This window comes from Salmo salar, chromosome 15, assembly GCF_965601325.2.
Source record: "Salmo salar chromosome 15, fSalSal1, whole genome shotgun sequence".
Taxonomy (NCBI): Eukaryota; Metazoa; Chordata; class Actinopteri; order Salmoniformes; family Salmonidae; genus Salmo; species Salmo salar.
This window is the reverse complement of record NC_138305.1, coordinates 106,778,262-106,850,350: the sequence shown is the minus strand read 5'-3', so window position 1 is coordinate 106,850,350 and position 72,089 is coordinate 106,778,262. Positions and strand designations below refer to the sequence as shown.

The 72,089-nt window shown below is 44.1% G+C and overlaps 1 protein-coding gene across 2 annotated transcripts; it reads left to right on the top strand.

Moving 5' to 3' along the window:
* Positions 1–58,586: 58,586 nt before the first annotated feature.
* LOC106572846 (homeobox protein aristaless-like 3) lies at positions 58,587–66,242 on the top strand. Of its 2 annotated transcripts, none has more exons than XM_014147381.3 (4): positions 58,587–59,127; positions 64,362–64,639; positions 64,890–64,952; positions 65,589–66,242. In XM_014147381.3, the coding sequence occupies exons 1-4, from the start codon at positions 58,770–58,772 to the stop codon at positions 65,943–65,945; spliced, it is 1,056 nt and encodes a 351-aa protein (XP_014002856.1). In that variant the 5' UTR covers positions 58,587–58,769; the 3' UTR covers positions 65,946–66,242. The 2 variants fall into 2 exon arrangements, with proteins under 2 accessions (XP_014002856.1, XP_014002855.1); XM_014147380.3 differs by having other exon boundaries at positions 58,590–59,127; positions 64,890–64,997; positions 65,589–66,240.
* The last annotated feature ends 5,847 nt before the right edge of the window (positions 66,243–72,089 follow it).

Sequence of the window (72,089 nt, the reverse complement as noted above, 5' to 3'; positions counted from 1 at the left end):
TCTGGCAAGCGATACTAACAGAGTCTGGCAAACGATTCTAAAAGAGTCTGGCAAGCGATACTAACAGAGTCTGGCAAGCGATACTAACAGAGTCTGGCAAACGATACTACAGAGTCTGGCAAACGATACAACAGAGTCTGGCAAGCGATACTAACAGAGTCTGGCAAGCGATGCTAAGAGTCTGGCAAGCGATACTAACAGAGTCTGGCAAGAGATACTAACAGAGTCTGACAAGCGATACTAACAGAGTCTGGCAAATGATACTACAGAGTCTGGCAAACGATACTAACAGAGTCTGGCAAGCGATACTAACAGAGTCTGGCAAGCGATACTAACAGAGTCTGGCAATCGATTCTAAAAGAGTCTGGCAAGCGATACTAACAGAGTCTGGCAAGCAATACTAACAGAGTCTGGCAAACGATACTACAGAGTCTGGCAAACGATACAACAGAGTCTGGCAAGCGATACTAACAGAGTCTGGCAAGCGATGCTAAGAGTCTGGCAAGTGATACTAACAGAGTCTGGCAAGAGATACTAACAGAGTCTGACAAGCGATACTAACAGAGTCTGGCAAATGATACTACAGAGTCTGGCAAACGATACTAACAGAGTCTGGCTAGCGATACTAACAGAGTCTGGCAAGCGATACTAACAGAGTCTGGCAAGCGATTCTAAAAGTGTCTGGCAAGCGATACTAACAGAGTCTGGCAAGCGATACTAACAGAGTCTGGCAAACGATACTACAGAGTCTGGCAAATGATACTACAGAGTCTGGCAAGCGATACCAACAGAGTCTGGCAAGAGATACTAACAGAGTCTGGCAAGAGATACTAACAGAGTCTGGCAAGAGACACTAACAGAGTCTGGCAAGCGATACTAACAGAGTCTGGCAAGCGACAATAACAGAGTCTGGCAAACGATACTACAGAGTCTTGCAAACGATACAACAGAGTCTGGCAAGCGATACTAACAGAGTCTGGCAAGCGATACTACAGAGTCTGGCAAGCGATACTAACAGAGTCTGGCAAGCGATACCAACAGAGTCTGGCAAGAGATACTAACAGAGTCTGGCACGCAATACTAACAGAGTCTGGCAAGTGATACTACAGAGTCTGGCAAACGATACTAACAGAGTCTGGCAAGCGATACTAACAGAGTCTGGCAAGCGATACTAACAGAGTCTGGCAAGCGATTCTAACAGAGTCTGGCAAGCGATACTAACAGAGTCTGGCAAGCGATTCTAACAGAGTCTGGCAAGCGATACTAACAGAGTCTGGCAAGACTACAGAGTCTGGCAAGGATACTAACAGAGTCTGGCAAGCGATACTAACAGAGTCTGGCAAGCGATACTAACAGAGTCTGGCAAGCGATACTAACAGAGTCTGGCAAGCGATACTAACAGAGTCTGGCAAGCGATACTAACAGAGTCTGGCAAGCGATACTAACAGAGTCTGGCAAGCGATACTAACAGAGTCTGGCAAGCGATACTAACAGAGTCTGGCAAGCGATACTAACAGAGTCTGGCAAGAGATACTAACAGAGTCTGGCAAGAGATACTAACAGAGTCTGGCAAGCGATACTAACAGAGTCTGGCAAGCGATACTAACAGAGTCTGGCAAGCGATACTAACAGAGTCTGGCAAGCGATACTAACAGAGTCTGGCAAGCGATACTAACAGAGTCTGGCAAGCGATACTAACAGAGTCTGGCAAGAGATACTAACAGAGTCTGGCAAGCGATACTAACAGAGTCTGGCAAGCGATACTAACAGAGTCTGGCAAGCGATACTAACAGAGTCTGGCAAGCGATACTAACAGAGTCTGGCAAGCGATACTAACAGAGTCTGGCAAGCGATACTAACAGAGTCTGGCAAGAGATACTAACAGAGTCTGGCAAGAGATACTAACAGAGTCTGGCAAGAGATACTAACAGAGTCTGGCAAGAGATACTAACAGAGTCTGGCAAGAGATACTAACAGAGTCTGGCAAGCGACACTAACAGAGTCTGGCAAACGATACTACAGAGTCTGGCAAACAATACAACAGAGTCTGGCAAGCGATACTAACAGAGTCTGGCAAGAGATGCTAAGAGTCTGGCAAGCGATACTAACAGAGTCTGGCAAGAGATACTAACAGAGTCTGGCAAGCGATACTAACAGAGTCTGGCAAATGATACTACAGAGTCTGGCAAACGATACTAACAGAGTCTGGCAAGCGATACTAACAGAGTCTGGCAAGCGATAATAACAGAGTCTGGCAAGCGATTCTAAAAGAGTCTGGCAAGCGATACTAACAGAGTCTGGCAAGCGATACTAACAGGGTCTGGCAAGCGATTCTAACAGAGTCTGGCAAGCGATACTAACAGAGTCTGGCAAGCGATACTAACATAGTCTGGGCAAACGATACTACAGAGTCTGGCAAGCGATACTAAAAGAGTCTGGCAAGCGATACTAACAGAGTCTGGCAAGCAATACTAACGGAGTCTGGCAAAGGATACTACAGAGTCTGGCAAGCGATACTAACAGAGTCTGGCAAGCGATACTAACAGAGTCTGGCAAGAGATACTAACAGAGTCTGGCAAACGAAACTAAAGAGTCTGGCAAGCAATATTAACAGAGTCTGGCAAGCGATACTACAGAGTCTGGCAAGAAATACTAACAGAATCTGGCAAGCGATACTAAAAGAGTCTGGCAAGCGATACTAACAGAGTCTGGCAAGCAATACTAACGGAGTCTGGCAAAGGATACTACAGAGTCTGGCAAGCGATATTAACAGAGTCTGGCAAGCAATACTAACAGAGTCTGGCAAGCGATACTAACAGAGTCTGGCAAGAGATACTAACAGAGTCTGGCAAGCGATACTAACAGAGTCTGGCAAGCGATACTAACAGAGTCTGGCAAACGATTCTAAAAGAGTCTGGCAAGCGATACTAACAGAGTCTGGCAAGCGATACTAACAGAGTCTGGCAAACGATACTACAGAGTCTGGCAAACGATACAACAGAGTCTGGCAAGCGATACTAACAGAGTCTGGCAAGCGATGCTAAGAGTCTGGCAAGCGATACTAACAGAGTCTGGCAAGAGATACTAACAGAGTCTGACAAGCGATACTAACAGAGTCTGGCAAATGATACTACAGAGTCTGGCAAACGATACTAACAGAGTCTGGCAAGCGATACTAACAGAGTCTGGCAAGCGATACTAACAGAGTCTGGCAAGCGATTCTAAAAGAGTCTGGCAAGCGATACTAACAGAGTCTGGCAAGCGATACTAACAGAGTCTGGCAAACGATACTACAGAGTCTGGCAAACGATACAACAGAGTCTGGCAAGCGATACTAACAGAGTCTGGCAAGCGATGCTAAGAGTCTGGCAAGTGATACTAACAGAGTCTGGCAAGAGATACTAACAGAGTCTGACAGGCGATACTAACAGAGTCTGGCAAATGATACTACAGAGTCTGGCAAACGATACTAACAGAGTCTGGCTAGCGATACTAACAGAGTCTGGCAAGCGATACTAACAGAGTCTGGCAAGCGATTCTAAAAGTGTCTGGCAAGCGATACTAACAGAGTCTGGCAAGCGATACTAACAGAGTCTGGCAAACGATACTACAGAGTCTGGCAAATGATACTACAGAGTCTGGCAAGCGATACCAACAGAGTCTGGCAAGAGATACTAACAGAGTCTGGCAAGAGATACTAACAGAGTAACTGGCAAGCGATACTAACAGAGTCTGGCAAGCGACAATAACAGAGTCTGGCAAACGATACTACAGAGTCTGGCAAACGATACAACAGAGTCTGGCAAGCGATACTAACAGAGTCTGGCAAGCGATACTAACAGAGTCTGGCAAGCGATACTAACAGAGTCTGGCAAGCGATACTAACAGAGTCTGGCAAGCGATACTAACAGAGTCTGGCAAGCGATACTAACAGAGTCTGGCAAGCGATACTAACAGAGTCTGGCAAGCGATACTAACAGAGTCTGGCAAGCGATACTAACAGAGTCTGGCAAGCGATACTAACAGAGTCTGGCAAGCGATACTAACAGAGTCTGGCAAACGATACTACAGAGTCTGGCAAACGATACAACAGAGTCTGGCAAGCGATACTAACAGAGTCTGGCAAGCGATGCTAAGAGTCTGGCAAGCGATACTAACAGAGTCTGGCAAGAGATACTAACAGAGTCTGGCAAGCGATACTAACAGAGTCTGGCAAATGATACTACAGAGTCTGGCAAACGATACTAACAGAGTCTGGCAAGCGATACTAACAGAGTCTGGCAAGCGATACTAACAGAGTCTGGCAAGCGATTCTAAAAGAGTCTGGCAAGCGATACTAACAGAGTCTGGCAAGCGATACTAACAGAGTCTGGCAAACGATACTACAGAGTCTGGCAAATGATACTACAGAGTCTGGCAAGCGATACCAACAGAGTCTGGCAAGAGATACTAACAGAGTCTGGCAAGAGATACTAACAGAGTCTGGCAAGAGACACTAACAGAGTCTGGCAAGCGATACTAACAGAGTCTGGCAAGCGACAATAACAGAGTCTGGCAAACGATACTACAGAGTCTTGCAAACGATACAACAGAGTCTGGCAAGCGATACTAACAGAGTCTGGCAAGCGATACTACAGAGTCTGGCAAATGATACTACAGAGTCTGGCAAGCGATACCAACAGAGTCTGGCAAGAGATACTAACAGAGTCTGGCACGCGATACTAACAGAGTCTGGCAAGTGATACTACAGAGTCTGGCAAACGATACTAACAGAGTCTGGCAAGCGATACTAACAGAGTCTGGCAAGCGATACTAACAGAGTCTGGCAAGCGATTCTAAAAGAGTCTGGCAAGCGATACTAACAGAGTCTGGCAAGCGATTCTAACAGAGTCTGGCAAGCGATAATAACAGAGTCTGGCAAGCGATACTACAGAGTCTGGCAAGCGATTCTAACAGAGTCTGGCAAGGGATACTAACAGAGTCTGGCAAGCGATACTAACAGAGTCTGGCAAGAGATACTAACAGAGTCTGGCAAGAGATACTAACAGAGTCTGGCAAGCGATACTAACAGAGTCTGGCAAGCGATACTAACAGAGTCTGGCAAACGATACTACAGAGTCTGGCAAACGATACAACAGAGTCTGGCAAGAGATACTAACAGAGTCTGGCAAGCGATACTAACAGAGTCTGGCAAGAGATACTAACAGAGTCTGGCAAGAGATACTAACAGAGTCTGGCAAGCGATACTAACAGAGTCTGGCAAACGATACTACAGAGTCTGGCAAGCAATATTAACAGAGTCTGGCAAGCGATACTAACAGAGTCTGGCAAGCGATACTAACAGAGTCTGGCAAGAGATACTAACAGAGTCTGGCAAGAGATACTAACAGAGTCTGGCAAGAGATACTAACAGAGTCTGGCAAGAGATACTAACAGAGTCTGGCAAGAGATACTAACAGAGTCTGGCAAGCGACACTAACAGAGTCTGGCAAACGATACTACAGAGTCTGGCAAACAATACAACAGAGTCTGGCAAGCGATACTAACAGAGTCTGGCAAGAGATGCTAAGAGTCTGGCAAGCGATACTAACAGAGTCTGGCAAGAGATACTAACAGAGTCTGGCAAGCGATACTAACAGAGTCTGGCAAATGATACTACAGAGTCTGGCAAACGATACTAACAGAGTCTGGCAAGCGATACTAACAGAGTCTGGCAAGCGATAATAACAGAGTCTGGCAAGCGATTCTAAAAGAGTCTGGCAAGCGATACTAACAGAGTCTGGCAAGCGATACTAACAGGGTCTGGCAAGCGATTCTAACAGAGTCTGGCAAGCGATACTAACAGAGTCTGGCAAGCGATACTAACATAGTCTGGGCAAACGATACTACAGAGTCTGGCAAGCGATACTAAAAGAGTCTGGCAAGCGATACTAACAGAGTCTGGCAAGCAATACTAACGGAGTCTGGCAAAGGATACTACAGAGTCTGGCAAGCGATACTAACAGAGTCTGGCAAGCGATACTAACAGAGTCTGGCAAGAAATACTAACAGAATCTGGCAAGCGATACTAAAAGAGTCTGGCAAGCGATACTAACAGAGTCTGGCAAGCAATACTAACGGAGTCTGGCAAAGGATACTACAGAGTCTGGCAAGCGATATTAACAGAGTCTGGCAAGCAATACTAACAGAGTCTGGCAAGCGATACTAACAGAGTCTGGCAAGAGATACTAACAGAGTCTGGCAAGCGATACTAACAGAGTCTGGCAAGCGATACTAACAGAGTCTGGCAAGCGATTCTAAAAGAGTCTGGCAAGCGATACTAACAGAGTCTGGCAAGCGATACTAACAGAGTCTGGCAAACGATACTACAGAGTCTGGCAAACGATACAACAGAGTCTGGCAAGCGATACTAACAGAGTCTGGCAAGCGATGCTAAGAGTCTGGCAAGCGATACTAACAGAGTCTGGCAAGAGATACTAACAGAGTCTGGCAAGCGATACTAACAGAGTCTGGCAAATGATACTACAGAGTCTGGCAAACGATACTAACAGAGTCTGGCAAGCGATACTAACAGAGTCTGGCAAGCGATACTAACAGAGTCTGGCAAGCGATTCTAAAAGAGTCTGGCAAGCGATACTAACAGAGTCTGGCAAGCGATACTAACAGAGTCTGGCAAGCGATACTAACAGAGTCTGGCAAGCGATACTAACAGAGTCTGGCAAGCGATACTAACAGAGTCTGGCAAGAGATACTAACAGAGTCTGGCAAGAGATACTAACAGAGTCTGGCAAGCGATACTAACAGAGTCTGGCAAGCGATACTAACAGAGTCTGGCAAACGATACTACAGAGTCTGGCAAACGATACAACAGAGTCTGGCAAGCGATACTAACAGAGTCTGGCAAGCGATACTAACAGAGTCTGGCAAGCGATACTAACAGAGTCTGGCAAGAGATACTAACAGAGTCTGGCAAGCGATACTAACAGAGTCTGGCAAGCGATACTAACAGAGTCTGGCAAGCGATACTAACAGAGTCTGGCAAGCGATACTAACAGAGTCTGGCAAGCGATACTAACAGAGTCTGGCAAGCGATACTAACAGAGTCTGGCAAGCGATACTAACAGAGTCTGGCAAGCGATACTAACAGAGTCTGGCAAGCGATACTACAGAGTCTGGCAAGCGATTCTAACAGAGTCTGGCAAGGGATACTAACAGAGTCTGGCAAGCGATACTAACAGAGTCTGGCAAGAGATACTAACAGAGTCTGGCAAGAGATACTAACAGAGTCTGGCAAGCGATACTAACAGAGTCTGGCAAGCGATACTAACAGAGTCTGGCAAACGATACTACAGAGTCTGGCAAGATACAACAGAGTCTGGCAAGGATACTAACAGAGTCTGGCAAGCGATACTAACAGAGTCTGGCAAGCGATACTAACAGAGTCTGGCAAGCGATACTAACAGAGTCTGGCAAGCGATACTAACAGAGTCTGGCAAGCGATACTAACAGAGTCTGGCAAACGATACTACAGAGTCTGGCAAGCAATATTAACAGAGTCTGGCAAGCGATACTAACAGAGTCTGGCAAGCGATACTAACAGAGTCTGGCAAGAGATACTAACAGAGTCTGGCAAGAGATACTAACAGAGTCTGGCAAGAGATACTAACAGAGTCTGGCAAGAGATACTAACAGAGTCTGGCAAGAGATACTAACAGAGTCTGGCAAGCGACACTAACAGAGTCTGGCAAACGATACTACAGAGTCTGGCAAACAATACAACAGAGTCTGGCAAGCGATACTAACAGAGTCTGGCAAGAGATGCTAAGAGTCTGGCAAGCGATACTAACAGAGTCTGGCAAGAGATACTAACAGAGTCTGGCAAGCGATACTAACAGAGTCTGGCAAATGATACTACAGAGTCTGGCAAACGATACTAACAGAGTCTGGCAAGCGATACTAACAGAGTCTGGCAAGCGATAATAACAGAGTCTGGCAAGCGATTCTAAAAGAGTCTGGCAAGCGATACTAACAGAGTCTGGCAAGCGATACTAACAGGGTCTGGCAAGCGATTCTAACAGAGTCTGGCAAGCGATACTAACAGAGTCTGGCAAGCGATACTAACATAGTCTGGGCAAACGATACTACAGAGTCTGGCAAGCGATACTAAAAGAGTCTGGCAAGCGATACTAACAGAGTCTGGCAAGCAATACTAACGGAGTCTGGCAAAGGATACTACAGAGTCTGGCAAGCGATACTAACAGAGTCTGGCAAGCGATACTAACAGAGTCTGGCAAGAGATACTAACAGAGTCTGGCAAGCGATACTAACAGAGTCTGGCAAGCAATATTAACAGAGTCTGGCAAGCGATACTACAGAGTCTGGCAAGAAATACTAACAGAATCTGGCAAGCGATACTAAAAGAGTCTGGCAAGCGATACTAACAGAGTCTGGCAAGCAATACTAACGGAGTCTGGCAAAGGATACTACAGAGTCTGGCAAGCGATATTAACAGAGTCTGGCAAGCAATACTAACAGAGTCTGGCAAGCGATACTAACAGAGTCTGGCAAGAGATACTAACAGAGTCTGGCAAGCGATACTAACAGAGTCTGGCAAGCGATACTAACAGAGTCTGGCAAGCGATTCTAAAAGAGTCTGGCAAGCGATACTAACAGAGTCTGGCAAGCGATGCTAAGAGTCTGGCAATCGATACTAACAGAGTCTGGCAAGAGATACTAACAGAGTCTGACAAGCGATACTAACAGAGTCTGGCAAATGATACTACAGACTCTGGCAAACGATACTAACAGAGTCTGGCAAGCGATTCTAAAAGAGTCTGGCAAGCGATACTAACAGAGTCTGGCAAGCAATACTAACAGAGTCTGGCAAACGATACTACAGAGTCTGGCAAACGATACAACAGAGTCTGGCAAGCGATACTAACAGAGTCTGGCAAGCGATGCTAAGAGTCTGGCAAGCGATACTAACAGAGTCTGGCAAGAGATACTAACAGAGTCTGGCAAGCGATACTAACAGAGTCTGGCAAATGATACTACAGAGTCTGGCAAACGATACTAACAGAGTCTGGCAAGCGATACTAACAGAGTCTGGCAAGCGATACTAACAGAGTCTGGCAAGCGATTCTAAAAGAGTCTGGCAAGCGATACTAACAGAGTCTGGCAAGCGATACTAACAGAGTCTGGCAAGCGATACTAACAGAGTCTGGCAAGCGATACTAACAGAGTCTGGCAAGCGATACTAACATAGCCTGGGCAAACGATACTACAGAGTCTGGCAAGCGATACTAAAAGTGTCTGGCAAGCGATACTAACAGAGTCTGGCAAGCAATACTAACGGAGTCTGGCAAAGGATACTACAGAGTCTGGCAAGCGATACTAACAGAGTCTGGCAAGCGATACTAACAGAGTCTGGCAAGAGATACTAACAGAGTCTGGCAAGCGATACTAACAGAGTCTGGCAAACGATACTAACAGAGTCTGGCAAGCGATACTAACAGAGTCTGGCAAGCGATACTACAGAGTCTGGCAAGAAATACTAACAGAATCTGGCAAGCGATACTAAAAGAGTCTGGCAAGCGATACTAACAGAGTCTGGCAAGCGATACTAACAGAGTCTGGCAAGCGATACTAACAGAGTCTGGCAAGCGATACTAACAGAGTCTGGCAAACGATACTACAGAGTCTGGCAAACGATACAACAGAGTCTGGCAAGCGATACTAACAGAGTCTGGCAAGCGATACTAACAGAGTCTGGCAAGCGATACTAACAGAGTCTGGCAAGCGATACTAACAGAGTCTGGCAAGCGATACTAACAGAGTCTGGCAAGCGATACTAACAGAGTCTGGCAAGCGATACTAACAGAGTCTGGCAAGCGATACTACAGAGTCTGGCAAGCGATTCTAACAGAGTCTGGCAAGCGATACTAACAGAGTCTGGCAAGCGATACTAACAGAGTCTGGCAAGCGATACTAACAGAGTCTGGCAAGAGATACTAACAGAGTCTGGCAAGCGATACTAACAGAGTCTGGCAAGCGATACTAACAGAGTCTGGCAAACGATACTACAGAGTCTGGCAAGAGATACTAACAGAGTCTGGCAAGCGATACTAACAGAGTCTGGCAAGAGATACTAACAGAGTCTGGCAAGCGATACTAACAGAGTCTGGCAAGAGATACTAACAGAGTCTGGCAAGCGATACTAACAGAGTCTGGCAAGCGATACTAACAGAGTCTGGCAAACGATACTACAGAGTCTGGCAAGCAATATTAACAGAGTCTGGCAAGCGATACTAACAGAGTCTGGCAAGCGATACTAACAGAGTCTGGCAAGAGATACTAACAGAGTCTGGCAAGAGATACTAACAGAGTCTGGCAAGAGATACTAACAGAGTCTGGCAAGAGATACTAACAGAGTCTGGCAAGAGATACTAACAGAGTCTGGCAAGCGACACTAACAGAGTCTGGCAAACGATACTACAGAGTCTGGCAAACAATACAACAGAGTCTGGCAAGCGATACTAACAGAGTCTGGCAAGAGATGCTAAGAGTCTGGCAAGCGATACTAACAGAGTCTGGCAAGAGATACTAACAGAGTCTGGCAAGCGATACTAACAGAGTCTGGCAAATGATACTACAGAGTCTGGCAAACGATACTAACAGAGTCTGGCAAGCGATACTAACAGAGTCTGGCAAGCGATAATAACAGAGTCTGGCAAGCGATTCTAAAAGAGTCTGGCAAGCGATACTAACAGAGTCTGGCAAGCGATACTAACAGGGTCTGGCAAGCGATTCTAACAGAGTCTGGCAAGCGATACTAACAGAGTCTGGCAAGCGATACTAACATAGTCTGGGCAAACGATACTACAGAGTCTGGCAAGCGATACTAAAAGAGTCTGGCAAGCGATACTAACAGAGTCTGGCAAGCAATACTAACGGAGTCTGGCAAAGGATACTACAGAGTCTGGCAAGCGATACTAACAGAGTCTGGCAAGCGATACTAACAGAGTCTGGCAAGAGATACTAACAGAGTCTGGCAAGCGATACTAACAGAGTCTGGCAAACGAAACTAAAGAGTCTGGCAAGCAATATTAACAGAGTCTGGCAAGCGATACTACAGAGTCTGGCAAGAAATACTAACAGAATCTGGCAAGCGATACTAAAAGAGTCTGGCAAGCGATACTAACAGAGTCTGGCAAGCAATACTAACGGAGTCTGGCAAAGGATACTACAGAGTCTGGCAAGCGATATTAACAGAGTCTGGCAAGCAATACTAACAGAGTCTGGCAAGCGATACTAACAGAGTCTGGCAAGAGATACTAACAGAGTCTGGCAAGCGATACTAACAGAGTCTGGCAAGCGATACTAACAGAGTCTGGCAAGCAATTCTAAAAGAGTCTGGCAAGCGATACTAACAGAGTCTGGCAAGCGATGCTAAGAGTCTGGCAAGCGATACTAACAGAGTCTGGCAAGAGATACTAACAGAGTCTGACAAGCGATACTAACAGAGTCTGGCAAATGATACTACAGACTCTGGCAAACGATACTAACAGAGTCTGGCAAGCGATTCTAAAAGAGTCTGGCAAGCGATACTAACAGAGTCTGGCAAGCGATACTAACAGAGTCTGGCAAACGATACTACAGAGTCTGGCAAACAATACAACAGAGTCTGGCAAGCGATACTAACAGAGTCTGGCAAGAGATGCTAAGAGTCTGGCAAGCGATACTAACAGAGTCTGGCAAGAGATACTAACAGAGTCTGGCAAGCGATACTAACAGAGTCTGGCAAATGATACTACAGAGTCTGGCAAACGATACTAACAGAGTCTGGCAAGCGATACTAACAGAGTCTGGCAAGCGATAATAACAGAGTCTGGCAAGCGATTCTAAAAGAGTCTGGCAAGCGATACTAACAGAGTCTGGCAAGCGATACTAACAGAGTCTGGCAAGAGATACTAACAGAGTCTGGCAAGCGATACTAACAGAGTCTGGCAAATGATACTACAGAGTCTGGCAAACGATACTAACAGAGTCTGGCAAGCGATACTAACAGAGTCTGGCAAGCGATAATAACAGAGTCTGGCAAGCGATTCTAAAAGAGTCTGGCAAGCGATACTAACAGAGTCTGGCAAGCGATACTAACAGGGTCTGGCAAGCGATTCTAACAGAGTCTGGCAAGCGATACTAACAGAGTCTGGCAAGCGATACTAACATAGCCTGGGCAAACGATACTACAGAGTCTGGCAAGCGATACTAAAAGTGTCTGGCAAGCGATACTAACAGAGTCTGGCAAGCAATACTAACGGAGTCTGGCAAAGGATACTACAGAGTCTGGCAAGCGATACTAACAGAGTCTGGCAAGCGATACTAACAGAGTCTGGCAAGAGATACTAACAGAGTCTGGCAAGCGATACTAACAGAGTCTGGCAAACGAAACTAAAGAGTCTGGCAAGCAATATTAACAGAGTCTGGCAAGCGATACTACAGAGTCTGGCAAGAAATACTAACAGAATCTGGCAAGCGATACTAAAAGAGTCTGGCAAGCGATACTAACAGAGTCTGGCAAACGATACTAACAGAGTTTGGCAAGCGATACTAACAGATTCTGGCAAGCGATACTAACAGAGTCTGGCAAGCGATACAGACGGAGTCTGCCAAACGATACTACAGAGTCTGGCAAGCGATACTAACAGAGTCTGGCAAACGATACTAACAGAGTCTGGCAAGCGATACTAACAAAGTCTGGCAAGCAATACTTTCAGAGTCTGGCAAGCGATGCTAACAGATTCTGGCAAGCGATTCTAACAGAGTCTGGCAAGCGATACTAACAGATTCTGGCAAGCGATACTAACAGAGTCTGGCAAGCGATACTAGAGAGTCTGGCAAGCGATACTACAGAGTCTGGCAAGCGATACTAACAGAGTCTGGCAAGCGATACTAACAGAGTCTGGCAAGCTATTCTAACAGAGTCTGGCAAGCGATACTACAGAGTCTGGCAAGCGATACTAACAGAGTCTGGCAAACGATACTAACAGAGTTTGGCAAGCGATACTAACAGATTCTGGCAAGCGATACTAACAGAGTCTGGCAAGCGATACAGACGGAGTCTGCCAAACGATACTACAGAGTCTGGCAAGCGATACTAACAGAGTCTGGCAAACGATACTAACAGAGTCTGGCAAGCGATACTAACAAAGTCTGGCAAGCAATACTTTCAGAGTCTGGCAAGCGATACTAGAGAGTCTGGCAAGCGATACTACAGAGTCTGGCAAGCGATACTAACAGAGTCTGGCAAGCGATACTAACAGAGTCTGGCAAGCTATTCTAACAGAGTCTGGCAAGCGATACTACAGAGTCTGGCAAGCGATACTAACAGAGTCTGGCAAACGATACTACAGAGTCTGGCAAACGATACTACAGAGTCTGGCAAGCGATACTACAGAGTCTGGCAAGCGATACTACAGAGTCTGGCAAGCAATACTAACAGAGTCTGGCAAGCGATACTAACAGAGTCTGGCAAGCGATACTAACAGAGTCTGGCAAGCGACACAAACGGAGTCTGGGAAACGATACTAACGGAGTCTGGCAAGTGATACTAACAGAGTCTGGCAAACGATACTAACAGATTCTGGCAAGCTATACTAACGAAGTCTGGCAAGCGATACTAACAGAGTCTGGCAAGCGATGCTAACAGATTCTGGCAAGCGATTCTAACAGAGTCTGGCAAGCGATACTAACAGATTCTGGCAAGCGATACTAACAGAGTCTGGCAAGCGATACTAACAGAGTCTGGCAAGCGATACTAACAGAGTCTGGCAAGCTATACTAACAGAGTCTGGCAAGCGATACTAATAGAGTCTGGCAAGCGATACTAACAGAGTCTGGCAAGCGATTCTAAAAGAGTCTGGCAAGCGATACTAACAGAGTCTGGCAAGCGATACTAACAGGGTCTGGCAAGCGATTCTAACAGAGTCTGGCAAGCGATACTAACAGAGTCTGGCAAGCGATACTAACATAGCCTGGGCAAACGATACTACAGAGTCTGGCAAGCGATACTAAAAGTGTCTGGCAAGCGATACTAACAGAGTCTGGCAAGCAATACTAACGGAGTCTGGCAAAGGATACTACAGAGTCTGGCAAGCGATACTAACAGAGTCTGGCAAGCGATACTAACAGAGTCTGGCAAGAGATACTAACAGAGTCTGGCAAGCGATACTAACAGAGTCTGGCAAACGAAACTAAAGAGTCTGGCAAGCAATATTAACAGAGTCTGGCAAGCGATACTACAGAGTCTGGCAAGAAATACTAACAGAATCTGGCAAGCGATACTAAAAGAGTCTGGCAAGCGATACTAACAGAGTCTGGCAAACGATACTAACAGAGTTTGGCAAGCGATACTAACAGATTCTGGCAAGCGATACTAACAGAGTCTGGCAAGCGATACAGACGGAGTCTGCCAAACGATACTACAGAGTCTGGCAAGCGATACTAACAGAGTCTGGCAAACGATACTAACAGAGTCTGGCAAGCGATACTAACAAAGTCTGGCAAGCAATACTTTCAGAGTCTGGCAAGCGATGCTAACAGATTCTGGCAAGCGATTCTAACAGAGTCTGGCAAGCGATACTAACAGATTCTGGCAAGCGATACTAACAGAGTCTGGCAAGCGATACTAGAGAGTCTGGCAAGCGATACTACAGAGTCTGGCAAGCGATACTAACAGAGTCTGGCAAGCGATACTAACAGAGTCTGGCAAGCTATTCTAACAGAGTCTGGCAAGCGATACTACAGAGTCTGGCAAGCGATACTAACAGAGTCTGGCAAACGATACTAACAGAGTTTGGCAAGCGATACTAACAGATTCTGGCAAGCGATACTAACAGAGTCTGGCAAGCGATACAGACGGAGTCTGCCAAACGATACTACAGAGTCTGGCAAGCGATACTAACAGAGTCTGGCAAACGATACTAACAGAGTCTGGCAAGCGATACTAACAAAGTCTGGCAAGCAATACTTTCAGAGTCTGGCAAGCGATACTAGAGAGTCTGGCAAGCGATACTACAGAGTCTGGCAAGCGATACTAACAGAGTCTGGCAAGCGATACTAACAGAGTCTGGCAAGCTATTCTAACAGAGTCTGGCAAGCGATACTACAGAGTCTGGCAAGCGATACTAACAGAGTCTGGCAAACGATACTACAGAGTCTGGCAAACGATACTACAGAGTCTGGCAAGCGATACTACAGAGTCTGGCAAGCGATACTACAGAGTCTGGCAAGCAATACTAACAGAGTCTGGCAAGCGATACTAACAGAGTCTGGCAAGCGATACTAACAGAGTCTGGCAAGCGATACAAACGGAGTCTGGGAAACGATACTAACGGAGTCTGGCAAGTGATACTAACAGAGTCTGGCAAACGATACTAACAGATTCTGGCAAGCTATACTAACGAAGTCTGGCAAGCGATACTAACAGAGTCTGGCAAGCGATGCTAACAGATTCTGGCAAGCGATTCTAACAGAGTCTGGCAAGCGATACTAACATAGCCTGGGCAAACGATACTACAGAGTCTGGCAAGCGATACTAAAAGTGTCTGGCAAGCGATACTAACAGAGTCTGGCAAGCAATACTAACGGAGTCTGGCAAAGGATACTACAGAGTCTGGCAAGCGATACTAACAGAGTCTGGCAAGCGATACTAACAGAGTCTGGCAAGAGATACTAACAGAGTCTGGCAAGCGATACTAACAGAGTCTGGCAAACGAAACTAAAGAGTCTGGCAAGCAATATTAACAGAGTCTGGCAAGCGATACTACAGAGTCTGGCAAGAAATACTAACAGAATCTGGCAAGCGATACTAAAAGAGTCTGGCAAGCGATACTAACAGAGTCTGGCAAATGATACTAACAGAGTTTGGCAAGCGATACTAACAGATTCTGGCAAGCGATACTAACAGAGTCTGGCAAGCGATACAGACGGAGTCTGCCAAACGATACTACAGAGTCTGGCAAGCGATACTAACAGAGTCTGGCAAACGATACTAACAGAGTCTGGCAAGCGATACTAACAAAGTCTGGCAAGCAATACTTTCAGAGTCTGGCAAGCGATGCTAACAGATTCTGGCAAGCGATTCTAACAGAGTCTGGCAAGCGATACTAACAGATTCTGGCAAGCGATACTAACAGAGTCTGGCAAGCGATACTAGAGAGTCTGGCAAGCGATACTACAGAGTCTGGCAAGCGATACTAACAGAGTCTGGCAAGCGATACTAACAGAGTCTGGCAAGCTATTCTAACAGAGTCTGGCAAGCGATACTACAGAGTCTGGCAAGCGATACTAACAGAGTCTGGCAAACGATACTAACAGAGTTTGGCAAGCGATACTAACAGATTCTGGCAAGCGATACTAACAGAGTCTGGCAAGCGATACAGACGGAGTCTGCCAAACGATACTACAGAGTCTGGCAAGCGATACTAACAGAGTCTGGCAAACGATACTAACAGAGTCTGGCAAGCGATACTAACAAAGTCTGGCAAGCAATACTTTCAGAGTCTGGCAAGCGATACTAGAGAGTCTGGCAAGCGATACTACAGAGTCTGGCAAGCGATACTAACAGAGTCTGGCAAGCGATACTAACAGAGTCTGGCAAGCTATTCTAACAGAGTCTGGCAAGCGATACTACAGAGTCTGGCAAGCGATACTAACAGAGTCTGGCAAACGATACTACAGAGTCTGGCAAACGATACTACAGAGTCTGGCAAGCGATACTACAGAGTCTGGCAAGCGATACTACAGAGTCTGGCAAGCAATACTAACAGAGTCTGGCAAGCGATACTAACAGAGTCTGGCAAGCGATACTAACAGAGTCTGGCAAGCGACACAAACGGAGTCTGGGAAACGATACTAACGGAGTCTGGCAAGTGATACTAACAGAGTCTGGCAAACGATACTAACAGATTCTGGCAAGCTATACTAACGAAGTCTGGCAAGCGATACTAACAGAGTCTGGCAAGCGATGCTAACAGATTCTGGCAAGCGATTCTAACAGAGTCTGGCAAGCGATATTAACAGATTCTGGCAAGCGATACTAACAGAGTCTGGCAAGCGATACTAACAGAGTCTGGCAAGCGATACTAACAGAGTCTGGCAAGCTATACTAACAGAGTCTGGCAAGCGATACTAATAGAGTCTGGCAAGCGATACTAACAGAGTCTGGCAAGCGATTCTAAAAGAGTCTGGCAAGCGATACTAACAGAGTCTGGCAAGCGATACTAACAGGGTCTGGCAAGCGATTCTAACAGAGTCTGGCAAGCGATACTAACAGACTCTGGAAAGCGATACTAACATAGCCTGGGCAAACGATACTACAGAGTCTGGCAAGCGATACTAAAAGTGTCTGGCAAGCGATACTAACAGAGTCTGGCAAGCAATACTAACGGAGTCTGGCAAAGGATACTACAGAGTCTGGCAAGCGATACTAACAGAGTCTGGCAAGCGATACTAACAGAGTCTGGCAAGAGATACTAACAGAGTCTGGCAAGCGATACTAACAGAGTCTGGCAAACGAAACTAAAGAGTCTGGCAAGCAATATTAACAGAGTCTGGCAAGCGATACTACAGAGTCTGGCAAGAAATACTAACAGAATCTGGCAAGCGATACTAAAAGAGTCTGGCAAGCGATACTAACAGAGTCTGGCAAACGATACTAACAGAGTTTGGCAAGCGATACTAACAGATTCTGGCAAGCGATACTAACAGAGTCTGGCAAGCGATACAGACGGAGTCTGCCAAACGATACTACAGAGTCTGGCAAGCGATACTAACAGAGTCTGGCAAACGATACTAACAGAGTCTGGCAAGCGATACTAACAAAGTCTGGCAAGCAATACTTTCAGAGTCTGGCAAGCGATGCTAACAGATTCTGGCAAGCGATTCTAACAGAGTCTGGCAAGCGATACTAACAGATTCTGGCAAGCGATACTAACAGAGTCTGGCAAGCGATACTAGAGAGTCTGGCAAGCGATACTACAGAGTCTGGCAAGCGATACTAACAGAGTCTGGCAAGCGATACTAACAGAGTCTGGCAAGCTATTCTAACAGAGTCTGGCAAGCGATACTACAGAGTCTGGCAAGCGATACTAACAGAGTCTGGCAAACGATACTAACAGAGTTTGGCAAGCGATACTAACAGATTCTGGCAAGCGATACTAACAGAGTCTGGCAAGCGATACAGACGGAGTCTGCCAAACGATACTACAGAGTCTGGCAAGCGATACTAACAGAGTCTGGCAAACGATACTAACAGAGTCTGGCAAGCGATACTAACAAAGTCTGGCAAGCAATACTTTCAGAGTCTGGCAAGCGATACTAGAGAGTCTGGCAAGCGATACTACAGAGTCTGGCAAGCGATACTAACAGAGTCTGGCAAGCGATACTAACAGAGTCTGGCAAGCTATTCTAACAGAGTCTGGCAAGCGATACTACAGAGTCTGGCAAGCGATACTAACAGAGTCTGGCAAACGATACTACAGAGTCTGGCAAACGATACTACAGAGTCTGGCAAGCGATACTACAGAGTCTGGCAAGCGATACTACAGAGTCTGGCAAGCAATACTAACAGAGTCTGGCAAGCGATACTAACAGAGTCTGGCAAGCGATACTAACAGAGTCTGGCAAGCGATACAAACGGAGTCTGGGAAACGATACTAACGGAGTCTGGCAAGTGATACTAACAGAGTCTGGCAAACGATACTAACAGATTCTGGCAAGCTATACTAACGAAGTCTGGCAAGCGATACTAACAGAGTCTGGCAAGCGATGCTAACAGATTCTGGCAAGCGATTCTAACAGAGTCTGGCAAGCGATACTAACAGATTCTGGCAAGCGATACTAACAGAGTCTGGCAAGCGATACTAACAGAGTCTGGCAAGCGATACTAACAGAGTCTGGCAAGCTATACTAACAGAGTCTGGCAAGCGATACTAATAGAGTCTGGCAAGCGATACTAACAGAGTCTGGCAAGCGATTCTAAAAGAGTCTGGCAAGCGATACTAACAGAGTCTGGCAAGCGATACTAACAGGGTCTGGCAAGCGATTCTAACAGAGTCTGGCAAGCGATACTAACAGACTCTGGCAAGCGATACTAACATAGCCTGGGCAAATGATACTACAGAGTCTGGCAAGCGATACTAAAAGTGTCTGGCAAGCGATACTAACAGAGTCTGGCAAGCAATACTAACGGAGTCTGGCAAAGGATACTACAGAGTCTGGCAAGCGATACTAACAGAGTCTGGCAAGCGATACTAACAGAGTCTGGCAAGAGATACTAACAGAGTCTGGCAAGCGATACTAACAGAGTCTGGCAAACGAAACTAAAGAGTCTGGCAAGCAATATTAACACAGTCTGGCAAGCGATACTACAGAGTCTGGCAAGAAATACTAACAGAATCTGGCAAGCGATACTAAAAGAGTCTGGCAAGCGATACTAACAGAGTCTGGCAAACGATACTAACAGAGTTTGGCAAGCGATACTAACAGATTCTGGCAAGCGATACTAACAGAGTCTGGCAAGCGATACAGACGGAGTCTGCCAAACGATACTACAGAGTCTGGCAAGCGATACTAACAGAGTCTGGCAAACGATACTAACAGAGTCTGGCAAGCGATACTAACAAAGTCTGGCAAGCAATACTTTCAGAGTCTGGCAAGCGATGCTAACAGATTCTGGCAAGCGATTCTAACAGAGTCTGGCAAGCGATACTAACAGATTCTGGCAAGCGATACTAACAGAGTCTGGCAAGCGATACTAGAGAGTCTGGCAAGCGATACTACAGAGTCTGGCAAGCGATACTAACAGAGTCTGGCAAGCGATACTAACAGAGTCTGGCAAGCTATTCTAACAGAGTCTGGCAAGCGATACTACAGAGTCTGGCAAGCGATACTAACAGAGTCTGGCAAACGATACTAACAGAGTTTGGCAAGCGATACTAACAGATTCTGGCAAGCGATACTAACAGAGTCTGGCAAGCGATACAGACGGAGTCTGCCAAACGATACTACAGAGTCTGGCAAGCGATACTAACAGAGTCTGGCAAACGATACTAACAGAGTCTGGCAAGCGATACTAACAAAGTCTGGCAAGCAATACTTTCAGAGTCTGGCAAGCAATACTAGAGAGTCTGGCAAGCGATACTACAGAGTCTGGCAAGCGATACTAACAGAGTCTGGCGAGCGATACTAACAGAGTCTGGCAAGCTATTCTAACAGAGTCTGGCAAGCGATACTACAGAGTCTGGCAAGCGATACTAACAGAGTCTGGCAAACGATACTACAGAGTCTGGCAAACGATACTACAGAGTCTGGCAAGCGATACTACAGAGTCTGGCAAGCGATACTACAGAGTCTGGCAAGCAATACTAACAGAGTCTGGCAAGCGATACTAACAGAGTCTGGCAAGCGATACTAACAGAGTCTGGCAAGCGATACAAACGGAGTCTGGGAAACGATACTAACGGAGTCTGGCAAGTGATACTAACAGAGTCTGGCAAACGATACTAACAGATTCTGGCAAGCTATACTAACGAAGTCTGGCAAGCGATACTAACAGAGTCTGGCAAGCGATGCTAACAGATTCTGGCAAGCGATTCTAACAGAGTCTGGCAAGCGATACTAACAGATTCTGGCAAGCGATACTAACAGAGTCTGGCAAGCGATACTAACAGAGTCTGGCAAGCGATACTAACAGAGTCTGGCAAGCTATACTAACAGAGTCTGGCAAGCGATACTAATAGAGTCTGGCAAGCGATACTAACAGAGTCTGGCAAGCGATTCTAAAAGAGTCTGGCAAGCGATACTAACAGAGTCTGGCAAGCGATACTAACAGGGTCTGGCAAACGATTCTAACAGAGTCTGGCAAGCGATACTAACAGAGTCTGGCAAGCGATACTAACATAGCCTGGGCAAACGATACTACAGAGTCTGGCAAGCGATACTAAAAGTGTCTGGCAAGCGATACTAACAGAGTCTGGCAAGCAATACTAACGGAGTCTGGCAAAGGATACTACAGAGTCTGGCAAGCGATACTAACAGAGTCTGGCAAGCGATACTAACAGAGTCTGGCAAGAGATACTAACAGAGTCTGGCAAGCGATACTAACAGAGTCTGGCAAACGAAACTAAAGAGTCTGGCAAGCAATATTAACAGAGTCTGGCAAGCGATACTACAGAGTCTGGCAAGAAATACTAACAGAATCTGGCAAGCGATACTAAAAGAGTCTGGCAAGCGATACTAACAGAGTCTGGCAAACGATACTAACAGAGTTTGGCAAGCGATACTAACAGATTCTGGCAAGCGATACTAACAGAGTCTGGCAAGCGATACAGACGGAGTCTGCCAAACGATACTACAGAGTCTGGCAAGCGATACTAACAGAGTCTGGCAAACGATACTAACAGAGTCTGGCAAGCGATACTAACAAAGTCTGGCAAGCAATACTTTCAGAGTCTGGCAAGCGATGCTAACAGATTCTGGCAAGCGATTCTAACAGAGTCTGGCAAGCGATACTAACAGATTCTGGCAAGCGATACTAACAGAGTCTGGCAAGCGATACTAGAGAGTCTGGCAAGCGATACTACAGAGTCTGGCAAGCGATACTAACAGAGTCTGGCAAGCGATACTAACAGAGTCTGGCAAGCTATTCTAACAGAGTCTGGCAAGCGATACTACAGAGTCTGGCAAGCGATACTAACAGAGTCTGGCAAACGATACTAACAGAGTTTGGCAAGCGATACTAACAGATTCTGGCAAGCGATACTAACAGAGTCTGGCAAGCGATACAGACGGAGTCTGCCAAACGATACTACAGAGTCTGGCAAGCGATACTAACAGAGTCTGGCAAACGATACTAACAGAGTCTGGCAAGCGATACTAACAAAGTCTGGCAAGCAATACTTTCAGAGTCTGGCAAGCGATACTAGAGAGTCTGGCAAGCGATACTACAGAGTCTGGCAAGCGATACTAACAGAGTCTGGCAAGCGATACTAACAGAGTCTGGCAAGCTATTCTAACAGAGTCTGGCAAGCGATACTACAGAGTCTGGCAAGCGATACTAACAGAGTCTGGCAAACGATACTACAGAGTCTGGCAAACGATACTACAGAGTCTGGCAAGCGATACTACAGAGTCTGGCAAGCGATACTACAGAGTCTGGCAAGCAATACTAACAGAGTCTGGCAAGCGATACTAACAGAGTCTGGCAAGCGATACTAACAGAGTCTGGCAAGCGATACAAACGGAGTCTGGGAAACGATACTAACGGAGTCTGGCAAGTGATACTAACAGAGTCTGGCAAACGATACTAACAGATTCTGGCAAGCTATACTAACGAAGTCTGGCAAGCGATACTAACAGAGTCTGGCAAGCGATGCTAACAGATTCTGGCAAGCGATTCTAACAGAGTCTGGCAAGCGATACTAACAGATTCTGGCAAGCGATACTAACAGAGTCTGGCAAGCGATACTAACAGAGTCTGGCAAGCGATACTAACAGAGTCTGGCAAGCTATACTAACAGAGTCTGGCAAGCGATACTAATAGAGTCTGGCAAGCGATACTAACAGAGTCTGACAAAGATTCCTCAGAGTCTGGCAAATGATACCACAGAGTCTGGCAAGCGATACTACAGAGTCTGGCAAGCGATACTAACAGAGTCTGGCAGGCGATACTACAGATTCTGGCAAGCGATACTACAGTCTGGCAAGCGATATTACAGATTCTGGCAAGTGATACTAACAGAGTCTGGCAAGCGATACTAACAGAGTCTGGCAAACGATACTCCAGAGTCTGGCAAGCGATACTAACTCAGTCTGGCAAGCGATACTAACAGAGTCAGGCAAGTGATACTACAGAGTTTGGCAAGCGATACCGGTCGGAGTCTGGCAAGCGATACTACAGAGTCTGGCAAGCGATACTACAGAGTCTGGCCAGCGATACTACAGAGTCTGGCAAGCGATACTAACAGAGTCTGGCAAGCGATACTAACAGAGTCTGACAAACGATACTAACAGAGTTTGGCAAGCGATACTAACAGATTCTGGCAAGCGATACTAACTGAGTCTGGCAAGCGATACAGACGGAGTCTGGCAAACGATACTAAAAGAGTCTGGCAAGTGATACTAACAGAGTCTGGCAAATGATACTAACAGAGTCTGGCAAGCTATACTAACAGAGTCTGGCAAGCGATACTAACAGAGTTTGGCAAGCGATACTAACAGAGTCTGGCAAGCTATACTAACAGAGTCTGACAAACGATACTAACAGAGTTTGGCAAGCGATACTAACAGATTCTGGCAAGCGATACTAACAGAGTCTGGCAAGCGATACAGACGGAGTCTGGCAAACGATACTAAAAGAGTCTGGCAAGTGATACTAACAAAGTCTGGCAAATGATACTAACAGAGTCTGGCAAGCTATACTAACAGAGTCTGGCAAGCGATACTAACTGAGTCTGGCAAGCGATGCTAACAGATTCTGGCAAGCTATTCTAACAGAGTCTGGCAAGCGATACTAACAGATTCTGGCAAGCGATACTAACAGAGTCTGGCAAGCGATACAGACGGAGTCTGCCAAACGATACTACAGAGTCTGGCAAGCGATACTAACAGAGTCTGGCAAACGATACTAACAGAGTCTGGCAAGCGATACTAACAAAGTCTGGCAAGCAATACTTTCAGAGTCTGGCAAGCGATGCTAACAGATTCTGGCAAGCGATTCTAACAGAGTCTGGCAAGCGATACTAACAGATTCTGGCAAGCGATACTAACAGAGTCTGGCAAGCGATACTAGAGAGTCTGGCAAGCGATACTACAGAGTCTGGCAAGCGATACTAACAGAGTCTGGCAAGCGATACTAACAGAGTCTGGCAAGCTATTCTAACAGAGTCTGGCAAGCGATACTACAGAGTCTGGCAAGCGATACTAACAGAGTCTGGCAAACGATACTAACAGAGTCTGGCAAGCGATACAGACGGAGTCTGCCAAACGATACTACAGAGTCTGGCAAGCGATACTAACAGAGTCTGGCAAACGATACTAACAGAGTCTGGCAAGCGATACTAACAAAGTCTGGCAAGCAATACTTTCAGAGTCTGGCAAGCGATACTAGAGAGTCTGGCAAGCGATACTACAGAGTCTGGCAAGCGATACTAACAGAGTCTGGCAAGCGATACTAACAGAGTCTGGCAAGCTATTCTAACAGAGTCTGGCAAGCGATACTACAGAGTCTGGCAAGCGATACTAACAGAGTCTGGCAAACGATACTACAGAGTCTGGCAAACGATACTACAGAGTCTGGCAAGCGATACTACAGAGTCTGGCAAGCGATACTACAGAGTCTGGCAAGCAATACTAACAGAGTCTGGCAAGCGATACTAACAGAGTCTGGCAAGCGATACTAACAGAGTCTGGCAAGCGATACAAACGGAGTCTGGGAAACGATACTAACGGAGTCTGGCAAGTGATACTAACAGAGTCTGGCAAACGATACTAACAGATTCTGGCAAGCTATACTAACGAAGTCTGGCAAGCGATACTAACAGAGTCTGGCAAGCGATGCTAACAGATTCTGGCAAGCGATTCTAACAGAGTCTGGCAAGCGATACTAACAGATTCTGGCAAGCGATACTAACAGAGTCTGGCAAGCGATACTAACAGAGTCTGGCAAGCGATACTAACAGAGTCTGGCAAGCTATACTAACAGAGTCTGGCAAGCGATACTAATAGAGTCTGGCAAGCGATACTAACAGAGTCTGGCAAGCGATTCTAAAAGAGTCTGGCAAGCGATACTAACAGGGTCTGGCAAGCGATTCTAACAGAGTCTGGCAAGCGATACTAACAGAGTCTGGCAAGCGATACTAACATAGCCTGGGCAAACGATACTACAGAGTCTGGCAAGCGATACTAAAAGTGTCTGGCAAGCGATACTAACAGAGTCTGGCAAGCAATACTAACGGAGTCTGGCAAAGGATACTACAGAGTCTGGCAAGCGATACTAACAGAGTCTGGCAAGCGATACTAACAGAGTCTGGCAAGAGATACTAACAGAGTCTGGCAAACGATACTAACAGAGTCTGGCAAACGAAACTAAAGAGTCTGGCAAGCAATATTAACAGAGTCTGGCAAGCGATACTACAGAGTCTGGCAAGAAATACTAACAGAATCTGGCAAGCGATACTAAAAGAGTCTGGCAAGCGATACTAAGAGAGTCTGGCAAACGATACTAACAGAGTTTGGCAAGCGATACTAACAGATTCTGGCAAGCGATACTAACAGAGTCTGGCAAGCGATACAGACGGAGTCTGCCAAACGATACTACAGAGTCTGGCAAGCGATACTAACAGAGTCTGGCAAACGATACTAACAGAGTCTGGCAAGCGATACTAACAAAGTCTGGCAAGCAATACTTTCAGAGTCTGGCAAGCGATGCTAACAGATTCTGGCAAGCGATTCTAACAGAGTCTGGCAAGCGATACTAACAGATTCTGGCAAGCGATACTAACAGAGTCTGGCAAGCGATACTAGAGAGTCTGGCAAGCGATACTACAGAGTATGGCAAGCGATACTAACAGAGTCTGGCAAGCGATACTAACAGAGTCTGGCAAGCTATTCTAACAGAGTCTGGCAAGCGATACTACAGAGTCTGGCAAGCGATACTAACAGAGTCTGGCAAACGATACTAACAGAGTTTGGCAAGCGATACTAACAGATTCTGGCAAGCGATACTAACAGAGTCTGGCAAGCGATACAGACGGAGTCTGCCAAACGATACTACAGAGTCTGGCAAGCGATACTAACAGAGTCTGGCAAACGATACTAACAGAGTCTGGCAAGCGATACTAACAAAGTCTGGCAAGCAATACTTTCAGAGTCTGGCAAGCGATACTAGAGAGTCTGGCAAGCGATACTACAGAGTCTGGCAAGCGATACTAACAGAGTCTGGCAAGCGATACTAACAGAGTCTGGCAAGCTATTCTAACAGAGTCTGGCAAGCGATACTACAGAGTCTGGCAAGCGATACTAACAGAGTCTGGCAAACGATACTACAGAGTCTGGCAAACGATACTACAGAGTCTGGCAAGCGATACTACAGAGTCTGGCAAGCGATACTACAGAGTCTGGCAAGCAATACTAACAGAGTCTGGCAAGCGATACTAACAGAGTCTGGCAAGCGATACTAACAGAGTCTGGCAAGCGATACAAACGGAGTCTGGGAAACGATACTAACGGAGTCTGGCAAGTGATACTAACAGAGTCTGGCAAACGATACTAACATATTCTGGCAAGCTATACTAACGAAGTCTGGCAAGCGATACTAACAGAGTCTGGCAAGCGATGCTAACAGATTCTGGCAAGCGATTCTAACAGAGTCTGGCAAGCGATACTAACAGATTCTGGCAAGCGATACTAACAGAGTCTGGCAAGCGATACTAACAGAGTCTGGCAAGCGATACTAACAGAGTCTGGCAAGCTATACTAACAGAGTCTGGCAAGCGATACTAATAGAGTCTGGCAAGCGATACTAACAGAGTCTGACAAAGATTCCTCAGAGTCTGGCAAATGATACCACAGAGTCTGGCAAGCGATACTACAGAGTCTGGCAAGCGATACTAACAGAGTCTGGCAGGCGATACTACAGATTCTGGCAAGCGATACTACAGTCTGGCAAGCGATATTACAGATTCTGGCAAGTGATACTAACAGAGTCTGGCAAGCGATACTAACAGAGTCTGGCAAACGATACTCCAGAGTCTGGCAAGCGATACTAACTCAGTCTGGCAAGCGATACTAACAGAGTCAGGCAAGTGATACTACAGAGTTTGGCAAGCGATACCGGTCGGAGTCTGGCAAGCGATACTACAGAGTCTGGCAAGCGATACTACAGAGTCTGGCCAGCGATACTACAGAGTCTGGCAAGCGATACTAACAGAGTCTGGCAAGCGATACTAACAGAGTCTGACAAACGATACTAACAGAGTTTGGCAAGCGATACTAACAGATTCTGGCAAGCGATACTAACTGAGTCTGGCAAGCGATACAGACGGAGTCTGGCAAACGATACTAAAAGAGTCTGGCAAGTGATACTAACAGAGTCTGGCAAATGATACTAACAGAGTCTGGCAAGCTATACTAACAGAGTCTGGCAAGCGATACTAACAGAGTTTGGCAAGCGATACTAACAGAGTCTGGCAAGCTATACTAACAGAGTCTGACAAACGATACTAACAGAGTTTGGCAAGCGATACTAACAGATTCTGGCAAGCGATACTAACAGAGTCTGGCAAGCGATACAGACGGAGTCTGGCAAACGATACTAAAAGAGTCTGGCAAGTGATACTAACAAAGTCTGGCAAATGATACTAACAGAGTCTGGCAAGCTATACTAACAGAGTCTGGCAAGCGATACTAACTGAGTCTGGCAAGCGATGCTAACAGATTCTGGCAAGCTATTCTAACAGAGTCTGGCAAGCGATACTAACAGATTCTGGCAAGCGATACTAACAGAGTCTGGCAAGCGATACAGACGGAGTCTGCCAAACGATACTACAGAGTCTGGCAAGCGATACTAACAGAGTCTGGCAAACGATACTAACAGAGTCTGGCAAGCGATACTAACAAAGTCTGGCAAGCAATACTTTCAGAGTCTGGCAAGCGATGCTAACAGATTCTGGCAAGCGATTCTAACAGAGTCTGGCAAGCGATACTAACAGATTCTGGCAAGCGATACTAACAGAGTCTGGCAAGCGATACTAGAGAGTCTGGCAAGCGATACTACAGAGTCTGGCAAGCGATACTAACAGAGTCTGGCAAGCGATACTAACAGAGTCTGGCAAGCTATTCTAACAGAGTCTGGCAAGCGATACTACAGAGTCTGGCAAGCGATACTAACAGAGTCTGGCAAACGATACTAACAGAGTTTGGCAAGCGATACTAACAGATTCTGGCAAGCGATACTAACAGAGTCTGGCAAGCGATACAGACGGAGTCTGCCAAACGATACTACAGAGTCTGGCAAGCGATACTAACAGAGTCTGGCAAACGATACTAACAGAGTCTGGCAAGCGATACTAACAAAGTCTGGCAAGCAATACTTTCAGAGTCTGGCAAGCGATACTAGAGAGTCTGGCAAGCGATACTACAGAGTCTGGCAAGCGATACTAACAGAGTCTGGCAAGCGATACTAACAGAGTCTGGCAAGCTATTCTAACAGAGTCTGGCAAGCGATACTACAGAGTCTGGCAAGCGATACTAACAGAGTCTGGCAAACGATACTACAGAGTCTGGCAAACGATACTACAGAGTCTGGCAAGCGATACTACAGAGTCTGGCAAGCGATACTACAGAGTCTGGCAAGCAATACTAACAGAGTCTGGCAAGCGATACTAACAGAGTCTGGCAAGCGATACTAACAGAGTCTGGCAAGCGATACAAACGGAGTCTGGGAAACGATACTAACGGAGTCTGGCAAGTGATACTAACAGAGTCTGGCAAACGATACTAACAGATTCTGGCAAGCTATACTAACGAAGTCTGGCAAGCGATACTAACAGAGTCTGGCAAGCGATGCTAACAGATTCTGGCAAGCGATTCTAACAGAGTCTGGCAAGCGATACTAACAGATTCTGGCAAGCGATACTAACAGAGTCTGGCAAGCGATACTAACAGAGTCTGGCAAGCGATACTAACAGAGTCTGGCAAGCTATACTAACAGAGTCTGGCAAGCGATACTAATAGAGTCTGGCAAGCGATACTAACAGAGTCTGACAAAGATTCCTCAGAGTCTGTCAAATGATACCACAGAGTCTGGCAAGCGATACTACAGAGTCTGGCAAGCGATACTAACAGAGTCTGGCAGGCAATACTACAGATTCTGGCAAGCGATACTACAGTCTGGCAAGCGATATTACAGATTCTGGCAAGTGATACTAACAGAGTCTGGCAAGCGATACTAACAGAGTCTGGCAAACGATACTCCAGAGTCTGGCAAGCGATACTAACTCAGTCTGGCAAGCGATACTAACAGAGTCAGGCAAGTGATACTACAGAGTTTGGCAAGCGATACAGACGGAGTCTGGCAAACGATACTAAAATATTCTGGCAAGTGATACTAACAGAGTCTGGCAAATGATACTAACAGAGTCTGGCAAGCTATACTAACAGAGTCTGGCAAGCGATACTAACAGAGTTTGGCAAGCGATACTAACAGAGTCTGGCAAGCTATACTAACAGAGTCTGACAAACGATACTAACAGAGTTTGGCAAGCGATACTAACAGATTCTGGCAAGCGATACTAACTGAGTCTGGCAAGCGATACAGACGGAGTCTGGCAAACGATACTAAAAGAGTCTGGCAAGTGATACTAACAGAGTCTGGCAAATGATACTAACAGAGTCTGGCAAGCTATACTAACAGAGTCTGGCAAGCGATACTAACTGAGTCTGGCAAGCGATGCTAACAGATTCTGGCAAGCTATTCTAACAGAGTCTGGCAAGCGATACTAACAGAGTCTGGCAAGCGATACTAACAGAGTCTGGCAAGCGATACTAACAGAGTCTGGCAAGCGATACTACAGAGTCTGGCAAGCGATACTACAGAGTCTGGCAAGCGATACTACAGAGTCTGGCAAGCGATACTACAGAGTCTGGCAAGCGATACTACAGAGTCTGGCAAGTGATACTACAGAGTCTGGCAAGCGATACTAACAGAGTCTGGCAATCGATACTAACAGAGTCAGGCAAGTGATACTACAGAGTCTGGCAAGCGATACTAACAGAGTCTGTTAGTATCGCTTGCCAGACTCTGTTAGTATCGTTTGCCAAAGTCTGGCAAGCGATACTAACAGAGTCTGGCAAGCGATGCTAACAGATTCTGGCAAGCAATTCTAACAGAGTCTGGCAAGCGATACTAACAGATTCTGGCAAGCGATACTAACAGAGTCTTGCAAGCGATACTAGAGAGTCTGGCAAGCGATACTACAGAGTCTGGCAAGCGATACTAACAGAGTCTGGCAAGCGATACTAACAGAGTCTGGCAAGCTATTCTAACAGAGTCTGGCAAGCGATACTAACAGAGTTTGGCAAGCGATACTAACAGATTCTGGCAAGCGATACTAAGAGAGTCTGGTAAGCGATACTAAGAGTCTGGCAAGCGATACTAACAGAGTCTGGCAAGTGATACTTCAGAGTCTGGCAAGCGATACTAACAGAGTCTGGCAAGCGATACTACAGAGCCTGGCAAGCGATACTAACAGAGTCTGGCAAGCAATACTACAGTCTGGCAAGCAATACTAACAGATTCTGGCAGGCGATACTGACGGAGTCCTCTATTTTCTAACTGAAACACAAAAGAAAGGATAAAAACAGTGGATTCTTTACTTTGTCATTTTACTCCTCCTCGAGCATAGGCCACATTCCATGAAATACTGATGTTTTTTAGCTGTCACAGCATAGAGGTTAGGTTGATGTGTTTGCTGAAAGGTCTTCAAATGCATGGAGTGAAGTGGGCATCACAACTTTCCCATTTGCAGCTGCTTTATATTCTACAATGTGCAGCGTCACTCTAAACAGTTTATTTTTTATTCAACCACTTCAGTACCCCAAGGTCTTTCTCTTCTCTGGAAAAAACAGAGTTCTCACAACATGTTCTCTTCTCTGGTGAAGTCACTTAGTCTGATTCGTTTTGCTCTCTTTTCCTCCCCAGCTGAGTTCTGAGATGTGGCTTTTCATTACAGTGGGACGCAATTTCCTGTAACCCTGCTATCTCAGAGCGGTGTAGGGATATGTAGAGGAGGGTGTGGGGATATGTAGAGGAGGGTGTAGGGATATGTAGAGGAGGGTGTGGGGATATGTAGAGGAGGGTGTGGGGATATGTAGAGGAGGGTGCGGGGATATGTAGAGGAAGGTGTCGGGATATGTAGAGGAGGGTCTGGGGATATGTAGAGGAGGGTGTAGGGATATGTAGAGGAGGGTGGGAGGATATGTAGAGGAGAGTGTAGGGATATGTAGAGGAGAGTGTAGGGATATGTAGAGGAGGGTGTAGGGATATGTAGAGGAGAGTTCAGGGATATGTAGAGGAGGGTGTGGGGATATGTAGAGGAGGGTGTGGGGATATGTAGAGGAGGGTGTAGGGATATGTAGAGGAGGGTTCAGGGATATGTAGAGGAGGGTGTGGGGATATGTAGAGGAGAGTGTGGGGATATGTAGAGGAGGGTGTAGGGATATGTAGAGGACGGCCCAGCCTTTGACTAAGATAACCAACAAACACACAAAGGCCAACTCCAGTTACTCAGTGCATCCTGTGGCCAGAAGAGTCCACGCGTGCATGTATATTTACGTGTATTAGATACCAATGGCATAGAGGGCCAGATGAATCCAAGACTAAACATTGGAGACCATGTTGGGGGGCAGGAAGATGTAGGGGTCAGAAAGGCCATTGTAGCCTGTGTCTGGGTGGCTGTTGTGGGATCATGCCCCCTGTGCCCGGGCCCTCAGGCTCCAGTAGCAGGATGGGCTTCAGGCCTACAGCAGGATCCGTAGAGATGACCCCCACTATCCCACCCTGTCGAGCTGGGCTTACACAGCTGCCTCTGATTGGCTAAGAACAAAGGCCTGTGTTAGCTGCCCCACGTTTGCCTTGTAGCTACACAGAGTTACACTCTTAACCCAAACCCAGGGCCAGGCGCAAACCTAGGGCCAGGCCCAAACCAAGGCCCAAACCAAGTCCCAAACCCAGGGCCCGGTCCAAACCCAGGCCCAAACCCAGGGCCAGGCTCAGGCCCAAACACAAAGCCAGCCTCAGGCCCAACCCAGGCCCAAACCCAGGCCCAAACCCAGGCCCAAAGCCAGGTCCAACCCCAGGCCCAAACCCAGGTCCAAACCCAGGTCCAAACCCAGGCCCAAACCCAGACCCAAACACAGGGCCAGGCTCAGGCCCAAACACAGGTCCAAACCCAGGCCCAGCCTCAGGCCCAACCCAGGCCCAAACCCAGGCCCAAACCCAGGCCCAAACCCAGGTCCAAACCCAGGTCCAAACCCAGGCCCAAACCCACGCCCAAACACAGGTCCAAACCCAGACCCAGCCTCAGGCCCAAACCCAGGTCCAAACCCAGGTCCAAACCCAGGCCCAAGCACAGGCCCAAACCCAGACCCAAACACAGGTCCAAACCCAGGCCCAGCTTCAGGCCCAACCCAGGCCCAAACCCAGGCCCAAACCCACGCCCAAACACAGGCCCAAACCCAGACCCAAACACAGGGCCAGGCTCAGGGCAGAGGCTATTGGGCTGTTCATTCTCCAAATACTAACCATCCTATCCCCTCTCTCCAAATACTAACCATCCTATTCCCTCTCTCCAAATACTAACCATCCTATCCCCTCTCTCCAAATACTAACCATCCTATCCCCTCTCTCCAAATACTAACCATCCTATCCCCTCTCTCCAAATACTAACCATCCAATCCCCTCTCTCCAAATACTAACCATCCTATCCCCTCTCTCCAAATACTAACCATCCTATCCCCTCTCTCCAAATACTAACCATCATATCCCCTCTCTCCAAATACTAACCATCCTATTCCCTCTCTCCAAATACTAACCATCCTATCCCCTCTCTCCAAATACTAACCATCGTATCCGCTCTCTCCAAATACTAACCATCCTATTCCCTCTCTCCAAATACTAACCATCTTATCCCCTCTCTCCAAATACTAACCATCCTATCCCTTCTCTCCAAATACTAACCATCATATCCCCTCTCTCCAAATACTAACCATCCTATCCCCTCTCTCCAAATACTAACCATCCTATCCCCTCTCTCCAAATACTAACCATCCTATTCCCTCTCTCCAAATACTAACCATCTTATCCCCTCTCTCCAAATACTAACCATCCTATCCCCTCTCTCCAAATACTAACCATCCTATCCCCTCTCTCCAAATACTAACCATCCTATCCCCTCTCTCCAAATACTAACCATCATATCCCCTCTCTCCAAATACTAACCATCCTATTCCCTCTCTCCAAATACCAACCATCCTATCCCCTCTCTCCAAATACTAACCATCATATCCCCTCTCTCCAAATACTAACCATCCTATTCCCTCTCTCCAAATACCAACCATCCTATCTCCTCTCTCCAAATACTAACCATCCTATCCCCTCTCTCCAAATACTAACCATCATATCCCCTCTCTCCAAATACTAACCATCCTATCCCCTCTCTCCAAATACTAACCATCCTATCCCCTCTCTCCAAATACTAACCATCATATCCCCTCTCTCCAAATACTAACCATCCTATTCCCTCTCTCCAAATACCAACCATCCTATCCCCTCTCCAAATACTAACCATCCTATCCCCTCTCTCCAAATACCAACCATCCTATCCCCTCTCTCCAAATACTAACCATCCTATCCCCTCTCTCCAAATACTAACCATCCTTTCCCCTCTCTCCAAATACTAACCATCATATCCCCTCTCTCCAAATACTAACCATCCTATCCCCTCTCTCCAAATACTAACCATCCTATCCCCTCTCTCCAAATACCAACCATCCTATCCCCTCTCCAAATACTAACCATCCTATCCCCTCTCTCCAAATACCAACCATCCTATCCCCTCTCTCCAAATACTAACCATCCTATCCCCTCTCTCCAAATACTAACCATCCTTTCCCCTCTCTCCAAATACTAAGCATCCTATCCCCTCTCTCCAAATACTAACCATCCTATCCCCTCTCTCCAAATACTAACCATCCTATCCCCTCTCTCCTAATACTAACCATCCTATCCCCTCTCCAAATACTAACCATCCTATCCCCTCTCCAAATGCTAACCATCCTATCCCCTCTCTCCAAATACCAACCATCCTATTCCATCTCTCCAAATACTAACCATCCTATCCCCTCTCTCCAAATACTAACCATCCTATCCCCTCTCTCCAAATACCAACCATCCTATTCCATCTCTCCAAATACTAACCATCCTATCCCCTCTCTCCTAATACTAACCATCTTATCCCCTCTCTCCAAATACTAACCATCCTATCCCCTCTCTCCAAATACTAACCATCCTATTCCATCTCTCCAAATACTAACCATCCTATTCCCTCTCTCCAAATACTAACCATCCTATTCCATCTCTCCAAATACTAACCATCCTATCCCCTCTCCCCAAATACTAACCATCCTATCCCCTCTCTCCAAATACTAACCATCCTATTCCCTCTCTCCCGAGCTGGCTCTCTGCCTCTGCCCCAAAACAAACATCACTGAGTGTTTTTTAAACCATGTGGAACTTCTCTGTTGAAGAGAGAACTTGTTTTGGTTTTGTTCTTGGCTGTGTAGACTGAGCACCTCCACACACGTCAGGTAGAAGGAATGAGAAGCCATGAAATAAGTAGTTATTCTCATAATATTATAATGTGTATCCAGCACGTCAGGTCATGAGAAATTAGGAATTATTACAACACTAATGATCGCCAAGCCTCCTATTAAGGGCCGGCCAAGCATCTGATGGCGTCTCTGTCAGAGTCTGTAAAAGGAGGAAGAAGAAGAAGTAATTAGCATAATAAAACCCTTTCCTTTGGGCCTTGGTTAGACTCATATAGTGAACTGCACTGTCTTCCGTGTTTAGTTTCAGCTCTGCAGACAGAGGGAAACACGAGAGCCCATAGCCATATGGGTCCTGGTCAAAAGTAGTGCACTATATCGGGTATAGGGTGCCATTTGGGACCTTGTCGTGGACTCCTACAAGGAATCACTTTTAATAAGCCACTCAGCCTATTTTCTATCACATTTCCCATTTATAATTCTAATATGTCTGTTAGGAAAATCCCTGAAGTGAAAGCAGGCTGTTAAAAGCAATCCACAGTCATGTTCAGTGTATCTTTCCCCAAATTCAAATAGAATGGTAATTTTACAACTGTATTAGGCCAGCAGCTGCTCTGTATCCCACCCTTACTTTCTCAATTGCAACAGTGACTAAAGACATGAAAGTGGAATTGTGTGTTAAATCTATCAATTTCCACTCACTTTTATAATTTGTATCATAGTTTTAGGGACCACAACTAGACTGGAACATTATTAATTATGAAGAGAGAACGTGCGTAAAAACGTCACTTTTGGAGATGGCTGTCAGCCATCCTGGACGCACAACCTGTGCGCGTAGACCTGTACACTTCTTAATGATTTATCCAGAATTTTGCTGACTGTGTGTAAAAAAAAAAAAAAAAGCCCCGTTTCAAAGATGAATTCTCCTTATGTGAGCGACATAACTATGGTAGGCTACCCGAGAACTCGTTCGCGTCAGTTGTGTTCTCAAGTGAAGCGCTGGAACCAGACCGCGGGTCACGCGCATTGGGTTTGGCCGTCTACCATCGCTGCATTTCAATGGCCAATTATGAAAATATCACCCCTAAATATAGAAGACAAATTCAACAACACTAGTAAAGGCATAACAATCGAATGGTTAGATGAGATGTTGTCTAACAGTTTTAGATGATTTAACCTATGTTTCCCCCCTAAAATAATAGCAAAATAAGTAGCCTAGACCATTTTTGTACATATAGTAGGGCCTAAGTACACTGCAATGGGTATTGCAATATTGTCACACTGCTGGATAATTACACAGAAAAAAGACCTTTTGAAATATTTTAACTCTTGACTTGCAGCCTATTCAACAAGTTATTGTAATAGTGTATTTTATGCTATTTTGGTTTGTAGGAATATTTTATGTTCTATCCACCAATAAAGTCAATTTTTATAATGAAGTGATGATGGTTCGATATTTAGATACAATTAGAAAATTATCTGGAAACATTTAAGCGCTTCTAATATCATGTTCTATGTATAATCTTCAAATGAATTATTTGTGAAATTACTGTAAGCATTTGAGTTTAATAAAATGTACATTTACATTTTTTTTAAAAGGCAACTGCAAAAAAAACAACTCAACAAAAATGTAATATATCTCAATACTGTCCTCAGTTGAACTTCGTTGGCTCTCTATATTCCTTAAAGTTGTCATTGTTTTCATCATCAGTTATTTACAGACATCGTTGATAAGTTATTGGTGTCCTAATGATGGCAGAAAACTGGCATGGATGTCATGTAGCGCTCTGAAGACACCGACTGCTCATCTGTTCTGCTGCGACAATCTAAAGAGACTCTCTGTTCGTCTCACCCATGACTGAATGAATCAGCCAAATATGGTCTCCTGAAAATAATGTTCAATTGTGTTGTGAAATATCTAGTCTGAAAAGCTAGTGACTCTGGAGCCAGAAACGGATAGATTCATAAATTATTAATAAATTATCTTTCTTCTTCAAAGTGTCTTTATCACGGTAAAGTTTTTTGATAGCTTATATTTTCAAAATGACTATACTGTATATTTATTATAACCTAATATTCATTAGTATTCATAATTTTTGTTGGTTATAATTTTACTTCAGAATGTCTTGGAATACTTTTATTTTACATTTTAGTAGACACAGATCCCGCTGTATTTTAGGACTGTATTTGATGATAACAAACATTATTAATTCAATTTTTTAAAACGCTCCTGTTTTTTATGTTATGATTCGTTTAAAAAAAATATTCATCCAGAATGTAAGACAGCTGAAACACATTGACTTATTAAATATAAAGCACTTCGCACTGTGCCTTACAGTACCAAGAAGAACACACGCAAAGATATCCACCTATCATTTCAATCTCAATAATTCAGTTAAATTGTGAGAAAATAAATTGTGGGGGGGTTGTCATGTAATCAGATCATTTTTAGATCGTAATTTATTAGAAACACAATATAGCATATTGGCCATTTCTACATGCGGATGATGATGTTTCCTACGGTGTTCCGACGTGGCCATACTTGTAATCGTATCCGTAAACTGACAGTTGATAGTCGGATCTGATTATAGTCGTGATCGGGGGGGGGGGGGATGAAGTGTTTTAATATGCCTAAATATATGTTGGCTAAATAATTCCCTGCACATTCACACTGTAACAACAACAAAAACCTGCAGATTAGGAGCAGCGGGCAGACAAGTTTGCTGTCACTCAGTCAGAATACTGATCAGCATTTCACGTTTTCCCTACCCTTAGCCCGGTTGTTAGATATTATGCACATTGATAGCTTGATAGCAAACGGTCCCGCCATGTGATATATTATAATAGCAGACAGCAGCAATCTAAACCATCAGACCGAAAACATGCGAGGAAAAGGGATTGGGTGAAATGATGAAGCCAAATCGCTTTATCTGTTCAGAACAGCAGGATCAACGTACAGCCCGCCCTTCTCTTTACAGACAGGCAAACTAGCCAGTTGAGTTGTTTAGACCACGTAGAACCTTGTACACGACTGACTCAAAGACAGTACAGTATGGTTTAGGAAGTCTGTGACTGACTGACATGACAAAGATGCTTGCTGGCACACGAAAATTACTTTTTATTCTCGATCATTGATAATGACAAAAATAATCGGATCATAATCATTGCCCATATCCTTTAGGATACTCGTTTATGTCCGACTACACAGGACACCTCTAAATGCTTCTTCTCCTTTTTGCTTTAGGCTATTCTTCTAAAAGTGATTTGGATTTTCTGCATTTAGTGGCTTCCTTCCACAGGTGCTGTTCTCAGTGCTCTGTCCCCATGTGTAACGGCTTAACATGTCCTACCAGGGTCTCGTATTTGGGGCGTGACACCAGGCTGGAGGGTAGAATAAGAGGAACAGAGAGAAGGTTCCTGGCTTGAGGCCTAGGATGCCTAATCAAAATACCATGGACTTGCATCCCCTCTCTCTCTCTCTCTCTCTCTCTCTCTGTCCCAAACACGCGCGCACACACACACACACACACACACACACACACACACACACAGCTCCGACTCCACTTCACGGTCATTGTTTGTTCGTTCCTCTGACCACCTCTAATTCAATCATGTCTCTCGGGTCACGGGGACATCGCCAGCAGTTCCATTCACTATAAACACATTTAGAGATCCTTTATTTTAGCACTGGCACGCATCCACTCAGTACTCCCTGTATTCCAGCTAACTGCAGCTACCCAGATGGTTCTGCTAAGGTGAGAGGATTTCTCTGTCTGGCCTGTCCTTCATTAGGAGTTAGAGAGGGTTTCTCTGTCTGGCCTGTCCTTCATTAGGAGTTAGAGAGGATTTCTCTGTCTGGCCTGTCCTTCATTAGGAGTTAGAGAGGGTTTCTCTGTCTGGCCTGTCCTTCATTAGGAGTTAGAGAGGATTTCTCTGTCTGGCCTGTCCTTCATTAGGAGTTAGATACCGTTTCTCTGTCTGGCCTGTCCTTCATTAGGAGTTAGTGCAGAGTAGAGAGGCAGAGGGACATTGATCAGACTGACTGATAAGGTTTTCATAACCCTCTGGTCCTCCACACAGCACTATGCTACTGTTCTATGATGCTGTTCTACGATGCTGTTCTACGATGCTGTTCTACGATGCTGTTCTATGATGCTGTTCTATGATGCTGTTCTACGATGCTGTTCTATGATGCTGTTCTACGATGCTGTTCTATGATGCTGTTCTATGATGCTGTTCTACGATGCTGTTCTATGATGCTGTTCTACGATGCTGTTCTACGATGCTGTTCTATGATGCTGTTCTACGATGCTGTTCTACGATGCTGTTCTACGATGCTGTTCTATGATGCTGTTCTACGATGCTGTTCTACGATGCTGTTCTACGATGCTGTTCTATGATGCTGTTCTACGATGCTGTTCTACGATGCTGTTCTACGATGCTGTTCTATGATGCTGTTCTACGATGCTGTTCTACGATGCTGTTCTACGATGCTGTTCTACGATGCTGTTCTATGATGCTGTTCTACGATGCTGTTCTATGATGCTGTTCTACGATGCTGTTCTACGATGCTGTTCTATGATGCTGTTCTACGATGCTGTTCTACGATGCTGTTCTACTATGCTGTTCTACGATGCTGTTCTACGATGCTGTTCTATGATGCTGTTCTACGATGCTGTTCTATGATGCTGTTCTATGATGCTGGCGCAAAAGTTTTCCATCGTTTACATGGAACACGAAGTGCAGTCTGAGAGTCTGGTTCAGGAACTCTGTTACTGACACAGCTCTTTCCATAGCTTAGAGTGGACTTTGGTGGGTTTTACCAGGGAGCAAATCAGAAATGTCAGCCTATGTCCTAACTAGGATTATTTTTGCCAGAGACGGTGCCATCACAACCCAGCATTGATTTACTGGTAGAATCTGCTCAGACAAAAACAAACTGTAACTCATCTCTCAAATGTAGTCATCAGTGGATGGAGCCATTCACTGGTTCACTGGACCTCAGCGTGTTTGGCCTCATATGAGGTCAGAGAGAGGACAGAACACCCCCAATTCCCCACACAAACCCAACTACAACTCCTATTTCCCAGCCTGCACCACTCTTCCTGTCTGAGTACTGACCCAGGGGTCGGCAGCTGTCAGTCACGTCCCTCAACTGGCTTCCGAGCCTCTCCTTTCCCGAGCCTCTGGCCACAGACTGGGCTCTGTGAGGGGACCTTTGAAGGAAAGGCCCAGGTCGCTCACATGGGATCATCTCTGTGCATTCATGGTGTGTAATTGAATTATCCCTTCCCTCCTCTTTCTCATGTTTCCTTCCCCTATTCAAACCCTAACCCCAGGTTGGACCGACCGTCACCCTGGTCTGTAGTGAGAGGAAGGGTTTCAGGGGCTGACAGCCAGACAAAGATAGACACATGTCGACAATGTGTATACTCAGGCCCTGACAGAGTTTAGATGTAATAGTGGGAGTCTTGTATGGTGATCGACTGACGAGCAGCTTGTCAACTCTCCATCTACATGCTGTTGGAGGATCACCCAGCGTGCCCGTGGAAGGAAGAGGTCAGCTTTTAGCCTTTTCTTTACTTTGTCATTCATATGATACAATAATCCTGTTTTAAAGCCATGCCTTCTATACTACTCTTCCATAACCACAGAATATGTGACGCCTGACCTTCTCCTGTATGCTTCCACTGTATCATGATCATAACTTTCCAGGGCCACAATTCTGAACATATGTTCCAAGAGTGCAGTGCCACATTATTGGAAAACAATTGAATTGAAAAAAAGTAAAGTGCCTTGAGATGTGTGTGTAACTGTGCATGTGTGCATGTGTGCGTGTGTGCATGTGTGCGTGTGTGTGTGCGTGTGTGTGCGTGTGTGCATGTGTGTGTGTGTGTGTGTGTGTGTGTGTGTGTGTGTGTGTGTGTGTGTGTGTGTGTGTGTGTGTGTGTGTGTGTGTGTGTGTGTGTGTGTGTGTGTGTGTGTGTGTGTGTGTGTGTGTGTGTGTGTGTGTGTGTGTGTGTGTAAAAACAGAGAGTGAGAGAGAGTGAACAACAAAAAAGTGAAAGCAAAAAAGAGAGAGAGAGAGAGAGAGAGAGAGAGAGAGAGAGAGAGAGAGAGAGAGAGAGGATGTAGGGGGGAAGCAGCCTATGGCCTGGGGCTACTAGGGCGAGAGGGGAGAGGCTCAGAAGGTTGGGGTCACCCTTGTTGGCTGTCTGTTGTCTGTCTGTCTGCCCTAAGCCAGGACTAGGACCACAACCATGGAGGGCCAGGCAGGAGGCAGTGGTGAAGAGAAGAGGGTCAGGACTAGGAAGGGAGAGGGCAGGGGAGCCCTTATCCAGTACCGGGCAGAGAAGGGGGAAGGAGAGGGGAGCCCTTATCCAGTACCGGGCAGAGAAGAGGGAAGGAGAGGGGAGGCCTTATCCAGTACCGGGCAGAGAAGGGGGAAGGAGAGGGGAGGTGAGGCCTTATCCAGTACCGGGCAGAGAAGGGGGAAGGAGAGGGGAGGCCTTATCCAGTACCGGGCAGAGAAGGGGGAAGGAGAGGGGAGGGGAGCCCTTATCCAGTACCGGGCAGAGAAGGGGGAAGGAGAGGTTAGGGGAGGCCTTATCCAGTACCGGGCAGAGAAGGGGGAAGGAGAGGGGAGGCCTTATCCAGTACCGGGCAGAGAAGGGGGAAGGAGAGGGTAGGGGAGGGGAGGCCTTATCCAGTACCAGGCAGAGAAGGGGGAAGGAGAGGGGAGGCCTTATCCAGTACCGGGCAGAGAAGGGGGAAGGAGAGGGGAGCCCTTATCCAGTACCGGGCAGAGAAGGGGGAAGGAGAGGGTAGGGGAGGCCTTATCCAGTACCGGGCAGAGAAGGGGGAAGGAGAGGGTAGGGGAGGCCTTATCCAGTACCGGGCAGAGAAGGGGGAAGGAGAGGGGAGGCTTTATCCAGTACCGGGCAGAGAAGGGGGAAGGAGAGGGGAGGCCTTATCCAGTACCGGGCAGAGAAGGGGGAAGGAGAGGGTAGGGGAGGCCTTATCCAGTATCGGGCAGAGAAGGGGGAAGGAGAGGGGAGGCCTTATCCAGTACCGGGCAGAGAAGGGGGAAGGAGAGGGGAGGCCTTATCCAGTACCGGGCAGAGAAGGGGGAAGGAGAGGGGAGGCCTTATCCAGTACCGGGCAGAGAAGGGGGAAGGGGAGGGGAGGCCTTATCCAGTACCGGGCAGAGAAGGGGGAAGGAGAGGGTAGGGGAGGCCTTATCCAGTACCGGGCAGAGAAGGGAGAAGGAGAGGGGAGGCCTTATCCAGTACCGGGCAGAGAAGGGGGAAGGGGCAGTAGAGGGGAGCCCTTATCCAGTAGCAGGCAGAGAAGGGGGAAGGGGCAGTAGAGGGGAGCCTGGGACTCCCAGCAGGCTGAGCTGATTTCCTGTGTGGGGTCATGTTAAGGCCAGGTTCAGATCGGAGGACCGACCAGGGCTTTAGGCTTTAGGACCCCAACATAGACTCATGAGTTAGACATTGAATGGAATAGAGCAGCTCACCTCATATTAAGTCAAGTGGTGTTTTCATCATGGACCAATGGGTAAAGATGCATCTGTATGCATAGTATATACACTATATATACAAAAGTATGTGGACACCCCTTCAAATTAGTGGATTAGTCTATTTCAGCCACATCAGTTGCTGACAGGTGTTTAAAATCGAGCGAACACCCATGCAATCTCCAAAGACAAACATTGGCGGTAGAATGGCCTTACTGAAGAGCTCAGTGACTTTTAATGTGGCACCGTCATAGGATGCTACCTTTCCAACAAGTCAGATCGTCAAATTTCTACCCTGCTAGAGTTGCCCCGGTCTACTGTAAGTGCTGTTATTGTGAAGTGGAAACATCTAGGAGCAACAACGGCTCAGCCGCAAAGTGGTAGGCCTCACAAGCTCACAGAACAGGACTGCTGAGTGCTGAAGCACGTAAAAAATTATTGTCCTTGGTTGCAACACTCACTACCGAGTTCCAAACTGCCTCTGGAAGCAACGTCAGCACAATAACTGTTCTTTGGGAGCTTTATCAAATGGGTTTCCATGGCCGAGCAGCCGCACACCAGCCTAAGATCACCATGCGAAAGTCCAAGCGTTGGCTGGTGTGATGTAAAGCTCGCCGCCATTGGACTCTGGAGCAGTGGATACGTGTTCTCTGGAGTGATGAATCACACTTCACCATCTGGCATTCTGACGGACTAATCTGGGTGTTTGGTGGATTCCAGGAGAACGCTACCTGCCCCAATGCATAGTGCCAACTATAAAGTTGGTGGTGGAGGAATAATGGTCTGGGGCTGATTTTCATGGTTCTGGCCCCTTAGTTCCAGTGAAGGGAAATCTTAACTCTACAGCATACAATGACATTCTAGACGATTCTGTGCTTCCAACTTTGTGGCAACAGCTTGGGGAAGGCCCTTTCCTGTTTTAGCATGACAATGCCCCCACTCACAAAGTGAGGTCCATACAGAAATGGTTTGTCGAGATCGGTGTGGAAGAACTTGTCTGGCCTGCACAGAGCTCTGACCTCAACCCCATCGAACACCTGAATTGGGATGAATTAGAACACAGACTGCGAGCCAGGCCTAATCGCCCAACATCAGTGCCTGACCTCACTAATGCTCTTGGGGCTGAATGGAGCAAGTCCCCGCAGCAATGTTCCAACATCTAGTGGAAAGCCTTCCCAGAAGACTGGAGGCTGTTATAGCAGCAAAGGGGGGACAAACTCCTTATTAATGCACAAGATTTTGGAATGAGATGTTCAACGAGCAGGTGTCCACATACTTTTGGTCATTTGGTGTACCTCTGGCTCAGGTGGGATTCTCTGCTACATATACAAATAGAGATCACGCTATATTAACCCTGTCTATAGTAACCTGTCTATATTAACCCTGTCTATAGTAACCTGTCTATATTAACCCCTGTCTATAGTAACCTGTCTATATTAACCCCTGTATATATTAACCCCTGTCTACAGTAACCCCTGTTCATAGTAACCTGTCTATATTAACCCCTGTCTACAGTAACCCCTGTCCATAGTAACCTGTCTATAGTAACCCCTGTCTATAGTAACCTGTCTATATTAACCCCTGTATATATTAACCCCTGTCTACAGTAACCCCTGTCCATAGTAACCTGTCTATATTAACCCCTGTCTATAGTAACCTGTCTATATTAACCCCTGTATATATTAACCCCTGTCTACAGTAACCCCTCTCCATAGTAACCTGTCTATAGTAACCCCTGTATATATTAACCCCTGTCTACACTAACCCCTGTCTATAGTAACCCCTGTCTACACTAACCCCTGTCTATATTAACCCGTCTATAGTAACCCCTGTCCATAATAACCTGTCTATAGTAACCCCTGTCTATATTAACCTGTCTATAGTAACCTGTCTATAGTAACCCCTGTCTATAGTAACCCCTGTCTATAGTAACCCCTGTCTATAGTAACCTGTCTATAGTAACCCCTGTCTATATTAACCCCTGTATATATTAACCCCTGTCTATAGTAACCCCTGTCTATAGTAACCCCTGTCTATAGTAACCCCTGTCTATAGTAACCTGTCTATAGTATCCCCTGTCTATATTAACCCCTGTCTATAGTAACCCCTGCCCATAGCAACCCCTGTCTATAGTAACCCCTGTCCATAGCAACCCCTGTCCATAGTAACCTCTGTCATAGGCCAACCCAGTAGACAGGGGTGGAACTCACATCCAGCAGCAAATAACATATAGCCCATGATCCTCAACAACATCCTCTCTTCCTACTTTTCCCTCACTCCTCTCTCTTCAGGCAAGATTCATGAAAACCCTGTTGTTACCTGAGGGAATACCCCAGAGATCATAGCAGTACAGACATGTTCCTCGTCTTACTCCAAATATCTGGAATGTATTTACTGAGCTGAGTTTTGAGTTCCAGAGCTCTCTGTGGCCTCAGGCTGAGTGGACGTGGTTGTCAGGAGATTTAAGCAGCAACATTCTAACCCCGTCCTCCTAATTTCCCTATAACGATACAGAGAGAATGTACACTTATAATTGGTACGCAGCTTATGAATTTGATGAATTGTAAATGTTATGTGGTCTTTATGAATTTGATGAATTGTAAATGTTATGTGGTCTTTATGAATTTGATGAATTGTAAATGTTATGTGGTCTTTATGAATTTGATGAATTGTAAATGTTATGTGGTCTTTATGAATTTGATGAATTGTAAATGTTATGTGGTCTTTATGAATTTGATGAATTGTAAATGTTATGTGGTCGTTATGAGTTTGATGGATTGCAGCTACAGTGCATTCGGAAAGAATTCCGACCCCTTGACTTTTCCCGCATTTTGTTAAGTTACAGCCTAATTATAAAATTGATTAAATTAAATGTTTTCCCTCATCAATCTACACACAATACACCATAATGAAACTACAATTGAAATCTTTGCTAATTTATTCAACAACAAAAAAAATGTATCCTTGATGTTTCTACAACTTGATTAGAGTCCACCTGTGGTAAATTCAATTGTTTGGACATGATTTAGAAAGGCACACACCTGTCTATATAAGGTCCCACGGTTAACATTGAATGTCAGAGCAAAAACCAAGCTATGAGGTCAAAGTAATTGTCCGTACAGCTCCGAGACAGGATTGGGATCTGGGGAATGGTACCAAAAAATGTCTGCAGCATTTTATTTGATTTGATTTAACCTTTATTTAGCTAGGCATTGAAGGTCCCCAAGAACACAGTGGCCTTCATCATTCTTAAATGGAAGAAGTTAGGAACCTCCAAGACTCTTCCTAGAGCTGGCCGCCCGGCCAAACTGAGCAATTGGGGGAGAAGGGCCTTGGTCAGGGAGGTGACCAAGAACCCGATGGTCACTCTAACAGAGTTCCAGAGTTTCTATGTGGAGATGGGAGAACCTTCCAGAAGGACAATCATCTCTGCAGCACTCCACCAATCAGGCCTTTATGGTAGAGTGACCAGATGGAAGCCACTGCTCAGTAAAAGGCACATGACAGCCCGATTGGAGTTTGCCAAAAGGCACAGAAAGCGGTTCCGTAGCGCCAAGTCTAGGTCCAAAAGGTTACTTAACAGCTTCTACCCCAAAGCAATAAGACTGCTGAACAATTCATCAAATGGCCACCCAGACTATTTACATTGACCCCACCCCCACCCTCTACCCCCTTGTTTTTACACTGTTGCTACTCGCTGTTTATTATTAATGCATAGTCACTTTAACCCTTCGTACATGTACAAATTACCTCGACTAACCTGTACCACCGCACATTGACTCGGTACCGGTACTCCCTGTATATAGCCTCATTATTGTTATTTTATTGGGTTACTTTTTATAATTTTTTACTTTAGTTTATTTGGTAAATATTTTCTTAACTCTATTTCTTGAAATGCATTTTTGGTTAAGGGCTTGTAAGTAAGCATTTCACAGTAAGGTCTACACCTGTTGTATTCGGCACATGTGACAAATAAAATTGTATTTTATTTTATTTGAAGTTCACCTTCCAACAGGACAACAACCCTAAGCACACAGCCAAGACAACGCAGGAGTGTCTTCGGGACAAGTTTCTGAATGACCTTGAGTGGCCCAACCAGATACTGGATTTGAACCCGATTGAACATCTCTGGAGAGACATGAAAATAGCTGTGCAGTGACACTCCCCATCCAACATGACAGAGCTTGAGAGGATCTGCAGAGAAGAATGGGAGAAACTCCCCAAATACAGGTGTGCCAAGCTTGTAGCATCATACTCAAGAAGACTCGAGGTTGTATTCGCTGCCAAAGGTGCTTCAACAAAGTGCTGAGTAAAGGGTCTGAATACTTGTGTAAATGTAATATATATATATTTTTTTATAGATTTCTTAAATATTCATTATGGGGTATTGTGTGTAGATTGATGAGGGGGGAAAAACAATTTAATCATTTTTAGAATAAGGCTGTAAAGTAACAAAATGTGGAAAAAGTGAAGGGGTCTGAATACTTTCCGAATGTTGTTAAAGGGCTTGAGAAGGGCAGCGGGGTAAGATGTGCACTGTAAGTAACAAGACAACAAGGGGTCATTCATTTACATTTTTGTCATTTAACAGACATGCTTATCCAAAGCAGAGATCTGTATATAATGAGAACAGTATATAAAGATGCTCATGTCTCCACCCTAACAACGGAAGATGCTCATGTCTCCCCCTAACAACGGAAGATGCTCATGTCTCCACCCTAACAACGGAAGATGCTCATGTCTCCACCATAACAACGCAAGATGCTCATGTCTCCACCCTAACAACGGAAGATGCTCATGTCTCCACCCTAACAACGGAAGATGCTCATGTCTCCACCCTAACAACGCAAGATGCTCATGTCTCCACCCTAACAACGGAAGATGCTCATGTCTCCACCCTAACAACGCAAGATGCTCATGTCTCCACCCTAACAACGGAAGATGCTCATGTCTCCACCATAACAACGGAAGATGCTCATGTCTCCACCCTAACAACGGAAGATGCTCATGTCTCCACCCTAACAACGCAAGATGCTCATGTCTCCACCCTAACAACGGAAGATGCTCATGTCTCCACCCTAACAACGGAAGATGCTCATGTCTCCACCCTAACAACGGAAGATGCTCATGTCTCCACCCTAACAACGGAAGATGCTCATGTCTCCACCCTAACAACGGAAGATGCTCATGTCTCCACCCTAACAAAGCGGTTTTCCCAAAGGCGGGAAGGCAAGCGACAAGTTGAGAGATACATTGGGCTTATTTTGGACAGATTTTGTGATTTCGCTTCAAATCTTTCTCTGCACAGACCCTCTTACAGGAGTAATTAGGGTTAAGTGCCTTGCTCAAGGGAATGTCGACAACATTTTCTCCTGGTCAGCTTGGGGATTCAAAAAGCTCGCAACCGCTAGGCTACCTGACACCCATATGAATTCAATCACTTTCTGATTGCACCCCTTTTGATTTACAGTAAATGATAGGGTGCCATACCCCACCCTACCATTAGAAATACAGGTCTTGATCACTGAAAACTGTTGAGTTTGCTATAATTTTTTTAAGTTTACAAACAGTGTTTCAAACTATTTTATAATTTCTTGGAAAAGTATATTAAAAAAAAATAATAATAATTTTTACCTTTAACTTCAATTATCTAAAAACGTGTTAACTCAGATTTGTCTCATTTTCGCATATGTTGTAACTTAGACCCTAATTTACATAATATGTTATCTGTTGTGGACGCTATTGGTTGAAACACAGCATACTCTTGAATACAGGGTGGGTGTGTTTTAAATCATAGAAACAGAATTCATAGAATGGACCCTTCAGACCACTGTAATTTAGCCGGTACGCCATTGACATTTAAATGTAATTCAATAGGTTTCTTATGGAGGGTTGACAATTTAATTTAAAACAATGGATATTCCCACTCAAGTCAATATTCTCAGATGTGTGAACCTACAACCATCTTTGTGGTACCATTGGAAAGTTGAAATTTAAATTGTATTTTCATTTTAGTACATTTATCAGCCAAAACATCACACCCACCCCTGTATTCAAGAGCATGTCGAGTCTCAACCTAGCGTGATGTCAAATTTACACGTTTTTAGATCATAGACATTAAAGGTAAAGGTATTGTGTGTGTTAACCATTTATGAATCATTACTCCCATATTAACAAACTATTTACTAATCATTAGTAAATGTATTTTTTCAGTCCTTCATCCAAAGTGGGTGCTATTTATATTTTAGAAATACTTTATAAATGTTTTGAGTGACCAGTGTAATTTTTCTCAAAAAGATGGGCATGCCATTGGTAGACATTGGCAGATTTCCTCTGTCCAGTGTATGTGTTCTTTTGCCTATCATAATCTTTTATTTTTATTGGCCAGTCTGAGATATGGATTTTTCTTTGCAACTCTGCCTAGAAGGCCAGCATCCCGGAGTAGTCTCTTCGCTGTTGACGTTGAGACTGGTGTTTTGTGGGTACTATTTAATGAAGCTGCCCGTTGAGTACTTGTGAGGCGTCTGTTTCTCAAACTAGACACTCTAATGTACTTGTCCTCTTGCTCAGTTGTGCACTGGGGCCTCCCACTCCTCTTTCTATTCTGGTTAGGGCCTGTTTGCGCTGTTCTGTGAAGGGAGTAGTACACAGCGTTGTACGAGATCTTCAGTTTCTTGGTAATTTCTCGCATGGAATAGCCTTCATTTCTCAGAACAAGAATAGACCGACGAGTTTCAGAAGAAAGTTATTCGTTTCTGGCCATTTTGAGCCTGTAATCGAACCCACAAATGCTGATGCTCCAGATACTCAACTAGTCTAAAGAAGGCAAGTTTCATTGTTTCTTTATTCAGACAAAAGTTTTCAGCTGTGCTAACATAATTGCAAAAGGGTTTTCTAATGATCAATTAATTAGCCTTTTAAAATGATAAACTTAGTTTAGCTAACACAACATGCCATTGGAACACAGGAGTGATGGTTGCTGATAATGTGCCTCTGTAGGCCTATGTAGATATTCCCTAAAAGATCTGCCATTTCCAGCTACAATAGTCATTTACAACATTAACAATGTCTACACTGTATTTCTGATACATTTTATGTTATTCTAATGTACAAAAAAATTTGCTTTTCTTTCAAAAACAAGGACATTTTGAAGTGACCCCAAACTTTTGAACGGTAGTATATATATAGTATATACTATATATATATACTGCTCAAAAAAATAAAGGGAACACTTAAACAACACAATGTAACTCCAAGTCAATCACACTTCTTTGAACTGTCCACTTAGGAAGCAACACTGACAATAAATTTCACATGCTGTTGTGCAAATGGAATAGACAACAGGTGGAAATTATAGGCAATTAGCAAGACACCCCCAATAAAGGAGTGGTTCTGCAGGTGGTGACCACAGACCACTTCTCAGTTCCTATGCTTCCTGGCTGATGTTTTGGTCACTTTTGAATGCTGGCGGTTCTTTCACTCTAGTGGTAGCATGAGACGGAGTCTACAACCCACACAAGTGGCTCAGGTAGTGCAGCTCATCCAGGATGGCACATCAATGCGAGCTGTGGCAAGAAGGTTTGCTGTGTCTGTCAGCGTAGTGTCCAGAGCATGGAGGTGCTACCAGGAGACAGGCCAGTACATCAGGAGATGTGGAGGAGGCCGTAGGAGGGCAACAACCCAGCAGCAGGACCGCTACCTCCGCCTTTGTGCAAGGAGGAGCAGGAGGAGCACTGCCAGAGCCCTACAAAATGACCTCCAGCAGGCCACAAATGTGTCTGCTTAAACGGACCTCCAGCATGTGTCTGCTCAAACGGTCAGAAACAGACTCCATGAGGGTGGTATGAGGGCCCGACGTCCACAGGTGGGGGTTGTGCTTACAGCCCAACACCGTGCAGGACGTTTGGCATTTGCCAGAGAACACCAAGATTGGCAAATTCGCCACTGGCGCCCTGTGCTCTTCACAGATGAAAGCAGGTTCACACTGAGCACATGTGACAGAGTCTGGAGATGCCGTGGAGAACGTTCTGCTGCCTGCAACATCCTCCAGCATGACCGGTTTGGCGGTGGGTCAGTCATGGTGTGGGGTGGCATTTCTTTGGGGGGCCGCACAGCCCTCCATGTGCTCGCCAGAGGTAGCCTGACTGCCATTAGGTACCGAGATGAGATCCTCAGACCCCTTGTGAGACCATGTGCTGGTGCGGTTGGCCCTGGGTTCCTCCTAATGCAAGACAATGCTAGACCTCATGTGGCTGGAGTGTGTCAGCAGTTCCTGCAAGAGGAAAGCATTGATGCTATGGACTGGCCCGCCCGTTCCCCAGACCTGAATCCAATTGAGCACATCTGGGACATCATGTCTCGCTCCATCCACCAACGCCACGTTGCACCACAGACTGTCCAGGAGTTGGCGGATGCTTTAGTCCAGGTCTGGGAGGAGATCCCTCAGGAGACCATCCGCCACCTCATCAGGAGCATGCCCAGGCGTTGTAGGGAGGTCATACAGGCACGTGGAGGCCACACACACTACTGAGCCTCATTTTGACTTGTTTTAAGGACATTACATCAAAGTTGGATCAGCCTGTAGTGTGGTTTTCCACTTTCATTTTGAGTGTGACTCCAAATCCAGACCTCCATGGGTTGATAAATTGGATTTCCATTGATTATTTTTGTGTGATTTTGTTGTCAGCACATTCAACTATGTAAAGAAAAAAGTATTTAATAAGATTATTTCATTCATTCAGATCTAGGATGTGTTATTTTAGTGTTCCCTTTATTTTTTTGAGCAGTGTATATATGAAGGAAAAAAAATATTTAATGAATTTTAGAATAAGGCTGTAACGTAACAAAATGTGGAAAAATTCACCCCATAATGACATATCAAAAAAAGGTTTTTAGACATTTTTGCAAATTTATTTCAAAAATAGCAAATTTACATGAGTATTCAGACCCTTTACTCAGTACTTTGTTGAAGCACCTTTGGCAGCGATTACAGCCTCGAGTCTTCTTGGGTATGACGCTACAAGCTTGGCACACCTGTATTTGGGGTGTTTCTCCCATTCTTCTCTGCAGATCCTCTCAAGCTCTGTCACGTTGGATTTTATTTCTATTTGCATTTAACCTTTATTTAACTAGGCAAGTCAGTTAAGAACAAATTTTGGTAGGCCTTTTGCCTACCAAAAGGCAAAAGGCCTCCTGCGGGGACAGGGGGCTGGGATTAAAAGTAAAAAATAAATAAAATATAAATTTAGGACAAAACACACATAAAGAGAGACCTAAGACAACAACATAGCAAGGTAGCATCACAACATAACAACAACATGGCAGCAACACAACATGGTAGTAGCACAAAACATGGTACAAACATTACTGGGCACAAAGGGCAAGAAGGTAGATTCAACGATACATCACACGAAGCAGCCACAACTATCAGTAAGAGTGTCCATGATTGAGTCTGATAGTGTAGTGATGTGTCCTATAGGAGCATTGGTGGCAAATCTCATGGCCGAATGGTAAAGAACATCTAGCCGCTCGAGAGCACCCTTACCTGGTGATTTATAAATGATGTATCGGTGATCTTGCATGGGTAGCGGGGTCATCTGAATCAGGGTTAGTTTGGCAGCTGGGGTGAAAGAGGAATGATAAAGATAGAGGAAACCAAGTCTAGATTTAACTTTAGTCTGCAGCTTTGATATGTGCTGAGAGAAGGACAGTGTACAGTCTAGCCATACTCCCAAGTACTTGTATGAGGTGACTACCTCAAGCTCTAAAGGTAGGTAGTAATCATACCTGTGGGGAGAGGGGCATTCTTCTTACCAAACCACATTAACTTTGTTTTGGAGGTGTTCAGAACAAGGTTAGGGGTAGAGAAAGCTTGTTGGACACTAAGAAAGGTTTGTTGTAGAGCTTTTAACCTCACTAGGGTAGGGGGCAGCATTTGTAATTTTGGATGAAAAGTGTGCCCAAAATAAACTGCCTGCTACTCAGGTCCAGAAGCTAGGATATGCATATAATTGGTAGATTTGGATAGAAAACACTCTAAAGTTTCCTAGCTTCTGTGAGTATAACAGAACTGATATGGCAGGCGAAAACCCGAGGAAAATCCATCCAGGAAGTGCTATTATTTTGAAATGCCTGTTTTTCCATTGAAAGCCTATCCACCATACAAAGACTTATGATGCAGTTCACGATCCCTATGTCTTCCACTACATGCGGCCAGTCTTTAGGCATTGTTTCAGGCTTTTACTCTGAAAAATGAGGGAGAAACACCACTTTCAATGAGAGGACAGTGACCGGGACCGTGCCTTTCTTGTTTTTCCTTTTCTATTGACGAAGCTATTGTCCGGTTCAAATATGATCGATTATTCATGACAAAAACAACCTGAGGATTGATTATAAACATTGTTTGAGATGTTTCTACGAACTTTTATGGTACTTTATTGATTTTTCGTCTGTCTGTTGTGACCGCGCTTTGTTCCAATGGATTACTGAAAAAAACGCACCAACAAAACTGAGGTTTTTGAATATAAAGAGGGACTTTATCGAAAAAAACGAACATTTATTGTGTAACATGGAGTCTTGGGAGTGCAATCATATGAAGATCATCAAAGGTAAGTGATTAATTTTATCGCTATTTCTGACTTTTGTTACTCGTCCACTTGGCTGGTTACTGTTTGTAATGATTTGTCTGCTGTGAGCGGTTCTCAGATAATCGCATGGTTTCCTTTCGTCGTAAAGTCTTTTTGAAATCTGACACCGTGGTTGGATTAACAAGAAGTTAATCTTTAAACCGATGTATAACACTTGTATGTTTCATGAATTTTTATAATGACTATTTCTGGTTTTGAATTTGGCGCTCTGTAATTTCACTGGATGTTGGCCAGGTGGGATGGTAGCGTCCCACACTCCCTAGAGAGGTTAACACAAAATCCGGTGAGGGGCCAGCTGAGTATAAGACTGTATCATCTGCATATACATGGATGAGAGAGCTTCCTCCTGCCTGAGCTATGTTGTTGATGTAAATTGAGAAGAGCGTGGGGGCTAGGATCGAGCCTTGGGGTACTCCCTTGGTGACAGGCAGTGGCTGAGACAGCAGATTTTCTGACTTTAAACACTGCAATCTTTGAGAGGTAGTTAGAAAACCAGGCCAAAGACCCCTTAGAGACACCAATACTTCTTAGCCGGCCCACAAGAATGGAATGGTCTACCGTATCAAAAGCTTTGGCCAAGTCAATAAAAATAGCAGCACAACTTTGCTTAGAATCAAGGGCAATGGTGACATTTTTGAGGACCTTTAAGGTTGCATAGACACATCCATAGCCTGAGCAGGAAACCAGATTGCATACCAGAGAGAATACAATAGACATCAAGAAAGCCAGTCAGTTGATTATTGACAAGTTTTTCCAACACTTTTGGGCAAAATAGAAATAGGCCTATAACAGTTAGGATCAGCTTGATCTCCCCTTTAAATAAAGGATGAACCGTGGCTGCCTTCCAATCAATGGGAACCTCCCCAGAAAGGAGAGACAGGTTAAAAAGGTTGGAGATAGGCTTGGCGATGATAGGGGTAGCAACCTTAAAGAAGAAAGGGTCTAAACCATCTGACCCAGATGTTTTTTGGGGGTCAAGTTTAAGGAGCTCCTTTAGCACCTCGGATTCAGAATTCAGAATGGGGAGCATCGCTGCACAGCTATTTTCAGGTCTCTCCAGAGTTGATCGATCGGGTTCAAGTCCAAGCTCTGGCTGGGCCACTCAAGGACATTCATAGACTTCTCCCGAAGCCAATCCTGTGTTGTCTTGGCTGTGTGCTTAGGGTCGTTGTCCTGTTGGAAGGTGAACCTTCATCCCAATCTGAGGTCCTGAGCGCTCTGGAGCAGGTTTTCATCAAGGATCTCTCTCTCTGTACTTTTCTCCATTCATCTTTCCCTCGATCCTGACTAGTCTCCCAGTCCCTGCTGTTGAAAAACATCCCCACAATGTGATGCTTCCACCACCATGCTTCACCGTAAGGATGGTGCCAGGTTTCCTCCAGACATGATGCTTGGCATTCAGGCCAAAGAGTTCAATCTTAGTTTCATCAGACCAGAGAATCTTGTTTCTCATGGTCTGAGAGTCTTTAGGTGCCTTTTGGCAAACTCCAATCGGGCTGTCATGTGCCTTTTACTGAGGAGTGGCTTCTGTCTGGCCACTCTACCATAAAGACCTGATTGGTGGAATGCTGCAGAGATGGTTATCCTTCTGGAAGGTTCTCCCATCTCCACAGAGGAACTCTAGAGCTCTGTCAGAGTGACCGTCCATGTTCTTGGTCACCTCCCTGACCAAGGCCATTCTCCCCCGATTGCTCAGTTTGGCCGGGGGGCAGCTCTAGGAAGAATCTTGGTGGTTCCAAACATCTTTAATTTAAAAATCGAGGTCACTGCGTTCTTGGGGACCTTCAATGCTGCAGACATTTTTTTATACCCTTTCCCATATCTGTGCCTTGACACAATCCTGTCTCGGAGCTCTACGGACAATTCCTTCAACCTCATGGCTTGGTTTCCGAAGGCACTATATATATATGTATATATATATGTATATATATATATATATATATATATATATATATGTGTGTGTGTGTGTGTGTGTGTGATATATATATATGTGTGTGAATAACTTGCTTACTAACATTTACAAATGTTGGAGTAATGATTCATAAATGATAAGCAAATGGTTTATAAATGCTTTATACATGGTTTATTATGGACCCTTAAAATAAAGTGTTTCCAAAATATCTTTTTTTAATTAAAAAACTTTTTTTTTTCAAGAAATGATTAATTAGTTTGACAACCCTGTTTGTAAGCTTTCAAATGATATCAAACTCAACCGTTTATCTTTGTCAGTCATGAAGACATGGATGTCTCATGGTATGGTGGGTATGCAAAAATGGGTCAACTTTGAGCACCTCTTATCTCCTGGAATCACATGGAAAGACCCCAAGACAACACTCTCTCCAAACTCTACGTGCTCTCTTGTCTTGACCCAAATAACATAATCGGAGTCATGTTGCACATTAATTAATTGCATTAAGTTAAAGGACACAAATCAGCCAGATCATAAAGCAGCTGGTCTTCTCCACTTGTTAAGTAGTCATGTCTTTGTAATTTGTGTGAGAAACTTCTAGAACCAGCTTGCATTCTGGCTTTGGGTCACGATGGCTCCTTTTGGGTCATGATCACCCCTTTAAGGTCACGATCGTTCCTTTTGGGTCAGGAGAGTAAAATCATAACATGCAGGTGTTTGTTTGTGAATGTTTCATGGACATCTAATTTTGTTCTGAAATGACCAACTTGGGAATGTGGCTGGCTGTAGATCCACAGATATCCCACTGGGCACAGACATCAACGTCCATTCCATGTTGGTTCAACGTAATTTCATTGAAATGACGTGGAAACAGCGTTGATTCAACCAGTGTGTGCCCAGTGGGCTGTTGTTGGAGGCTGTGCTGTAGAGTGAATTTAGGCATATGTTAGTAATACAGTAGCCTACTATAAACTAGAAAACGAGTTCTGCAATGGTCGACATTTCCTCTAACTGCACACGTCATGCAATTTCGGTATGTTATAGTGAAGAGATATAGCTTCCCTTCTCTGTTGACAGTTTAGACTTTTGGAACGCCACACTAAATAAAAACGGTACTTATGTCCCCTATATACCCAAATGGCGCGGTTGTTTACACACTTGTCCATCAGGTTTGGCTCCATGCGGCCTCCATATGTATCCAAAAGATTATGAGAGGTCTTCAAAACCAACGTTGCCATTTCTGAGCTCCGTAAGTGCACCGTGTTTAGAGATGGCGCAGATTGGAGAGCCCATGTCAATATCAACAGTCAGAATCCTTTAATCTTACAGGCTACATCTTTCTGCAGAGTAGTCAAACTTTGTGTGTTTTATATTTAAAGAGTGAAAATTAGAATCAGAGAATGTGTGTATTTATGTCTTGTTTGCTCATGCGACAACTTTATTTTGCCTATCTTGTAGCTTTTTATTTTAGGAAAAAGAAATGATAGGTTGACCCTGGACTGCCCGCCATAAAACGTTTGAATTTAATGAGAGTGCTTAAAGGTCTATTTTTATAGTCACATTATGTTAATCACAGTAAAGTAGTAATGTTTTCAGTATTTCCGATAACTTTAACGTTGTTGTCAAAACCTCAAGTTCCAAGCACTATTTAGTAGAAGCTGACGTTATTTAAGGTTCATTCTATTCACCTGGAAATATACTTCTGAGTAGTGAAAAGTTCATTTAAAAGCCAACTGAGAAGCATTGAAGTTTTACAGTGTCTTAAATTGGTTAAGCTCTTCTGTCCATTTCAAATAGAACTCTAAAGGTTGTAGGCCTAGATTCCCTGAGAAGAAAAATAATTCCCTTTCAATCTGATTTATTTTCTGTGAAATCACAACTTCGGTAATTTTACACTCCAATTAATTCATGTTTGAGGTGATGGCGATGCCCACCAGCACTATATTTAGCCTCGAAAATAGGCAAAAACGCTTTTATTTATTTATTATGAAGTAGACTATTTAGGCCTACTGATCTGACAACTATTTAACGAACCTTCCCTTTTAAAATGAACTGCCGTTATTTTTAATTTCGGTACTTTACGACCTTCTCTCTACCTGTTCAGCCTTTTTATGGCTGGTGATTGACGATGTTTGCCTTTGATACTGTATCATCTGCCTTCAGTACGCCTAATGAATCAAAATATCTTTATTTTACATGTCTGATAATGTTCCATTGACATGTATAAAATGTGTAGGTGTTTTCTAATGTATCGTTTCCCAGTTGAGCTCTAACTTAAGCATTACGATGATCGTACCAGATGCATTGTTATTTTCTAGTCAACTTTTTAAGTTTTCCAAACAAGCACGAAGAGAGAAGTTCGCTACCTCTATTCAAATGTTACCTTAATAACATTCGAATTATTCCACAATTCTGACGACGGATCAGCTCCTAGAGAGATATTACCATCTATGGCTGCAGATAGGCTATTGAGGCGGCATATTATGCTTTTAACCAATACTAATGCACTAAATCACAGATTGGACACATTATTGTTGTCATCTTGTCACACGTCATGAAACACATTGAGGCAAAAAAATTACAAACTGTAGCTTAGTCGTAAAATAGAACTCAATTGATTGAACATGAAATTGATTTCAATATGATTGAAATAGGCACTTGTAGCCTACATGTCTATTTTAATTACAGTCGTCTCGGTTTTCAGTTGAATGATTTTTATCCTTCACTTGTTTGTAACAATTGCAAATACTTTGGCAACTTTGTATTTGTTTTCAACTTCGTGCTGAAGTTATAAGGTTCTAACGATCATAATGCTACAAAAGGCTGTGGGAAACGAGGCCCTGGTTTATTTCATTCGATATTGTACATGGTTATTCTGAATATCTTCGGTTGTCAGTTTCTATTGAACTCTGACCTCTGAAATAATCAACTGCTCGTTTGTTTCGACGTTTTTTTTATTTGGAATTATCAAATGTAACTGAGTTATTACATAGATTTTTTTTATTTTAAATGTCCTTATGCTCTATTTGATTTCATGCAATTTTATTTTATTGTTGTTTTTAACTCAAGACTGTATCAAGAATTGGAAAATAAGATATTTTGAAAATAAATGGAAACAAGCAAATGCCACAAGTAAGCAAGAAATATCCACATCGAATATCACAGTCTGTCAATGATAACATTATCCCCCCCACACACACATATTAATACCATTACCAAAGTAAAACATGTAGTAAACAGATAATAAATGCCACACTGTCTTCCCGCCAAGACGATCCAAAAAGCAGAGGTTGTAGATGGCCAAAACGTTCTACCCGTCCAGACTGTCTAAAGGCTGTTAGGACATGGCAGTGGTAACAAAATCATTATTTCTGTATTCGTTTTCTTGGTGTTAAATGCATTATTCAAGGGACCCGGCAGTATAAGGACAAACCTTGTTACTATTACTTGAACGGTTCTATGAAGTCTAATTGATGGGGGGAAAAAAGAAGCTAGCGCATAACTAAGTTATCTCGTCTATTCAGTAGATTTTAGGTGATATTCATCTTCAACCAAAATGCCTTAGTTCAGTTTCGTTGTGGATATTCAAAATGTAGCCAACACCATTATAAAAAAGCCTAACAAATGGCCCACTATTGTTTCTAATATGTATCGGCAGTGTTCTCCTGAAATGATGCGTATTCTAACATTTCGAGTAGAATGCATTTGAGAAAGAACATCATAAAGAGCTTGAAAATCAAACGTTGTGCATGAATTGTAGCCAACAGATTATGATGCAATATAATACAAGATATTCATAGATAACCCCCACACATTCCCTGAACTGAATCACAAAGAATTACTGTTGCGTTGACATTAATCCGGCCAGTTGGGTCTAAAATAATATAATCTGTAAAACAAAGTGAAAAAAATGAGGGCACCAATACATTTCCTCGGGCGCATTTGGCCATTTGGCACTGAACATAACAAAACGCCTTCATGTTTGTTTAATGTGCCTTGCGTAAAATGCTCTCTATATCCCTGCCCGAATTAGTCATTTGCTTGTTTTTTTAACAAAATGAAAGAGGATTTAAATGGTTAATTGTAACGACAGGAATCACACGTGATTGAATTCTTGGCGGATCATATCAACCCACTGTCCCGCTTGGTCCTCCCTGTTTCACGGGTCTTTGTTCATGATCTCCTAAATCCCACCCACTTGAAAATGAAGAAAAGAGTAAGAAAAAACACGCGCTCGCAAAGAAACCTTGCTTTCCTGTAACCGGGACCAGAGTAGAGTCGTTAAAGTGCATGCAGGACTGACCTCATGATGGAGGCGGACAGTTGTTTGTCTTTCTCTTCGCAGCCAAACCGGACACGACTGAATAACTCTCCCGGTTTGGATCAGAATAGTTCTGGAGGTTCGTTCCTTCCCTGCGATGAACTACAGAAAAGTACACATCTTCCTCTCGCTCACCGTCTGAGTCTCCAGGGTGACTTCAACTACTCAAGCTCCATGGGACGGTTTAACGACGGCGCGCCCGCGGACTTTACGCACGGGGCAGCCTCCACGAATCCTCGCGCCTTGCCCAACAAACACAACAAATACATGGAAAATATTAATCAGGACCAAAAGGTTTTATCAGTAAGCGGGAAGGGCTCGTTTTATGAAAATTACTCGGAGGGTAAGTGGAGTTTTTATTAAAATAATCGAAATCACGGCCATCAGTGGGTGAGACTACGAAAATAGTCATAATTATCAGAATAATCGTTATTATTATTATTATTATTATAAAGTAGGCTATTAACCAAAATAATATAGGCCTATCTGAATAATGTTCTGAGTCTATTGCCTGTGGAAACAGTTTGACTAATCAAACAGGCAAAATCCATCGTGAAAAAGATAATGGAGATCAATATTTCTGTAACCAGCTACCTCAAATTGTTTCAAGTTTGTCTTTATAGTGTGGCGACTCGGATAAATACATTTTCAGAGTTTCTTTGGCGCTGCACAGCCTGCGTATTTTGCAAGGCCTTGGACAAAAACGTCTCCAATGATCGTAATTCATTTTCACTAAATGTCTGATTTTATTTGTTCACCTACAATTGTATTATTATTCAGCTTGTTTGAATAAATTATGACAGTGTTCCAAATGACAATCGAAAGACTTTATTAGTCCACACAGCAGGCCCGGATCAAACAAAATCCCCCCAAAAACGGAATTACTTTGTAGTATAGATCTGAATGCTGCTACGGCTTATTTACTCTACAAATGATAATACTAGTTTAACGTTTTGAATTAAGGCCTATATTTTATTCCTTGCGAGTTCCTTTTCAGAACTTCAATTCTTTATTTTGGTGAACATAATTTCCCCCAATGTTGCCTATAAAATGTTAATAAAATGTTGAAACACATATATAAGCCCATGGCCGATTATAAGCCTAGACGACTACAAAATGATATAGCCCACGTAATTGTCTAGGCCTTCTGAAATGAATGTGCAACTATATCTAAAAAACGATTTTAGCCTTTAGGCTACCTTAGCTTACATTTGGTGACAAAACTATCACAATGTAAAAATCACTTGGTAAAAGTGGACGCACCTCACTGGTGATAAATATGTCATCAGGTTTGATCTGCACTTGACAGTGGTAGTCACAATTAGTTTTGATGTAAAGTGCGAGCGGGCCAAAGGTCAGAAAGTGAATGAGCCGTCTCGGTGCGTGATTACGGCGTCCGTGCAGGAAGCTTCCATCCGTGCGGTATAAACACATCAATCCCGTGCAGCCTTCACAAAATACATTCATAAATTTAAAAAAATAAATAATAATACAGCTAGAGTTTATTTGAAATTGATCATGTTTCTTATCTGAAAGTTTTGTTTTTGTTTCTGAATAGCTAAGTAAAGTTGCACATATCCAAATTAGATTCTCAAGATGTCCTTTATGCTAAATTTGACTCCGTGTCCTTTTGTTGTTTACATCAAACTTTTCAATGACATTTTCTTTTGCAATAACATCACATTTAACCACATTAGAACATTCTCTAAATAACTGTCAAATATATTCAATTAATTTATACCACTGAATTCAAAATTAGAACTAGATTAACTTAAAGATATAAAAACTGAAAATGCAAATGAGATAAAACTTTGGCCAACTCAGATGTTTTGATAATGTAATGATGAGATGATTTAATGTGAGATTAGATTTTTGTATTTTTTTTTATCTTTGGCTTGAGGCACGCAACAATACAGCAGTCCAAGTTAGAAACACTTTATTAAACTTGTATAATATCCCATGAACTCAAGTCTTAGGATATGACATGGTCCTTCAGTATTATTTATTGAAGTTTTGAAATCCATCCTCTAAAGTTGCCAGTGAAGGCATGTGAGTTCTGATAAGGACTTGGTGATGTATGTGTTCAGAATAACATTCATATCAGTCTGATTCATGTTGTTGCCAAAGACAGCCATATGATGGAGCAGAGAGCCTCCATCTGGACAGTTCCTCTTTATCTACAATCTAGATAACAGCATGGTCTGATGTCAAATTGACTGGATGATATTGTATAGGCTTTGACTGTGGTCTTGAATGAAGATTTATTTTCTTAGATTCTTCAGATATTAGCAAACACAACCCACGCTCACACACTTGACACATACGCAGGCGTGCATACACACGCAGGAACGCACACACTAGTGCGCATGCACGCCGTGCACGCACGCACACGCACAAAAAGGGGTTTTATGAAAGAGTTTTCAGAAACAATTTCAAAATAGTGGTTGTTGACTATATAATACTGCGGTTTCTGAGAGCCCCAAATATTGGTATGATTAGAATACTTTTTTTGGACAAGAGAAATCCATTTGTTGTCAGTCTGTGAACTCTAAAGCAGTTTAACCTGAGTTGGTTTTCTGGGTCAGATTTGAGTGGAGATGTGGTCCACATGACAGTTGCTTGCTGTCCAACATTCTGGGGCACAGTCAGACTCACACACCTTCAAAGGCAGACTAGTCTTCATGTTTTGTCTATCAGTGCTTGGAAGGGGGGGAGGGTTAGGGTTTAAGGATGGTAGAGCAGTGGGATGGTATACCACATAGCATAAAAATGTTATACAAAGAAATAGATATATTGAGATAGGGGGATGTTCAATTGACCAGGTATTCATAACCCGAGATCTCATGCATGTTGACACTTCTTGACCTTCACAGTAAAAAAAAAATGTACAAATGCAAAATGATTAAAAATAAAACATTTTACATTTGGAAAAGTTAAATTACAAAAATGCTATTTCATCAAAACTTGTTACTAATGCTTCAAGACTTCAATCTCATTATCTAATCTGCATAAGAAGTCAATTATAAAATACTGTTAAACCCAATCCAATGCTCCCGAAATGTTACATTTCTCATTTACAGAACAAGAGGTCAGGGAGAGAACAGCTGAAATTACCCCGTGATGTCAGTATATACTCACAATGGTCCATTTGGACTTTATCTCGACTGTACAGTTTTGTAATGCATTTCACATACTGTGCATCTCCAATTACACTGGACCATAGGGAGAGAGGATGTGGGCTCTTGGTAAAAGCCAGCGGTGGAAAAAGTACCCAATTGTTATACTTGAGTAAAAGTAAAGATACCTTTTATAGAAAATGAATCAAGTAAAAGTGAAAGTCACCCAGTAAAATACTACTTGAGTTAAAGTCTAAAAGTATTTGGTTTTAAATATACTTGAGTATCAAAATGTAAATGCAATTGCCAAAATATACTTAAGTATCAAAAGTAAAAATAATTTCAAATTCCTTATATTAAGCAAACCAGACGCCACACTTTTCTTGTTTTTTTAATTTATGGCTAGCCAGGGGCATGCTCCAACACTCAGACATCATTTATAAACAAAGCATTTGTGTTTTCGTGAGTCCACCAGATAAGAGGCAGTAGATGACCAGGGATGTTTTCTTGATTAGTGCGTGAATTGGACCATTTTCCTGTCGTGCTAAGCATTAAACATTTAAGGAGTACTTTAAGGTGTCAGGGAAAATGTATGGAGTAAAAAGTACATCATTTTCTTTAGGAATGTAAGGAAGTAAAATAAATAGTTGTCAAAAATATAAATAGTAAAGTACAGATACCCCCAAAAAACTACTTAAGTAGTACTTTCAAGTATTTTTACTTAAGTACTTTACACCACTGGTAAAAGCTACACTACAGCATGTCTGATGTCTTTTTGAATACTTATTCTTAGATTGTAAAATCTTAATAACCTCTTTCCAATCTCTTGGCATGATGAACTATGACGTGAGGTTGGATCTAAATAGGCATCAGGGGGTTACATCCAAAATGGCATCCTTTTCCCTATATAGTGCCTTTTCCCTATATAGTGCACTACTTTTGACCAGAGTCCTAAGGGTCCCGGTCAACAGTAATGCACTAAAAACACGCCCAGAGTAAAACATTATGGTACAGTTCAGTCATCCAAACACGCCCAGAGTAAAACATTATGGAACAGTTCAGTCATCCAAACACGCCCAGAGTAAAACAGTATGGTACAGTTCAGTCATCCAAACACGCCCAGAGTAAAACATTATGGTACAGTCCAGTCATCCACTCATCATGGACTCTACAAGGTGTCGAAAGCATTCCACAGGGATGTTGGCCCATGTTGACTCCAATGCTTCCCACAGTGTGAAGTTGGTTGGATGTCCTTTGGGTGGTGGACCATTCTTGATACAAATGGGAAACTGTTGAGCGTGAAAACCCCAGCAGCGTTGCAATTCTAGACACAAACCAATGCGCCTGGCACCTACTACCATAGCCCGTTCAAAGGCACTTAAAACTTTAGTCTTGCCCATTCACCCTCTGAATGGCACACATACACAATCCATGTCTCATTTGTCTCAAGGCTTAAAATCCTTCTTTAACCTGTCTTCTCCCCTTCATCTACACTGGAGTGGATTTAACAAGAGACATCAATAAGGGATCATATCTTTCACCTGGATTCACCTGGTCAGTCTGTCATGGAAAGAGCAGCTGTTGATCATGTTTTGTACACTCAGTGTAGATTTCCATTTCATTGGTTTGTTATTTCATACACACAATCGTACTTTCTATCAAATTTGGGTCAAATGGGGTCGAATTTATAACTTTCTAAATGGACTAATACATTTGGGACTCACACAGAGTTTGTTTTCTGCTCAGTGATTCAAGACCTTCAGTTAAAGGAGGGGTGTTCACAGCAAATCAGAACAAACAGTGTTGCAGTAGGCTGGAATGTTGTGTCTGGTCAGATCTGACTAAACCATCATTTATTTCTGACTAAAGTTTATTTCCAACACTATCTCATGCAGATTTGTTCATATAGTAAAACGATACAACAAGCAGCTCACTTAGTGTTTTACATAATACTACAGTTACCACTCTATTCGTCGTTTCTAATCAGGCCTTCATACCTCGTATTGGGGGAGGAGGAGCTGGGAGACCCCTGAGACAACATGGGAACGTTCTCGTTCAGATCTTAGTCATATCTCCGGAGAAAAGACAAGCCTGCGTGGCTGCATCCTGTTTATTATTATCCAGAATGTTACGTTGCTGCCTCTTACAGTGGACGCTAATGAACCATCCCTAGCTAGCCTTAGGTTGGCTGTGTATTCTGAGCATCTCTGTGTGACAACATTACCACAGGTAGACATCTGAGCCTTGCTTAAACACAGAAATGTACTTTACACACACACACACACACACACACACACACACACACACACACACACACACACACACACACACACACACACACACACACACACACACACACACACACACACACACACACACACACACACACACACACACACACACCTTTGTTTTTACATGTAACCACCATTCTCTCTTTCCCTCCCTGTATGCCCTCCCTCAGCCAGAGAGAAGGCGGGTCCCAAGCCCATGGGCTATCCCGTGATTGGCTCAGACTGCTGCATCAAACTGAAGGAGCCAACCAACGGTCTCCAACCAGGGGACTCCATAGCAGACTCAATCGACCTATCGGGCAAGAACAAGAAACGTCGTAACCGCACCACCTTCAGTACCTTCCAGTTGGAGGAGCTGGAGAAGGTGTTTCAGAAGACTCACTACCCTGACGTTTACGCCCGGGAACAGCTGGCCCTCAGGACCGAACTCACAGAGGCCCGTGTACAGGTAGAATAATGCCACTCTACACAGAAAATATAAAGTCCCCTACCCTGCTGCTCTAGTTTTTAACAGAGTTTGCAATATTATTAGATATTTGTCCCCCCCAGATGAATCAATATTCCAGGGCCTATTTAAATGTTCTATTGAAACCAATTGAAGCCAAATTCTTTCAGGCAGGTAGGAACATGGCAAGGCAGGGGTCCTATATAATGGTAGAGAAAATCATCTCTCCAATCTCTCTCTCTTCATTCGTCAGGTATGGTTCCAGAACCGCCGGGCCAAGTGGAGGAAGAGAGAACGCTACGGGAAGATCCAGGAGGTGCGAAACCACTTTGCTGCTACGTATGATATCTCTACGTACCAGGTAGACCCTGAAACACATAGATCTTTGGTCACGACATACGATCTATCTACGCACAGGGGTGCAACTTTGGTTTTAGAAGTGGGGGGGGGGACATAATTATTATTAACAAAACACTCCAAACAGCCTATCCGACCGCTCAGAGGCGTCCGCATGGTCCTAAAGCAACACCATCGCCTCTTTTTGTATCACATTCCAATGACAAATCTGAGCGGGACAAAAATGCAATTTCAGAATGTGCCCCAGTGAAAGTTGCGCCCCTGTCTCTACGTATCAGGTACACCCTGACACATAGATCTTTGGTCACAACATATGATATCTCCCTCCTGCCTCCCTCCAATAGGTACTAGATAGCAAACACACTGACACATAGAAGGGTTATAGCAAGTGACCTATGACCTATCATTATCATCACACACTAATTAGAATCATTTAAACCAATCAATCAAATCAATCAATAATGATAGACCCATATATTGAATTACCAAGCATTGGCATTTACATTTCAAATAGCATGATGGGAATTATCTTTATGCAGCCTATCGGTGGAGCTTCGTCATTGGTCTCTAATCAGACTGCTCTCTTCCCTTGTAGATGCAGAGCAACCTGTGGCCAGGTGCAGGAGGGGGTGGGGGGTCTGGCGGGAGCTGTGTCCTGGGCCCTGACACCATGTCTTCCTCCTGTATGAGCCCTTACCCCCATCCCCACAGCAACCTCCCCTCTGTGGGCTTCATGGGCATGCCCCCGTCCTCCAGCCACCCGCACCACCCTCACCATCACCCCCAACACCACCCTGGCATCAACGGCCTCTACTCCCTCCACAGCTTCCCTGGGGCCCTCGGGGGCCAGTCCTTTGAGCCGGGGCCCGAGACAGAGTATAAGTCATCCAGCCTGTTGGCCCTGCGGATGAAGGCTAAGGATCCTGGGAGTCTTCTATCCAGGCCTACATGACCACCACAGTGTCAGGGTCAGATCCCTACTATGTACTGACTGAGCTAATGCATTCACACACACATTCCAACACAATCTTGTATACTAGCGACCTGATGGATAGTTATGGCCACATGTATGTGTTCCTGCATGTTGAAATAACAGCAGAAGTCAAAACTCTACACGCATGCACACACACACACACACACACACACACACACACACACACACACACACACACACACACACACACACACACACACACACACACACACACACACACACACACACACACACACACCCGTATAATTAACCTTCAGGGGACACATAATTCAGTCCCATTCAGAGTCCTATGTCCTATTTTCCCTAACCCCAAAACCTAACCTTGACCCCAAACTAACCCTAGCTGCTAACCCTGGTCGAATACTAGCTCCTAACCCTGGTCGAATACTAGCTCCTAACCCTGGTCGAATACTAGCTCCTAACCCTGGTCGAATACTAGCTCCTAACCCTGGTCGAATACTAGCTCCTAACCCTGGTCGAATACTAGCTCCTAACCCTGGTCGAATACTAGCTCCTAACCCTGGTCGAATACTAGCTCCTAACCCTGGTCGAATACTAGCTCCTAACCCTGGTCGAATACTAGCTCCTAACCCTGGTCGAATACTAGCTCCTAACCCTGGTCGAATACTAGCTCCTAACCCTGGTCGAATACTAGCTCCTAACCCGAAAACTAACCCTCGCTCCTAACGCTAAACCAAATTCTAACCATAACATTGATTGGCTCAAACCTTGACCCTAAACCACCTAGAAATAGAATTTGACCTTGTGGGGACTAACAAAATGTCCCCAGTTTGTCAAATTCTTGTTCGATTTAAAATATTCCTGTGGGGACTTCCCACAAGTATAGTTAAACACACACACACACACACACACTTTCAACATACACTTCCGCTACTTTCCTCCAAATAATGTAACATTGCCGCAAACCCACAGACTTCAGACCGTGACATGACCGACCATTTGTTTGGGTTTGTTAGGCCACCATCAGGCACAAAACCTGCCATTTTGCAGACATTTTATTCAATCCAGATTTGAGCATTATCACAAACATAGTGAGACCAAAGAATATAAAAACAATATTATTTAAATATGTAAGATGTAGATGTTAATAAAGTACAGTACCAGTCAAAAGTTTGGACACACCTACTCATTCAAGGGTTTTTCTTTATTTTTACGATTTTCTACATTGTAGAATAATAGTGAATATATCAAAACTATGAAATAACACATATGGAATCATGTAGTAACCAAAAAAGTGTGAAACAAATCAAGGTATATTTTATATTTGAGATTCTTCAAAGACCCCACCCTTTGCCTTGATGCCAGCTTTGCACACTCTTGGCATTCTCTCAACCAGCTTCATGAGGTAGTCACCTGGAATTCATTTCAATTAACAGGTGTGCCTTGTTAAAAGTTAATTTGTGGAATTTCTTTCCTTCTTAATGCATTTGAGTCAATCAGTTGTGTTGTAACAAGGTAGGGTGGTATACAGAAGATAGCCCTATTTTGGTAAAAGACCAAGCCCTATTTTGGTAAGTGACCAAGTCCATATTATGGAAAGAACAGTGCAAAGAGAAACGACAGTCCATCATTACTTTAATAAGACATGAAGGTCAGTCAATCCGGAAAATATCAAGAACTTTGAACGTTTCTTCAAGTGCAGTCGCAAAAACCATCAAGCGTTATGATGAAACTGGCTCTCATGAGGACCGCCACAAAGGAAGACCCAGAGTTACCTCTGCTGCAGAGGATAAGTTCATTAGAGTTACCAGCCTCAGAAATTGCAGCCCAGATAAATGCTTCACAGAGTTCAAGTAACAGACACATCTCAACATCAACTGTTCAAAGGAGACTGTGTGAATCAGGCCTTCGTGGTCGAATTTCTGCAAAGAAACCACTACTAAGGACATCAATAATAAGAAGAGACTTGCTTGGGCCAAGGAATATGAGCAATGGACATTAGACCGGTGGAAATCTGTCCTTTGTTCTGATGAGTCCAAATGTGAGATTTCTGGTTCCAACCACCGTGTCTTTGTGAGACACGGAGTAGGTGAACAGATCATCTCTGCATGTGTGGTTCCCACCGTGAAGCATGGAGGAGGAGGTGTGATGGTGTGGGGGTGGTTTGCTGATGACACTGTCTGTTATTTATTTAGAATTCAAGGCACACTTAACCAGCATGGCTACCATAGCATTCTGCAGTGATACACCATTCCATCTGGTTTGCGCTTAGTGGGTCTATCATTTGTTTTTCAACAGTACAAAGACCCAAAACACACCTCCAGGCTGTGTAAGGTCTATTTGACCAAGGAGAGTGATGGAGTGCTGCATCAGATCACCTGGCCTCCACAATCACCCGACCTCAACCCAATTGAGATGGTTTGGTATGAGTTGGACCACATAGTGAAGGAAAAGCAGCCAACAAGTGCTCAGCATATCTAGGAACTCCTTCAAGACTGTTGGAAAAGCATTCCCCACGAAGCTGGTTGAGAGAATGCCAATAGTGTGCAAAGCTGTCATCAAGGCAAAGGGTGGCTACTTTGAAGAATTTAAAATCTAAAATATATTTTTATATGTTTAACACTTTTTTTGGTTACTACATGATTCCATATTTGTTATTTCATAGTTTTGATGTCTATTATTCTACAATGTAGAAAATCGTAAAAAGAAAGAAAAAACCCTTGATTGAGTAAGTGTGTCCAAACTTTTGACTGGTAATGTATGTGATGTATGTTGTACTTTATTGATCAACAATAAAGGGTTTCATCTGTTTACTGCCTCCAATCGTCAGAGGGAAAATGTTTCCGCTATTGTAGGTTATATGTAGATTTGAACAACTACTTTGGTTATGACCTTTACTGACTATAGTGTGGTCAGACTATACAACATCCAGGACTACAATAGCTGTCAGTCTGTTGAGGTGTGTGCGCGTGTGTGTGTTTGTTTGTGTGTGTAGCAGTATAGCTGGTCTCACTTCAAGAGGCCTTCGGCTGGCACCCCATGCATCAGTTTAAAGTGGCAGGTCTATTAATGAAAAACTAACTGAGCGACCGCACTATGCCGCTGATGATGAAGTGTAGGGCGGCTATAGGGCCACCTTCCGAAGTCCCTGCTCTGCATCGAGAAGGCAGGGTTTTGCTAAAACAGGAAAATAATCCTGCAGCAACAATTATAATTAATGGACATTTTGTAGGGGCTGATATACAGTCTTTTTCGTGAAAAAAGTCTGAAATGTCAAAGTCGAAATTACAAACTTCAGAAGTTGTTTTTAAACCTTAAATACACAACACGTTTTACATTTCCTGCTTTGCAGAAAAGTTCTCATGCAACAGGGTGATCAAATTAATATCCAGCATTTCACATCTGGCAAATAAGGGATGAGCTATACAGAGCCTTCAGAAAGTATTCACACCTCTTGACTTTTTCCACATTTTGTTGTGTTACAGCCTGAATTTAAAATAGATTTTGATGTAGATTATTTTGGTCACTGTCCTACACACAATACCCTATAATGATTATTTTTTTTTGAAAATTAATAATAATTGAAAAGCTGAAATGTTTTGAGTCAATAAGTATTCAACCCTTTTGTTAGCGCAAACCTAAATATATTCAGGACTAAAAAAGTCACATACAGTAATAAGTTGCATGTTTAACATGATTATCTGTAAGGTCCCTCAGTCGAACAGTGAATTTCAAACACAGATTCAACCACAAAGACCAGGCAGGTTTTCCAATGCCTCGCAAAGAAGAGAACCTACTGGTAGACGGGTTAAAAAAAAAAGATGACATTGAATATCCCTTTGAGCACAGTAAAGTTATTCATTACACTTTGGATGGTGTATCAATACACCCAGTCACTACAAAGATGCAGACGTCCTTCCTAAGTCAGTTCCCGGAGAGGAAGGAAACCGCTCAGGGATTTCACCATGAGGCCGATGGTGACTTTAAAACAGTTGCAGAGTTTACTGGCTGTGAATGTCACGAATCCCACCGAAAGTGGCTCCCCTGCCTGCTCGGGCGGCGCTCGGCGGTCGTCGTCGCCGGCCTACTAGCCGCCGCTGATCCCTTTTTCCTTTTCGTTTGGTATGTCTTGTTGTTTGCACCTGTTCCTTATTTGTGTCTCTTGATTTATGGTTATTTAAGCCTGTTTAGCCCGCCCAGGTTTGTGTGGGATTATTTTCGTCAGAGTGTTTTTGTTGTTGGATGTGCTGGCGATCTGCTTGTGTTGTTTTGTATGCGTAAGGTGGATCCGTTGTTATTTGGGCACTTCGCTATTCACGCCGGTTGTTGGCGTCGACCGTTTTTTGTATTAAGGAATAAACGCATTTTTCCTTACCTCTGCTCTCTGCGCCTGACTCCTACCACCACTCCTAGAAATCGCTGACAGTGAAAGGAGAAGAACTGAGGACAACATTGTAGTTACTTCACAATACTAACCTAAATGACAGAGCGATAAGAAGGAAGCCTGTGGAGAATAAAAATATTCCAAAACATGCATCTTGTTTGCAGCATGGCGCTAAAGTAATACTGCAGAAAATGTGGCAAAGCTAATTTCTTTGTTGTTGTCCTGAATACAAAGTGTTACGTTTGGGAGCAAAAACCTTAAACACAAGGCCAAATCTACACTATAGTTTCTACCAAGAAGCCAGTGAATGTTCCTGAGTGGCTGAGATACAGTTTTGACTTAAATATACTTGAAAATCTATGGCAAGACTTGAAAATGACTGTCTAGCAATGATCAACAACTAATTTGACAGAGTTTATAATAAAATAAATAAAATAAAATAGGGCAAATGTTGCACAATCCAGGTGTGGAAAGCACTGAACTCACAGTCATAATCACTGCCAAAGGTGCTTATATAAAGTACTGACTCAGGGATGTACAGTTCATTCGGAAAGTATTTAGACCCCTTGACATTTTCCATATTTTGTTACATTACAGCCTTATTCTAAAATTGATTAAATTTAAAAAAAAATGTCCTCATCAATCTACACACAATACCCCATAATGACAAAGCGAAAAACAGGTTTTTAGAAATGTTTGCTAATTTATTAAAAATAAATAACAGAAATACCTTATTTACATAAATATTCAGACCCTTAGCTATAAGGCTCGAAATTGAGCTCAGGTGCATCCTGTTTCCATTGATCATCCTTGAGATGTTTCTACAACTTGATTGGAATTCACCTGTGCTAAATTCAATTGTTTGGACATGATTTGGAAAGGCACACACCTGTCTATATAAGGTCCCACAGTTGACAGTGCATGCCAGAGCAAAAACCAAGCCATGAGGTCGAAGGAATTGTCCTTAGAGCTCCGAGACAGAATTTAGTCGAGGCTCAGATGTGGGGAAGGGTACCAAAAAATGTTTGCAGCATTAAAGGTCACACAATGGCCTTTATCATTCTTAAATGGAACAAGTTTGGAACCCCCAAGACTCTTCCTAAAGTTGGCCGCACGGCCAAACTGAGCAATCAGGGGAGAAGGGCCTTGATCAGGGAGGTGACCAAGAACATGATGGTCACTCTGACAGAGCTCCAGAGTACCTCTGTGTGGATGGGAGAACCTTCCAGATGGACAACCATCTCTGCAGCACTCCACCAATCAGGCCTTTATGGTAGAGTGGCCACTCCTCAGTAAAAGGCACATGACAGCCTGCTTGAAGTTTGCCAAAAGGCACCTAAAGACTCTCAGACCATGAGAAACATGGTCTGATGAAACCAAGATTGAACTCTTTGGCCTGAATGCCAAGCATAATGTCTGGAGGAAACCTGGCACCATCCCTATGGTTAAGCAAGGTGGTGGCAGCATCATGCTGTGGGGATGTTTTTCAGTGGTAGGGACTGTGAGACTCAGTCAGGAATGAGGGAAGATGAACAGAGCAAAGTACAGAGAGATCCTTGATGAAAACCTGCTCCAGAGTGCTCAGGACCTCAGACTGGGGCGAAGGTTCACCTTCCAACAGGACAACGGCCCTAAGCACACAGCCAAGACAACGCAGGATTGGCTTCATGACAAGTCTATGAATGTCCTTGAGTCTGGACTTGAACCCGATCAAACATCTCTGGAGAGACCTGAAAATAGCTGTGCAGCGACGCTCC

Coding starts and splice junctions, on each gene's coding strand:
- LOC106572846 (XM_014147380.3), top strand. CDS start 58,770: ATGATGGAGGCGGACAGTTGTTTGTCTTTCTCTTCGCAGCCAAACCGG. Junction 64,640..64,889: donor TCACAGAGGCCCGTGTACAG/GTAGAATAATGC, acceptor TTCATTCGTCAG/GTATGGTTCCAGAACCGCCG. Junction 64,998..65,588: donor ATGATATCTCTACGTACCAG/GTAGACCCTGAA, acceptor CTTCCCTTGTAG/ATGCAGAGCAACCTGTGGCC.